Genomic DNA, 72089 nt, shown 5'->3' with positions numbered 1-72089 from the left:
ACTATACACTTGAAAAAACACAGGAGTTACATGAAAGGCATGATGCAATTTTATTTTTCAAAACCTGCAGTGCTTCCTCTTGAGAGGCCTCAGTGTGTTACGGTAAGGGTTTGTTAAATGGATTATATTTTGAAGTGTATTGTGACTAATATTCCTGTTATCCCTGTATCAGAAGCATCTGAAAAGGAAAAGTAAATATCCTGTTTTATCTAGCATGTTTTTTCATGTAAATGTAGTTTGTCTTGGTGGGATCTAAATTGTTGAGCAGAGAGAATGCATGCATCTCCTTTCCATGGCCCTCATGGGACATCAAATCGAATTCTCCTGTGTATTGTTCAGTCTTGACTACATTTGTCTGTTTTTATCTCTGCTACGCAAAAAGATTACTGAGTTTTATCTTTCCAATGGGAAAATGAAAAAAACTATATTCTCCCCCTTATTGATATGCTTCTTCCAGAAAAAAATGCAACTAAATAAGTTAGTCTTAATCAGTAGATAAGAGAATCCTGAACGCTGAATAAAACTGATGCTCAGTGAAGAGCATTTGGAACCTTGACAGACTACTGAGAGGCAGCAGATCAGGGATTAGAGGGGAAAAAACACAACAACTTCTCTCTGATGAGATACAATTGAATAGAGACTGAAAACAAGACCTTGAGTTTTATCAGTTAGTATGTACACATTCTATCAATCTTATTTCTATAAAGCTAGTCTTTAGCTTCTGTGCAGAAAAAGAGCAAATCACAGGAGTTACAGAGCTGTTATGAGTAAATTATCTAAGTATAGATAATTTATGAAAACAAATTGTGGTATACTTTAACCATCTCATTATGGTTTTGAACTTAGAAATTTGCGTTTGCTTAGATAAAGGTGAGGATAACTGAAAATAAGTAGAGGTAAGGAGAGGAGAAAGGGGATAAAAATGTTACATTGTTAAAAGTAGGAACTTTCTTTTCAGTAGGTATTGAAGATAGGGAACCAAATATTTAGAAAAGGTTTAGTTTCTTATTATTTTTTAGAAATAATTTTAATATGCTTGAGATCAATTGAACCTTTCTTCAACATGTATTTTGCTTTTCCAATGACTTAATTTAATATTCCTTCTTTTTTTTTAAAGATTTTATTTATCAGAGAGAGCACAAGCAGGCAGAGTGGCAGGCAGAGGCTGAGAGAGAAGCAGCCTCCCACTGAGCAAGGAGCCCAATGTGGGACTCGATCCCAGAACCCTGGGATCATGACCTGAGCCAAAGGTAGTGGCTTAACCAACTGAGCCACCCAGGCATCCCTATTATTCTTTCTTATCAGGATGTGTGTATATACGTTGTGTTGGGAGGAGACATTAGGTGCAGTCTATTTTGTTACAGGAGATGTAAGGAAATACAAAACCCCTCTTCTCCTGTTCCTTATGCCTAGTTGTTCAGAAATTTCATATAATGAACTTTATTTGCATTTTATATAAATGTTAACTGAGTGGCTAGATGAGGAAATAATACAGTTGATTGCAGTTTGGATGAAGAGAAAATCATCAGAGAGAGTTACACATTAGAAGGGAAGGATTCCAAGAGGAGGTTGAGATTTGGCTTGACCATAGAAACTTTTAGAAAAGTACAGCATAATGATGGGAAATTAGCGTGTGATCAGAGGTGAAGTATGGTAATAAAACAGGTGTTATTCTGGTAGCATATAGCATTTGGGAAACAGCTGAAATTTAAAAACATGTTTTATTTTAGAGTGTAGAAACATGCACTTCCCAGTCTTAAGAAATTGGAACTTGATCTGACATTCTCTTTCTGATACAACTAAGAGTTACAGATGTTTACTATAGAAAATAAGCACAATATTATTTCATACAGGTATAGGAACCGTAGGTCAAAATAAGTGGAATAGTTCATTTAAAAAGCTTTGATTTCATTCATGGAATCTAAGTAACAAAACAAATGAACATAGGGGAAGGGAAGGAAAAATAAAATAAGATAAAAACTGGGAGGCAAACTGAAAGATATTTTTAACTGTTGAAAACAGGCTGAGGTTTGCTGGAGGGGAGGTGGGTAGGGAGATGGGGGAACCGGGTGATGGGCATTAAGGAAGGCACTTGACGTAACAAGCACTGGGTGTTACATGCAACTGATGAATCACTAAATTCTCCCCCTGAAGCTAATAATACAGTATATGTTAACTGCATTAAATTTAAATAAATAATTTTTAAAAAATAAAAATCTTTAGGATTGCTGTCTGATTATGGAGTTCTACCTACAGACTTTAAAGTCCTAGTTGTAGTAAATACTCCTTCACATAAAGAGTTTAAAGATGGGGGTACCTGAGTAGCTCAGTTGGTTAAATGTCACCCTTGGCTCAGGTCATGATCTCAGGGTCCTGGGATTGAGCCCCAGGTTGGGCTCCCTGCTCAGCGAGGAGTCAGCTTCTCCCTCTCCCTCTGCCCCTCCCCCTGCTCATATGCTTGCTCACTCTCAAATAAATAAAATCTTTTTTAAAAAGAGTTTAAAGATAACTGAGGCTTAGAAAATAGAAGATAAAGATGTTATATGCTCATGTACTTGACAGGGACTTAGGGACCACATTATTAGAGAAAATAAATAATAGAGAGTAAGTTATGCAACTGATGAATTGTTGAACACTACATCTGAAACTAATGATATACTATGTGTTGGTTAATTGAATTTAAATTAAAAAAATCATTGTTATATTTAACTAATGGATCACTGAACACTGCAGCAAAAACTACCTATGCAGTGGCCAACTGAACATAATAAAAATGAGTAAATAAATAAGATTTAAAAAAATCATTGCCACATCTTTTGAAAATTAAAAAAAAAAAGTTGCAGGGCTGGTAATAACTAATAAATGAAGACGAAAACCAGGCACTAAAACAAGATGGACTCTATGAAGATGTTAAAAGATATATAGGGATTAGCGGACATACAACTGAGTCAGAGACCTCTGATTACAGCTAAATTGAACTTGGCGGGAAATCTGTATCAAAGTAGATCTGGAATGTGAAGTAAGCATATCAACCTCTTTTTACCACTCATCAGAGGCTTAAAAGATTTCCACTAGAGAAAAATGCCATGGTACCCTCCTCATGAAACCCCATTTCAAGTTAGGGTATAATATCACTTTCTCAAATTTGCTAAGTGTCATGATTTTGGGGTGCCACGAGCAGTATGTTATCAAAGATTTAGCAAAATAAAATACATTTAATAAAAAGATGCAGCCATTTGCCAGATAATACTTCTGCTGGCTGCTGAAAAAGGGTCAGGAACATGATAGGCAATGATAGGACTATGATAAGAGAAGAAAGACTACATGTGTAAATTCAGGCATGAGTTGCTTTGTGGAAGGCATGTTGATACTCTCTCCCAGATTTTCTATTTTTTTTTAAGATTTTATTTATTTATTTGACAGACAGATCACAAGTAGGCAGAGAGGCAGTCAGAGAGAGAGGAGGAAGCAGACTCCCTGCTGAGGAGAGAGCCCGATGTGGGGCTCGATCCCAGGACCCCGGGATCATGACCTGAGCAGAAGGCAGAGGCTTAACCCATTGAGCCACCCAGGTGCCCCTCTCCCAGATTTTCATTGTAGGACTTTTCCTACTTCTTTTCATGCCTTGAACTTTTTAATTTTTATTCTATGATGGACAGTATGAGTGATACCTTGTGGAGAGGCATCCTCCTTTGAAGGGCATTGAGTTTGCCCAGGCAGTTAAATTATTTGTGGTTTCTCTTATGTATAGACCTTCCTGGGGTTATGAAGGAAGCCATTTATTCCAAGGTGTTCAGGGAGGTCTCTTTTCTCTACTTGAGCCATTTTGCTGGTGTTCCTAGCATGACATGGCCTCTTGCACACTGTCCAGTGCTTGACAACGCAGCAGGTAATTTCTACTAAGTTTCCCAGAATTGCCACAGTGGGAAATTTGACTCTGGAAAGATGATGAATTCCCATGCAACAAATATAAATATAATTTTTTGTTTGTTTGTTTAGAAAGCTTCTCAGTTGGAGGATGAATCTGACTCTGTTCTGGTGTCTTTGATAGCCACATTTTCCCCAGTGTTTAATGCCAACCCTTGGTTTTGGCTCAGGTCATGATCTCAGGGTTGTGAGATCAAGCCCCACGTTGGGCTCCATGCCAAGATTCTTTCTCTTCTTCTCCCCCTCCCCACCATCTCTCTGTCCCAAAAAAAAAAAAAAAAAAAAAAAAAAAAGAAAAAGAAAAAGAAAAACAGCCAAAATGAACTTGTAATAAAAGAGTTAGTTGTGGGGGAGGGGGAAGGCTCACATTTCCTGAATTCAGAACTTACTACAAAGCCACAGTAATAATGGAGTGTGATGTGGGCATAAGGATAAGCATAAAATGATGAAATAGAATTTATAGTTGGGAAGTAAACAGATACATCAATGATAAGTTAATTTTTAACAAGGGTATCCAACTAATTAAATGAGTGAGAGAATAAGGTTTTCAACAAAAAGGCTAAACATGATATCCATGTGATAAAGAAAAAAGACATTAGATCCCTTTCTCACTCTATACACAACTGAAAAGGGATATTAGACCTCCATATAAGAGCTAAAAGTACAAAACACTTGAAGAAAACATACGAGTAAATGTGCCTGACCTTGGTTAGGTAATGGTTTCTTAGATAACAACAGAAGTATGAGTGACAAAGATTTAATGAATTGGACTTCAGCGCATAAGACATGTGTACTGAAAATTATACTGTCCAGAAAAATGAAAGACAGCCCACAGAATGAGAGTCATTTTTGCAAAATATGTATTTGATAAGGAGCTTCTACCCAAAACATATAAAGAACTCATAAATTAATAATAAAAAGAAAAATAGCCAAATTAAAACCAGGCACATGATTTGAATTGAAATTTCTTCAAAAAGAAATTGCTCTGAGTAGTACATGAAAGATGCTCAGCATTATTAGTGATAGGAAATTTCAAATCAAAACCACTATTGAACACCACTCCACATCCAGCAGGGAAGCTGTAACAAAAGGGAGACAAAACAGGTGAGATGAAAATATTGGAAATGCAAACTTTCATACATTACAGGAGGGAAGGTAAAATGGTGTAATTGCCTTGGAAAATACTTTTGTAGTCCTTCAGTGTTAAACATTGAATTCTTATATGATTCAGCAATCTCACTCCTAAGTATATACTTAAGAGAAATGAAAACATGTAGACAAAACCTGTGCATGGTTATTCATATTAGCATTTTTCATGTTATAGAGTGCGAACAGCTCAGTTGTTTAGCAACTGGCAAATGAATAAATTTAATGTACTATATTCAAACAATGGAATATTGGCAGTAAGAAAAATGAAAACTGATGTATGCATGAGCCAACCTTGAAAACATTATACAAAGTGAAAGGAGCCAGTTGCAAAAGATCACACGATCCGTGATTCCATATGAAATGTCCAGAATAACAAATGTAGGTAGACACGAAATGGACTAGTAATTGCCTAGTGCAGGAAATTGAGGGAGGGAGTGACTGTTAATGTGTACAGAGTTTCTTTTTAGGATGCTGAAATGTTCTAAGATTGTGGTAATGATTGCACATCTCTCTGAATATATTAAAAATACTGAATTATAGAATTAAAATGGATAAGTTTTATGATATGCAAAGTATATTTCAGTAAAGCTTTTAAAATACATTCTGGCATTTTATTTACTCTGAAATGAACTTCTCTCCTTGGGATCAAGGACAAAGTAAGTGTTAAGTTGACTATTTTGGATATGCTAGTGACATGTAGCCATCTAAATTTAAACTAATTAAAATTATGTAAAATTTAAAATTTAGTACTAGTTACATAATGGTTCCTTCAAGAGCCACATGTGTCTAATGAGTATCTTACTGGACAGGATGACTGTAGAACATTTATGTCATCATGGCATCTATTGGAGCTGCTTTACATGATTTAATTCAGTTGGAGATTGAGTTTTGCGACAGTTTTCCCACAATCCAGTGGTAAATACAGAGGCCATTTTTTGGAACTGATAAAACTCCCACTTAATGCACTGAAAGAGCCTTTTTTTAAATTTTTTTTTTAAGAGTAAGTCCTCTTTTTCTTCTGGCTTTTATATGTTGCTTATGTTTCTCTTGAAGTGTGAGAAAGTTCACTTGCTGGTCCAACTGAAGACAACAGTTCACTCACAAGAGATCCACAGTTAAGAAAGTGACCTAATTTGGGGGGTAGGTAGAGTAAATTAAGAGGGACATATAGAAAAGAGACCATTAGAACAAATTAGATCTTTTTTTTTTTTTTTTAAGATTTTTTATTTATTTATTTGACAGACAGATCACAAGTAGGCAGAGAGGCAGGCAGAGAGAGAAGGGGGGAAGCAGGCTCCCTGCTGAGCAGAGAGCCCGATGCGGGGCTCGATCCCAGGACGCTGGGATCATGACCTGAGCCGAAGGCAGCGGCCCCAACCCACTGAGCCACCCAGGCGCCCTAGATCTTTTCTTTTTAACTTGCCATTATTTTGTAAGATTTTTTTAGATTGCAGAGGCAAAAAGCTATATTTTACTGTAATATAGACACAAAATTGAAACATGTCTAATTCTCATTGTTCTCTCCTTTTCCCTGATGATTTTTGGTGGATTTATTTCCAACTAAAGATATCCACACAAGTTTACATAACAATAGAGTAGGAATAAAATCTTAAAACATATTTACATATTTTGTTTTTTCTTGTTACAGAAGTAATAGCTTACTATAGAAAATTTTTAGAATGCAGATAAGCATTCGAAAGAAAATAAAGATTACCTATAATTTCAGCACCATATGGAAATTGTATCAATGTTTTATGTTTTCTATATGTTATATATTCTCCTCGAGTATTGTATTTTTAAATGTCCTATTTTGCATGTTGTTTTGTAATACTCTTACATTGAAGGGCACCTGCCTGGTTGTCAGAAGAACATGTGACTCTTGATCTCAGGGTCATGAGTTCAAGCCCCACATTGGGTGTAGAGATTACTTAAATAAAAATTTTTTAAAAAGATCAGCTCTACATTGAAATACTATGATTTTAAGACTATGCCAATAACTAGTATTTAATTTCGGTATCAAGAGTATACACATTGATTACCTTATAACTAAAGTGAAATTTTATAGCTGTAAGTAACTGTGTGACTGTTTACAAATCTTGATATTTTTTAAACAAATAATGCCCCCCAAATTTTTTCAAAATTGTTCTTTTGGGTAGTTTTAACTACAGAAACTTCAGAGTTCTAGTGTTAAATGACATTCTTCCATGAATGGATTATTGAGAAAAATTGTTTTAGTCACGTCATGGAATATATTTATTCATGGCTGTTTTCTTCTCAGAAAGCTTTATTAAATGCATCAACTCTTGAAAGTCAGAATGCATTCTATCTAAAACTTTTGCCTCTCTTGTTCAGTTCAAAGGGTTTAAAAGGCCTTTCTGTTCTGGGTTGTAAATTCAAATGTGATTCTGGTTGGTATTTGACAGCTGCATCAAAATCTACACTCTGAATACAGTTGCACTCTATCTACTGTCCAATGTTAACATGACACAAAATTTAATCACATTTGACTTTGATGAAGGAAGAGACTCTGTACAATGGATTAGAGACTGAGTTATTTTGTGCTTTTTCTGATTTCTCTTTCTCTCTCTCAATAGAGAGATTGCATAAGTACATATATGCTACATATGCACATACATATATGTACATACACACATATATACATGTATATATGTAGTTGTTTTCTGGGCAGTTTTGTTTTCTTGAGGATGTCATTAAGTAAAATTTAGTGAAATATACATCCTTAAATTGGAATCTATACCTTCTTCACGTACCTGTAGTGGAAGAAACAGAACAAGGACTGCTAGATATAGGATACATGAGTGAATTTCATGTTTTGGTAGAGTTGATACACATTTTGAAGCCAAATGACTTAAAAAAATACCTATATCAAAATTAAAGCAGGAACTTGGGTAAATCTCATCTCTTCCTATTACAGAAGTTTTCTTTAGACCATATATTTTACTTTTATGTGGCTTTAAAATATAATTTCTCAAGTATTGACACTTGTACTGCTGGGCATAAAATGAATGATTTTCTCTTCTATCTAAAACTCTAACTGGCATGAAAAAGGACATGCTTTGCATTTATGATTTCATCATTTTCTTGACCATAACTAAGAAAGAATAGAGGTCAGTGGCTAAATATACCACAGACATTTTTTTCACTTTAAAGTATTTTGAAAAAAAAAAAAAAAACATTAGAATCATTTTTTCAACTTTGTGATTTTTTTTTACATAAGTTATAGGGCACAGTTTGTACTACCCACCACACCTAAATTAGGTCAGAGAGACACCTTTTACCTTTTTGTAATTAAGATTCCTATTTCGATTTTTTAAAAGATTTTATTTATTTATTTGACAGACAGAGATCACAATTAGGCAGAGAGGCAGGCAGAGAGAGAGGAAGGGAAGCAGGCTCCCCATTGAGCAGAGAGCCTGATGTGGGACTTGATCCCAGGACTCTGGGATCATGACCTGAGTCAAAGGCACAGGCTTTAACCCAGTGAGCCACCCAGGCACCCCAAGATTCCTATTTCGATTTTATTAAATACCTCTTATATGGGTTGCTAAATTTAGAAGTAGATATTTAGAATGTTGTCTTTCATAATTTAACCCCTTGATGTTTTTAGATAAGAGCATATTACTGAGATATTACCTCCTGCACACATCATATTTATTTTTTACTGTTTTTCATTTAAAAAGGTTACTATAGGCTAATTTTATATTCAAAAACTAGCTTTTTAAAATATACTTTTAAAAATTAAAGTATAATTGTGGCATTGGTGGCTCAGTCAGTTGAGTGCCTGACTCTTGGTTTCGGGTCAGGTAATGATCTCAGGGTTGTTGGTCTCTGTGCTGAGTGTGGAGCCTGCTTAGGATTCTTTCTCTCCCTCTCCCTTTACCCCTCCCCACTGCTCACACATGCACACTCTTGCTCTCAAAAAGATTGAAGTATAATTAATATATGGTGTTTTATTCGTTTCAGGTACACCATACAATGATTCAGTGTACAATATTGTACATTGCTCAGTGCTCATCACAATAAGTGTACTCTTGATCTCCTTTCTCTATTTCACCCATTGCCTCATCTACCTCCCCTCTGGCAACCACCAGTTCGTTCTCCATATTTAAGTTTGGTTTTTTTGGTCCCCTTTTATCTTTGTTCTTTTGGTTCTTAAATTCTATATACGAGTGAAGTCATATGGTATTTATCTTTCTCTGACTGATTTCATCTAGCATTATACATTTTAGGTCTAGCCATGTTGTTGCAATTGGCAAAATCTCATTGTTTTTTATGACAGAGTAATTTTCCATGGTGTGTATGTGTGATTTTGTATATATACAAAATCATATCTTCTTTATCCATTCATCTATTGATGGACACTTGGGTTGCTTCCACAATGTAGCTACTGTAAATCATGTTGCAGTGAACATAGGGGTCATATATTTTCTCAAATTACTGTTTTAATATTCCTTGAGTAAATACCCAGTAATGAAATTACTAGATCATACGGTAATTATGTTTTTAAATTTTTGAAGAACCTCCATACTGTTTCCCACAGTAGTCACACCAGGTTGCATTCCCACCAGCATTGCCCAAGGGAGCTTTTCCTTCACATCCCTATGAACAATTGTTCCACATTGTTTTTATTTTTTTCCTCATTGTTTTTTTTTTTAATTTTTTATTTCTTTTCAGCGTAACAGTATTCGTTGTTTTTGCACCACACCCAGTGCGCCATGCCATCCGTGCCCTCCCTAATACCCACCACCTGGTTCCCCCAACCTCCCACCCCCCGCCCCTTTAAAACCCTCAGGTTGTTTTTCAGAGTCCATAGTCTCTCATTGTTTTTAATTTTAGCCATTCTGACAGATAGGAGGTGATATCTCATTGTTGTTTGGATTTGCGTTTCTCTGATAATTAGTAATGTTGAGCATCTTTTCATGTGTATGTTGCCTATCTGTATGTCTTCTTTGGAAATATATCTATTCAGATCCTCTATTTTTTAATCAGATTATTTGTGGGTTTTTTGGTGTTGTGTATGTTTTTTCTATATTTTGAATATTCACCCCTTATTAGATATATTATTGGCAAATATCGTCTCCCATTAAGTAGTTTGTCTTTTTGTTCTGGTGATCATTTCTTTTGCTGTGCAAAATCTTTTAATTTTGGTATAATCCCAATAGTTTAATTTTGCTTTTGTTTCCCTTGCCGGAGGAGACTTATTCAGAAAAATGTTTCTATAGCTGATGTCAAATAAATTACTACCTATGTTCTCTTCTTGGAGCTTTGTGTTTTCATATCTCTCATTTAGGCCTTTAATCCATTTTGAGTTTATTTTTATGTAAGATATAAGAAAGTAGTCCAGTTTCATTCTTTTGCATGTAGCTGTCCAGTTTTCCCAGCACCGTTGATTGAAGAGATGGTCTTTACCCCATTGAATATTCTTGCCTCCTTGTCATAGATTAATTGACCATGGAAGTGTGGCTTTATTTCTGGGCTCTCTATTCTACTCTGCTGATCTATGTGTCTGTGTTTGTGTTAGTACCATACTCTTTTGATTACTACAGCTTTATAGTCTATCTTGAAATCTAGAATTGTGATACCTCAAGCTTTGTTTTTTCTCAAGTTTTCTTTGGCTATTTCATGGTCTTTTGTGATTCCATAGAAACTTAAGGATTATCTTCTACATCCATGAAAAATGTTGTTGGTATTTTGATAGGGATTGCATAAGTCTGTAGATTACTTTGGGTAGTATGAACATTTTAACAATATTGGTTCTTTAAATCCAAAATCATGGACTATCTTTGTATTTGTGTCATCTTCAATTTTTTTAATCAGTGTTTTATTGTTTTGGGAGTACAGATACTTTACTTCCTTGGTTAAATTTACTCCTAGGTAATTTAGTCTTTCTGGTGCAATTCTAAATGAGATTGTTTTCTTAAGTTCTTTTTTTGCTAGTTCAGTATTAGAACACAGAAATGGGACAGATTGCTGCATATTAATTTTGTGTTCTGAAAATTATTAATTTATCAGTTGTAGTTTTTTGGTGTAGTCATTAGAGTTTTCTACATACAGCACTATGTCATCTGCAAATAATGGATGATTTATTTGTTTCTTACCAGTATGGATGCCTTTTTCTTCTTGTCTGATTGCTGAGGCTGGGACTTCAGTACTATGTTGAATAAAAGCAGTGAGAGTGGACATCCCTGTCTTCTTACTGATTTTAGAGAAGAAGTTCTGTTTTTCTCATTGAGTGTGATGTTACCAGTGGGTTTTTCATATGAGGTCTTTATTATGTTGAGGTTATGTTCTCTCTAAACCTACCTTTTTGAATGTCTTTATCATGAATGGATACTGTACTTTGTCAAATAATTTTTCTGCATCTATTGAAAAGATCATTGGTTCTTATCCTTTCTTTTATTAATGTGGTGTATCATACTGATTGATTTGGGAATATTGAATCACACTTGCATGCCAGGAATAAATCTCACTTGATCATGGTGAAGGGTTTTTTTAAAATATATTGTTTGACCCTGTTTGTTAATATGTTGTTGACAGTTTTTTTTTTTTTAATCTGTGTTCATCAGAGATATTGGTGTGTATTTCTCTCTCTCTCTCTCTCTCTCTCTCTCTCTCTGGTAGCATCTTTAACTGGTTATGTTGTCAGGGTGATGTTGATCCCCTAGAATGAATTTGGAAGCTTTTCTTACTCTTCTGTATTTTGGAATAGTTTGAGAAGGATAGATACTAACTCTTCTTTAAATGTTTGGTAGAATTCACCTGTGAAGCCCATCTGATCCTGGACTTTGGTTTGTTGGGAGTTTGTTGATGACTGATTCAATTTTATTGTTTGTAATGGTTCTGTTCAAATTTTCTTTTTCTTCCTGATTCAGTTTTGGATGGTTATATGTTTTTAGGAATTTATCCATTTCTTCTATGTTGTCCAATTTATTGGAATATAGTTTTTCATAATATCTTCTTATAATTCTTTGTATTTCTATGGTGATGTTTGTTGTTTCTCCTCTACTATTACTGATTTTGAGTTATCTTTCTTATTTTTTGATGAATCTGGCTAAAGGCTTATAAATTTTATTATTTTTAAAGAACCAGGCTCTGGTTTCACTGACATTTTTTTTTCTTTCTTTATTAGTCTCTGTTTCATTTATTTTTGCTCCAGTATTTATGATTTCCTTCCTTTAATGGCTTTGGGCTTGGTTTTTTTCTTCTTTTTTTTCTAGCTCCTTTAGGTGTAGGATTAGGTTGTTAAATTAAGATTTGTCTTGTTTCTTAAAGTTGACCTGTATTGCTACAATCTTTCCTCTTAGAACAGCTCTTGCTGCATCCTAAAGATTTTGAACTATTGTTTTCATTTTCATTTGCCTCCATGGATTTTTTTTTTTTTTAATTTCCTTTCTGGTTTCTTGGTTGACCCATTCATTGCTTAATAGTATGTTATTTACCCTCCATGTATTTGTGCTCTTTCCAATTTTTTTTTCTTATGACTGACTTGAAGTTTTATACCATTGTGGGCAGAAAAGGTACATGATATGATTTTGGTCTTTGTTAATTTATTGAAACCTCTTTTGTGGCCTAATGTGATCTATGCTGGAGAATGTTCCATGTGCACTTGAAAAGAATGTGCACTCTGCTGTTTATAGATGAAATGTTCTGAATATACCTGTTAAGTCCATCTGGTCCAATGTGTCATTCAAAGCCAATATATCCTTGCTGATTTTCTATCTGGATGATCCATCTGTTGTTGTAAGTGGGTGTCAAAATCCCCTACTATTATTGTATTACTGTCAATTCCTTCTTTGTCTTTTGATAGTTGAGTTATGAATTTAGGTACATAAACATTTTCAATTGTTACATCCTCTTGGATTGTTCCCTTTATAATTATATAGTGATCTCCTTTGTCTCTTGTTATGGTCTTCATATTAAAGTCTGTTTGTCTCATAAAATTGTTACTCCAGCTTTCTTTTATTTCCATTTGGATGGTGACTGTCCATTCCTTCACTTTCATTCTGCATGTGTCTTTAGGTCTGAAGGGATATCTTCTAGGCAGCATATAGGTGTGTCTTATTTCTTTATTTATTCATTCACCCTACGTTTTTTGATTGTTGCATTGAGTCCATTTACATTTGAAGTAATTTTTAAAATATATCTATTTGGTGCCCTTTTCTTAGTTGTTTTGTTGTTCTTTCTGGAGATGTTATCTGATTCTTACTGTCATTTTCTTGTTTTAAGGTAATTTTTGTAGTTCTTTGCTGTTCATTCTTCTCTTTTTCTCATCCCTTATGGTTTGATAGCTTTTTTTAGTGAGATGTTTGGATTACTTTCTCTTTATTTTTTGTGTATCTGTTATAGGTTTTTGATTTTGTGGTTACCATTAGGTTCATACACAACAACTTATGCATATAGCAGTCTATTTTAAATTGATGATCACTTAACTTTAAACCCATTTTAAAAGCATGAAGTTTTTACTACCCTCCCATTTTATGTATATGATGTCATACTTTATATTCTTTTACTGTGTGAATTCTTTAACTAATTTTTGTAGATATACTTTATTTTACTGCTTTAACCCCCATACTGGATTTTTAAGTGAATAATCTACTACTTTTAGTATATGTTTGCATTTACCTGTGGAAATTTTTCCTTTCATAATTTTCTTACTCCTGATTATGGTCTTTTCTTGCCATCAAAGGATAATGTTCTTTGTAAGCATGGTTTAGTGTTGATGAACTTGTTTAACTTTTATTTGTGCAGGAAACTCTATCTCTCCTTTTGTTCTGAATGATAGCCTTGCTGGATAGAGTGTTCTTGGTTGCAGGCTTTTTTTCTTCCCAGCACTTTCATTATATCATGCCTTTTTTTTCTGGCCTCCAAAATTTCTGCTGAAAAGTAAGCTGATAGCTTTATGAAGTTTGCCTTGTAAGTTTTTCTCTTGCTGCTTTTAGAAATCTCTCTTCATCAGTGTATTTTGCTATTGTGGCTTTTATGTATCTTGGGCCTTCTTGGGTTGATATTTTGGGGGGCTCTCTGTACCTTCTGAATCTGTATTTCAGTTTCCTGCACCAAATTAGGGAAGTTTGAAGTTATCATTTCTTCAAAAAAAAAAAAATCTGCCCCCTTCTCTCTTCTCCTTTTCAGATCCCTATAATGAAGTGTTACTATACTTGATGATGTCACTGAAATCCCTTAATCTATTTTAATTTTTCTTCTTCTAGTACTGATGGCCTGAAGTCTATTTTGTATTTCAATTATGAAGTTCTTCATCTGTGATTGGTTCTTTTTTTATGTTTTCCATTTCTTTGTTGAAGGTGTTACAGAGATCCTACACTCTTATTTCAGGGCCAGTGAGATCCCATACACTTATCTCAAGTCCAATAAATATCTTTATGACCATTACTTTGGATTCTTTATTAGGCAAATTACTTACCTCCATTTCATTTAGCTCTTTTACTGTGGTTTTGTCTTATCTTTCATTTTGCACATACTCCTCTCTTTCCTCATTTTGTCTAACTCTATGTGTCTCTTTCTATGTATTAGGAAAGTCCTCTGTGTTTTCTAATCTTGAAAGTAGTGTCCTCATGAAGAAGATGTCCAGGGGTGCCCTGTAGCCCAGTGCCCCAGGTCACCAGAACCATTTGCCCTAAAGGTGTCTAATGTGTGGGTTGTATGTGCCCTACTGTTGAGGTTACAACCTCAACATTTGCCTTTAGTCTGGTCTGCTGCAATAACCCAATTTGGCTGTTGTGAGTAGAGTTAGTCCTTGTTCTATTAAAGGGAAGTCTGGGGCTGCCTTTTTTTTTTAAAGATTTTATTTATTTATTTACAGACAGAGATCTGTCTGTAAATAGGCAGAGAGGCAGGCAGAGAGAGAGAGAGGAGGAAGCAGGCTCCCCACCGAGCAGAGAGCCCAATATGGGGCTCAATCCCAGGACCCTGAGATCATGACCTGAGCCGAAGGCAGAGGCTTTAACCCACTGAGCCACCCAGGCGCCCCTGGGGCTGCCTTTTGTAGTTAGACAGTGTTTGTAGTCAGAACATATACCTGCCCTCAGCCTGTTTGTTGAGGCTACAGTTGTACCGACCTGCAGGGTACTCTCTTACTTGTTTCCTGAGAGGTATTCATTGGTGGCTGAGACCATCAGTGAAACCCAATGCCTACCCTCAGTCTACTTGACCAGCCTGCAGTCATTCGACACTGCAGGGATCTCTCTCTTTTCAGCCTCCTGAGAGATTTTTGTTGGTGAGCTAGGCCAGCAATCAGATCAAATGCCTGTCCTGAAGCCATCTGTTGGGGCTGCAATTGCACTGATAGGCAGAGCTCTCTCTCTCTGTGCTGCCTGCTCTATAGCTTGGCTGCTGAGATTATGGGCATACTGATGTATGTGGTTATCTTCCACTTTCCCCGGGCATGAGTCACTTTGGAGTGGCAGTGATCCCTTCCAGGGTTGCTTGCAATGTGAATTGGGGTAGGAGCTGCTTTGAAGGGACACCTAATGGGTGGGATGTGTTGGGTGGGATCCCCCTCAGGGGATCATGGGAACAGGACACACACACATCTCTCTCTCTCCTAGAGAGCATTCTTCCTGCTGCCTTGGAAAATCAGATTATCTAATGTGGAGACATGGAGAGAAATTGTATCTACCAGCATTTTTGCTCTTAGAAAAGTATCCTAAAAATCCTTGCCCCGCCAGCATACGTTCTGAGATCAGTAAATAAATCTGCATGTATACACCAGGCAATTTTCAAATTGCTGCTTCTGTGCTATATCTTGCTTGGGATATTTGTTTTGCTGTTTCTTTGAAGGCAGAAACTCAGTTTCCTGTTGCCCTCTGGCTCTCATGGAGCTAAACCCTCTGATTTTTAAAGAACTCAGAGTTAAAACCCACTTATGGCAAAAACTGGTGAAATTAAACCCCACTAGTATTCAAAGCCAAATGTTATGGGGGCCTGTCTTCCCAGTACAGCTCCCCCATGCTTAAGATGCTCAGAATGGGGTCTGTTTCTCTCCCTTCTCAGTACTTGTAGTGTCCTTCCCATTTGTCATTTCTCACTAGGGATTTGGTTCCAGACCGAGGTTTTGTCCTTCCTGGCATTTCCAATGTGGCCTCCTCTCTAAAATTAACTGTGGAAATTCTGTTCTGCCTGTCTTTGTGTTATTTTCTGAGTTGGTTTCACTGATGGGACCGTTATCTCAGGTAATAGTCTAGGATGGGGCTATTATCTTGGTGTGTCCCTGGGACAGATGAGCTGAGGATACTCCTACTATGCTATTTTCCTGGAAGTCTAAAATGCAGTTTTGAGAGGAAACCTTATTTAAAATCATGATTCAAATAAAGTTAATTGCAGATAACCGGGATATTTGCCTTTAAACCAGTACACTGAACTGTTACCCATGATCACTCATGATGTAGTTATAACTTGAGAAAATATATAGCTAGTATTTAAGTTCATTATATACTTGACGTAATGTCCTAGTGATAAATTATTAGTGATGTTTGATATAAAATAGCTCATTTTCTATGACCATGTTATTTTGACATTGGAGTTACTTAAGGAGAAATAGAAGTATTAACTATTTCTTCTTAAGTTTTATATTAATACTCTCTAAAGGAATTGTTGTGGGCAAGGCAAAATGGGTAACAAAATCTTAGCAAATCAAGGTTACTTGAAGACTCTACTATGTTTCTTAAATCTAATGTATTAATGCTACATCTGGAGGCTCATCACTGGTACTCAAAATCTTAGAAGAATTTCTGAGTGTAGCTACCAGTATTACAGGGATCATGAAAAAGTAATTTCTCAGACCTTAAATATTTTGATCAAATGAATACACTTTTAGTTTTGTTAATAAGTTGTTGAATAAGAGAAGTATATAAATGAAATATTTTGTAAAAGCCATATAGCTTTAGATAGTTTTTGCACTTATTCTGTTTTGCTTAAATCACTTATTCTCACTGAGAGCTGTATTTACCTAAGAGGTGTCCAGGAAATGTGGGGTAAATAAGTGGGCAAGGCAGGTATGCCAGGCACCCTGTAATGCACAGCTTAGTCCTGCACAGTAGAGAACTGCCTCTCAGTTACACAGAACTTTATAATGCCCTACATCCAGATACTTATGCAGGTGGATTCATATCTGTCAAAGCAGAGATACTTTGTTTTCTATAGCAAAACAAAGCGCTTTTCTGCTCTTTTAATATTCCCTGTATTTTCCAATAATTCAGTGATTCTGTATACTCAGAGGAGTTTGTACATTGTTTTGTTCAGAAGCAAATCAGGAATTTAAGATTTTGAAAATGTCACTAGTGATAACATAGGTTATAATACTTGAATCATCAATATGATGTTTTCTTTTGGACATCTATTATAGATAATTATTTAATTTTTCCTTGGTATTTCTTCTTATATTTTTCTATAATAGTATAGATTTTCCAATTTAAAAAAAATATAGTTTAAATAAATATTATTTAAATTTAATTGTATTTAAAAATAGAGTATCTAAATAGTATTTAAATTTATTTATTTATTTATTTATTTATTAAGACTGCTATCTTGTTTTTTTTTTTTTTAATTTTTTATTTATTTTCAGCGTAACAGTATTCATTGTTTTTTCACCACACCCAGTGCTCCATGCAATCTGTGCCCTCCCTAATACCCACCACCTGGTTCCCCCACCCTCCCACCCCGCCCCTTCAAAACCCTTAGGTTGTTTTTCAGAGTCCATAGTCTCTCATGGTTCACCTCCCCTTCCAATTTCCCTCAACTCCCTTCTCCTCTCCATCTACCCTTGTCCTCTATATTATTTGTTATGCTCCACCAATAAGTGAAACCATATGATACTTGACTTTCTCTGTTTGACTTATTTCACTCAGCATAATCTCTTCCAGTCCTGTCCATGTTGCTACAAAAGTTGGGTATTCGTCCTTCCTGATGGAGGCATAATACTCCATAGTGTATATGGACCACATCTTCCTTATCCATTCATCCGTTGAAGGGCATCTTGGTTCTTTCCACAGTTTGGCGACCGTGGCCATTGCTGCTATAAACATTGGGGTACAGATGGCCCTTCTTTTCACTACATCTGTATCTTTGGGGTAAATACCCAGCAGTGCAATTGCAGGGTCATAGGGAAGATCTATTTTTAATTTCCTGAGGAATCTCCACACTGTTCTCCAAAGTGGCTGCACCAGTTTGCATTCCCACCAACAGTGTAAGAGGGTTCCCCTTTCTCCACATCCTCTCCAACACACGTTGTTTCCTGTCTTGCTAATTTTGGCCATTCTAACTGGTGTAAGGTGGTATCTCAATGTGGTTTTGATTTGAATCTCCCTGATGGCTAGTGATGATGAACATTTTTTCATGTGTCTGGTAGCCATTTGTATGTCTTCCTTGGAGAAGTGTCTGTTCATATCTTCTGCCCATTTTTTAATATGATTATCTGTTTTGTGTGTGTTGAGTTTGAGGAGTTCTTTATAGATCCTGGATATCAACCTTTTATCTGTACTGTCATTTGCAAATATCTTCTCCCATTCCGTGGGTTGCCTCTTTGTTTTGATGACTGTTTCTTTTGCTGTGCAGAAGCTTTTTATCTTGATGAAGTCCCAGAAGTTCATCTTTGCCTTTGTTTCCTTCGCCTTTGGAGACATATCTTGAAAGAAGTTGCTGTGGCTGATATCAAAGAGGTTACTCCCTATGTTCTCCTCGAGGATTCTGATGGATTCCTGTCTCACGTTGAGGTCTTTTATCCATTTCGAGTTTATCTTTGTGTACGGTGTAAGAGAATGGTCAAGTTTCATTCTTCTACATATAGCTGTCCAGTTTTCCCAGCACCATTTATTGAAGAGACTGTCTTTTTTCCACTGGATATTTTTTCCTGTTTTGTCAAAGATTATTTGACCATAGAGTTGAGGGTCCATATCTGGGCTCTCTACTCTGTTCCACTGGTCCATGTGTCTGTTTTTATGCCAGTACCATGCTGTCTTGGTGATCACAGCTTTGTAGTAAAGCTTGAAATCAGGTAACGTGATGCCACCAGTTTTATTTTTGTTTTTCAACATTTCCTTAGCAATTCGGGGTCTCTTCTGATTCCATACAAATTTTAGGATTATTTGCTCCAGCTCTTTGAAAAATACTGGTGGAATTTTGATTGGAATGGCATTAAAAGTATAGATTGCTCTGGGCAGTATAGACATTTTAACGATGTTTATTCTTCCCATCCAAGAGCATGGAATGGTCTTCCATCTTTTTGTGTCTTCTTCAATTTCTTTTAGGAGTGTTCTGTAGTTCCTCGAGTACAGATCTTTAACCTCTTTGGTTAGGTTTATTCCGAGGTATCTTATGGTTTTTGGTGCTATAGTAAATGGAATCGATTCTCTAATTTGCCTTTCTGTATTTTCATTGTTAGTGTATAAGAAAGCCACTGATTTCTGGACATTGACTTTGTATCCTGCTACATTACTGAATTGCTGTATGAGTTCTAGTAGTTTGGAGGTGGAGTCTTTCGGGTTTTCCATATAAAGAATCGTGTCATCTGCGAAAAGAAAGAGTTTGACTTCTTCCTTGCCAATCTGGATACCTTTTATTTCTCTTTGTTGTCTGATTGCTGTTGCTAGGACTTCTAATACTATGTTGAACAAGAGTGGTGAGAGTGGGCATCCTTGTCGTGTTCCTGATCTCAATGGGAAGGCTGCAAGCTTTTTCCCATTGAGGATGATATTTGCTGTGGGTTTTTCATAGATAGATTTGATGAAGTTCAGGAATGTTCCCTCTATCCCTATACTTTGAAGCGTTTTAATCAGGAACGGATGCTGGATTTTGTCAAAAGCTTTTTCTGCATCAATGGAGAGGATCATGTGGTTCTTCTCTCTTCTCTTATTGATTTGTTCTATCACATTGATTGATTTGCGAATGTTGAACCATCCTTGTAACCCAGGGATGAATCCTACCTGGTCATGGTGGATAATCTTTTTAATGTGCTGTTGGATCCTGTTTGCTAGGATCTTGTTGAGAATCTTAGCATCCATATTCATCAGTGATATCGGTCTGAAATTCTCCTTTTTGGTAGGGTCTTTGCCTGGTTTGGGGATCAGGGTAATGCTGGCTTCATAAAAAGAGTCTGGAAGTTTTCCTTCTGCTTCAATTTTTTGAAACAGCTTCAGGAGAATAGGTATTATTTCTTCTTTGAAAGTTTGATAGAATTCCCCAGGGAATCCGTCAGGTCCTGGGCTCTTGTTTTTTGGGAGGTTTTTGATCACTGCTTCAATCTCGTTACTAGATATCGGTCTATTCAGGTTGTCAATTTCTTCCTGGTTCAATTTTGGGAGTTTATAGTTTTCCAGGAATGCATCCATTTCATCTAGGTTGCTTAGCTTATTGGCATATAACTGTTGATAATAGCTTCTGATGATTGTTTCTACTTCCTTGGTGTTAGTTGTGATCTCTCCCTTTTCATTCTTAATTTTATTAATTTGGGCTTTCTCTCTTTTCTTTTGGATTAGTGTGGCCAATGGTTTATCGATCTTATTGATTCTTTCAAAAAAACAGCTTCTAGTTTCGTTGATACGTTCTACTGTATCTCTGGTTTCTACCTCGTTGATCTCTGCTCTAATCTTGATTATTTCCCTTCTTACGTGTGGAGTTGGTTTGATTTGTGGTTGATTCTCCAGTTCTTTAAGGTGTAGAGACAGCTGGTGTATGCTGGATTTTTCAATTTTTTTGAGGGAGGCTTGGATGGCTATGAATTTCCCCCTTAGGACCGCCTTTGCTGTATCCCATAGGTTTTGGAGTGAAGTGTCTTCGTTCTCATTGGTTTCCATAAATTGTTTAAGTTCTTCTTTGATCTCCTGGTTGATCCAAGCATTCTTAAGCAAGGTGGTCTTTAGCTTCCAGGTATTTGAGTTCCTTCTGAACTTTTCCTTGTGATTGAGCTCCAGTTTCAAAGCATTGTGATCTGAGAATATGCAGGGAATAATCTCAGTCTTTTGGTATCGGTTGAGCCCTGATTTGTGACCCAGTATGTGGCCTATTCTGGAGAAGGTTCCATGTGCACTTGAGAAGAATGAGTATTCTGTTGTTTTAGGGTGGAATGTTCTGTATATATCTATGAGGTCCATCTGGTCCAATGTATCATTCAATGCTCTTATTTCTTTATTGATTTTCTGCTTCGATGATCTGTCTATTTCTGAGAGAGGCGTGTTAAGATCTCCTACTATTAATGTATTCATATCAATATGATTCTTTATCTTGATTAATAGTTTTCTTATGTAATTGGCTGCTCCCATATTGGGGGCATAGATATTTACAATTGTTAGATCATCTTGGTGGATAGTCCCTTTAAGAATGATGTAGTGTCCTTCTGTATCCCTGACTACCGTCTTTAGTTTAAAATCTAATTTATCTGATATGAGAATCGCTACCCCGGCCTTCTTTTGAGGCCCATTGGCGTGAAAGATGCTTCTCCATCCCTTCACTTTCAGTCTGGGTGTATCTTTAGGTTCAAAATGGGTCTCTTGTAGACAACATATGGATGGGTCCTGTCGTTTTATCCAATCTGCAACCCTGTGTCGTTTTATGGGTGCATTTAGGCCATTCACATTGAGAGTGATTATTGAGAGATACGTTTTTATTGACATTGTGTTATCTTTGAAGTCTTTCTTTCTGTCGATTGTCTCTATATTTCTGTTCAATGCTATTCTTAGGATTTTTCCTCTTTTATAGAACCCCCCTTAATATTTCCTGCAGTGTCGGCTTGGTGGTTGCATAGTCTTTCAAGCCTTGCCGGTCTTGGAAACTCTTTATCTCTCCATCCATTTTGAATGTCAGTCTTGCTGGATAAAGTATTCTTGGCTGCATGTTCTTCTCATTTAGTGCCCTGAATATATCTTGCCAGCCCTTTCTGGCTTGCCAGGTCTCTGTGGACAGGTCTGACGTTATTCTGATGGGCTTTCCTCTGTATGTAAGGAGGTTCTTTGTCCTAGCAGCTTTCAAGAGATTGTATCTACAATTATGATTCCTCAATTTTACTATGAGGTGCCTGGATGTTTTTTTTGAATTTATAATCTTGGGGGGGGACCTTTCTACTTCTAGTACATGAACACTTGTTCCATTCGCAAGATTGGGAAAATTTTCATGAAAAATTTGTTCCACTATATCTTCTAGACTTCTTTCTTTCTCCTCCCCTTCAGGGATTCCAATAATTCTGACGTTGGAACGTTTCATGGCATCATTTTTTTCCCTGATTCTGTTTTCGTGGCTTCTAAGCTGTTTGTTCCAGGCTTCCTCCTGATCCTTTCTCTCTATTTGTTTGTCCTCCAGATCACTAATTCTATCTTCTGTCTCAGTTACCCTAGCTTTTAGAGAATTTAGATTAGATTGGAACTCATTGAGAGCGTTGTGAACCTCATCCCTGGTGGCCTTCAGCTCTGCCCTAACATTATGAACCTCCTCTCTGGTCGCTTTCAATTCTGCCCTAATCAATTCTGTTTGGTCATCCATGGCTTTCTCCAACCTAGCTATTGCCTGGATAATTGTTAGCCTGAATTCTCTTTCTGACATATTGTCTATGTTGATAGCCGTGAGCTCTGTTGCAGAAGGCCCATCCTCTGTATTTTTCTTCTGTTGGGGATTCCTCCTCCTAGTCATTTTGGTGAGAGATGACTGGACAGATGTAGCTGGATGTATTGACCGTGGTGCAGTCAAGGTGCACCCTGGAACGCTTCTGAGCACTCAGGATTCCCCACCCAAATGAGAGAAAAAAGAAAAGAAAAAGAAAAAAGAGGGAGAGAGAGAGACAGGAAAAAAAGGGAAGATAAAAGTGAAGGTTCAGCCCAAATGGGCCCCAGGGTAAGGTTTATGACGTATACAAACAAAAACAGACAAACAAAAAGACTGATAAAAGTATATGATGAGAGAAAATATATATATATAAGCAAAAAAAAGGAGGAGCCTCGTCAAGAAGAACCCCAAGTATAAGATTTATATACTATCCAGACAAACATAAATACACAGAGACACTGGCAGAAGAAAAAGATGGGAGCATGGTTATAGATTCTCGGTGTGGGCGAGGAAGGTTATTTTGATTCTTCCTGGATGTATCTTGATATCTTTGTTAAAGGACTCAACTTTCCTAAGAAAAAGGGGGATTAAAAATTGGTTCACCTATAGGGGTAGCATTGCTTGGAGAAAGGGGGTTACCTTGAAGTTTAACTCTATATGAATATTAGAAAATAAAAATAAAAAAGGAATAAACTGGACTAAACTAAATTAAAAATTTTTTTAAAAATTAAGAAAATAGAAAAGCAAAAGAAAAACACATGTGTATGTATCAAAAAATTCAGGTTAGAAGTTTATCATGGAATTTGATGTACTGGACATCTCACTGTGATGGTAAATAGGTTAAAAAATTATCTATATAAAAAAAGAAAAAAAATGAACCAGAATAGTGGGAAAGAATTAAAAATAAAAGTTGTATCTATGAAGTAGTGGTGGTTGTTCTCTTGTAGTCTTTTTTTTTTTTTTCCTGATTTGTTTTCTGGGGGAGGGGGCTGCCACGTGGGTTTTCAGTCAATGATGTTCCCTGAGTTAAGTCCTCTCCCGACCCCCTCAAGGGGGTGGGCTCTGAGAAAAACGTTTTTTTCAGGTTTTTGTTCTCTGGAGGTTTTTATGTTTGTTCACTTCTTTTCTCTCGCCTTGACAGCTTTTGATGGTTTTTGGAGGTTTAGAGGAAAGAAAACTGCACCCCAACCTCTCTCTCAGAGAGAAGCCTCAGTCTGTTCCCCTGCAGGTGCTGCAGCCGCTGGGCCGCTGGCAGAGCAGGTTCTGAGTCACGGTCCCTGGGGACGCAGGATCTCCTGCTTGTACGCAAAACCAAGGCAGCTGTGGCTGTCTGGGCAGCTCCAGACCGCCAGAGACGTTCCAAGCAGCAATCGCACACTGAGATTTTCCCGCTGGCTGGGGCTGAGAGCTCAGGGCTTGCGCGCACCTCTCCCAGGGGATGGTTTGGGGCGCGACGCCTCCAGCTCTATCGGCTCTATCGCCGCGTGGGTCTATCACCGCGTGGGTCCCAGAACACCAGGCTGGGCGTTCGTGCACCTCTCTCAGGGGAGGTTGAGGCACGCGCGCATCTCCAGTAAGGTGCGCGTTCTGCCGTCTGGTGTGGCTCCCAGCCCCTCACGGGAGCCGGACTCCACCCGTTCTCGGGCGCACTGGCGGCTCTGGGACAAAGACCAGGTTTCTCCGCCGCACTCTCCGGCTCAGCGCCAGGGGATGCTGCCCTGGGTCTGGGGACTTAAGCCCCTATCCCTATCCGCCCCGATTCCCACAATTTCCCCGCGCGAGTCTTTGCTCTTTTGAGTGCTTTCAACCAGACTCCAAGTTAATGCTGGTCCCCAGATGCCGGGCACTCTCGTATTGGGGTATTATTTTCCAGTCGGTCGCCTCTGGTGGCTCCCTCCCCCTTTTGTTTATCTTCCGATATCAGTCCGACGTTTCCCACTCCACTTTACCTGCCCACTGGCGTCTTCTGGCCCCCGTAGAGATCCAGACGTGTATAATTCTGATCTCAGGCTGATTTCATGGGTGATCGGAGTTCTTTGGTAGGTAATCAGCTCACTTTAGGGTGCAGGTTGAAAAGGCGCCTCCTCCTACTTCCCCGCCATCTTGTCTCCCCCCTGCTATCTTGTTTTTAATGAGACCATTCACTATGTGATATAGCACATCACTTTCATGATCATTAAAAGGGGAGATTTTTTTTAAACTTTCAGAAAATTCAACTATATTTAAATAGAATTTTAAAATAGTGTTTTCCCTAATTTTATGTCTAATCAAATGTTTTATTTATGAATTTAGTTATAAAACAAAATCATTACAAAAGATATATTTTAAAAAGGGGGAGGAATATCTTCTTCTTAGGAGACAAATTTTCAAGAAGGTGTAGGTTAAGGCCCAGATATCTTTGCCTCTCGCATGGTTCAGTATTTATCATGTGTGTGTGTGTTTAATAAAGAAAGGGAGAGGATGCAAATTTGGTAAAATAACTGCAAAGCTAATTTGAAGAGAAAGAGTTCATTGTACTATTTTTATACGACCAAATAAAATTCTCAATTCTCAGTATATGTCAGATTAAGCTGCTAAATTAAGAAATTCCTTTCTGATTTTGGAGGATTTGTTCATTTGGTATCTAGTGCATTTTCTTTGAATCATCTAGGTTGATGAAATAGATACTAGACCCCTACTGTAGACCATTCCCAGGGGTAAATTCCCAGGGGTAAATTCTGGCAAATGTTTGTGCAGGACTTCAAGTTGGAACTGACAGGAAGGCATCATTCTGTCAGAAAAGGAGACATGACAACTTGGGGACCCACTTATAAAGTAATTACTATTTATTATCATGTCGAATTACTCAAATGTCAGATGTATTTAGGAAGCCACAGTGACATTGCCCTGGGCTTCATACTTTAGTAATACCTCAGTAACAGAAGAGAAAATGTTCTAACCGAAATAGATTTTTAAGTACTAGTGATGGGTACAAGCTCACAAGTTTAGTATGGATGAATGTTTAGGGACTTACCCCTATGAAGTGACTATAGTTATCATTATTTCTTTAAATAGGCCTCACCTAGTGTGGAGCTCAGTGGGGGGTTTGAACTTACCACCCCAAGATCAAGACCTGAGCTAAGATCAAGAGTCAAAAAGATGCTTAAATCGACTGAGCCAACCGGGTGCCCCAGTAGCCACAATTACTAAATCACAGAGTGTCAGCAGTTGTAAAAGAGTTTGGAAAGTTCTTTAAATGGCAACAGATTTTATAGATCAGGAAGATGAAAATTATGGGAAAAGAACCTAGTAAGATCCTATGAATAAATTGTGGTGCTTCCTAACTTAGAAAACCAAAGACAATTCTTATTTGATTTTTTTTTTCCATTTTATTTAGGACAGTCAAGTATTGGATGCCTGTCTGGCTCAGTCAGTAGAGCGTGTGACTCTTGAACTCAGGGTTCTAAGTTTGAGCCCCATGTTTGATATGGAGATTGCTTAAAAATAAAATCTTAAAAACAAGGGACATTCAGATATTGAATCTATTCTTGTTAGATTGGTATCTTTGAATTAGTAATCAAATCAGAATCGTAGCTTATTTTTCCTTAGTATCTCAAAATGTGAGCCAGGCAATGTTTTAACACTTAAAAAAATATTTATTTATTTATTTATTTGAGATGGGGGAAGGGCAGAGGGAGAGAGAATCTCAAGCAGACTCCCTATTGAGTGCAGAGCCTGATATGGGACCTGATACCATGACCCCGAGACCATGATCTTTGTTGAAATCAAGAGTCGAACACCCAACTGACTGAGCCACCCAGATGCCTCCCCAAACACATTTTACATGTTATTTCATTAAGTTTTCATAGTAGTCCTATTAAACATAGACTCTATTAATATCTTTTTTATTTTTTTATTTACTCTATTTTATTTTTTATTAACATATAATGTATTATTTGTTTCAACAGTATAGGTCTGTGATTCATCAGTCTTACACAATTCACAACACTCACCATAGCACATATACTCTCCCCAATGTTCACCACCCAGCCACCATATCCCTCCCACCCCCTCCCCGCCAGCAGCCCTCAGTTTCTTTCCTGAGATTAAGAGTCTCTTATGGTTTTTCCCCCCTCTCTGGTATTGTCTTGTTTCATTTTACCTTCCCTTCCCTTATGATCCTGTATCTTGTTTTTCAAATTCCTCATATCAGTGAGATCATATGATAATTGTCTTTCTCTGATTGACTTATTTCACTTACCATAATAGCCTCTAGTTCCATCCATGTTGTTGCAAATGGCAAGATATAATTTCTTTTGATGGCTGCATAATATTCCATTGTATATATATACCACTTCTTTATTCATTCATATGTTGATGGACATCTAGGGTCTTTCCATAGTGTGGCTATTATAGACATGGCTGCTATAAATGTTGGGGTGCACATGCTCCTTCAGATCACAACATTTGCATCTTTGGGGTAAATACCCAGTAGTGTAATTGCTGGGTCATAGGGTAGCCCTATTTTCAACTTTTTGAGGAACCTCCATACTCTTTTCCAGAATTCCCCATTCTCTGCATCCTTGCCAACACCTGTCATTTCCTGACTTGTTCATTTTAGCCATTCTGACTGATGTGAGGTGGTAGCTCACTGAGGTTTTGATTTGTTTTTCCCTGATGCTGAGTGATGTTGAGCAACTTATCATGTGTCTGTTGACCATTTGAATGTCTTCTCTGCAGAAATGTCTGTTTATGTCTTCTGCCCATTTCTTGATTGGATTATTTGTTCTTTGGGTGTTGAGTTTGAAAAGTTCTTTATAGATTTTGAATGCTAGCCTTTTATCTGATATGTCATTTGCAAATACCTTCTCCCACTCTGTCAGTTGTCTTTTGGTTTTGTTGACTATTTCCTTTTCTGGGCAAAAGCTTTTTATCCTGATGAAGTCCCAATAGTTCATTTTTGCCCTTTCTTCCCTTGCCTTTGGTGCTGTTTCTAGGACAAAACTGCTGCAGCTGAGGACAAAGAGGTTGTTGCCTGTGTTCTCCTCAAGGATTTGGATGGATTCCTATCTCACATTGAGGTCTTTCATCCATTTTGAGTCTATTATTACATGTGATGTAAGGAAATGGTCTAATTTCATTCTTCTACATGTGGCTGTCCAATTTTCCCAACACCATTTGTTGAAGAGGCTGTCTTTTTTTTTTTTTCCACTGGACATTCTTTCCTGCTCTGTTGAAGATTAGTTGACCATAGAGTTGAGGGTCCATGTCTGGGCTCTCTATTCTGTTCCATTGATCTCTGTGTCTATTTTTGTGCCTGTACCATACTGTCTTGATGATTAAAGCTTTGTAATAGAGCTTGATAATTACTCTAATATTGTTTGTCTTATGGTATCACTTATCTCTCAAATTCTCCTCTTATGGTCCAGTAGTTGTTTAACTCACTTTTTCTCAGCTTCTTTATTCTCCATCATTTGGTCTTCTATATCACTAATTCTCTCTTTTGCCTCATTTATCCTAGCAGTAAGAACCTCCATTTTTTTATTGCATCTTATTAATAGCCTTTTTGATTTTGACTTGGTTAGATTTTAGTTATTTCTCCAGAAAGGGATTCTCTAGTATCTTCTATGCTTTTTTCAAGCCCAGCTAGTATCTTTATAATCATCATTCTGAACACTAGTTCCGACATCTTACTAATGTCCATACTGATTAGGTCCCTGGCAGTTGGTAGTGCCTCTTGTTCTTTTCTCTGAGGCAAATTTTTCCATTTTGTCATTTTTTTTCCCAGAGAAGAATAGATGAATAAGAGAATAAAATGATAAAAGGGTAACAATGACCCCAGAAAAATATACACTAAACAAATCAGAAGAGATCTGAAACTGGGGTGGGTGGGAGGAATAAAGGGAAGGACAAAAAAAAGAATATGATCAGGCTGGTCAATAGAGCCACACACTAGATTTTGGGTATATTTTGGTCTGTTAGAAGAAACTGCCTCTCAAAATTTTGAAGAAAGAAAATTATACATACACACACACACACACACACACACACAAATAAGGTTAAATACAATGAAGGGATGGTATTTGAATGTGAAAATGAAAATTTAAAAAAATTAAAAAGGAGGAATTTGGAAGATGGCGGGGAAGTAGGAGGAGGCGCCTTTTCAACCTGCACCCTAAAGTGAGCTGATTACCTACCAAAGAACTCCGATCACCCATGAAATCAGCCTGAGATCAGAATTATACACGTCTGGATCTCTACGGGGGCCAGAAGACGCCAGTGGGCAGGTAAAGTGGAGTGGGAAACGTCGGACTGATATCGGAAGATAAACAAAAGGGGGAGGGAGCCACCAGAGGCGACCGACTGGAAAATAATACCCCAATACGAGAGTGCCCGGCATCTGGGGACCAGCATTAACTTGGAGTCTGGTTGAAAGCACTCAAAAGAGCAAAGACTCGCGCGGGGAAATTGTGGGAATCGGGGCGGATAGGGATAGGGGCTTAAGTCCCCAGACCCAGGGCAGCATCCCCTGGCGCTGAGCCGGAGAGTGCGGTGGAGAAACCTGGTCTTTGTCCCAGAGCCGCCAGTGCGCCCGAGAACGGTGGAGTCCGGCTCCCGTGAGGGGCTGGGAGCCACACCAGACGGCAGAACGCAAACCTTACTGGAGATGCGCGCGTGCCTCAACCTCCCCTGAGAGAGGTGCACGAACGCCCAGCCTGGTGTTCTGGGACCCACGCGGTGATAGACCCACGCGGCGATAGAGCCGATAGAGCTGGAGGCGTCGCGCCCCAAACCATCCCCTGGGAGAGGTGCGCGCAAGCCCTGAGCTCTCAGCCCCAGCCAGCGGGAAAATCTCAGTGTGCGATTGCTGCTTGGAACGTCTCTGGCGGTCTGGAGCTGCCCAGACAGCCACAGCTGCCTTGGTTTTGCGTACAAGCAGGAGATCCTGCGTCCCCAGGGACCGTGACTCAGAACCTGCTCTGCCAGCGGCCCAGCGGCTGCAGCACCTGCAGGGGAGCAGACTGAGGCTTCTCTCTGAGAGGGAGGTTGGGGTGCAGTTTTCTTTCCTCTAAACCTCCAAAAACCATCAAAAGCTGTCAAGGCGAGAGAAAAGAAGTGAACAAACATAAAAACCTCCAGAGAACAAAAACCTGAAAAAAACGTTTTTCTCAGAGCCCACCCCCTTGAGGGGGTTGGGAGGACTTAACTCAGGGAACATCATTGACTGAAAACCCACGTGGCAGCCCCCTCCCCCAGAAAACAAATCAGGAAAAAAAAAAAAAAGACTACAAGAGAACAACCACCACTACTTCATAGATACAACTTTTATTTTTAATTCTTTCCCACTATTCTGGTTCATTTTTTTTCTTTTTTTATATAGATAATTTTTTAACCTATTTACCATCACAGTGAGATGTCCAGTACATCAAATTCCATGATAAACTTCTAACCTGAATTTTTTGATACATACACATGTGTTTTTCTTTTGCTTTTCTATTTTCTTAATTTTTAAAAAAATTTTTAATTTAGTTTAGTCCAGTTTATTCCTTTTTTATTTTTATTTTCTAATATTCATATAGAGTTAAACTTCAAGGTAACCCCCTTTCTCCAAGCAATGCTACCCCTATAGGTGAACCAATTTTTAATCCCCCTTTTTCTTAGGAAAGTTGAGTCCTTTAACAAAGATATCAAGATACATCCAGGAAGAATCAAAATAACCTTCCTCGCCCACACCGAGAATCTATAACCATGCTCCCATCTTTTTCTTCTGCCAGTGTCTCTGTGTATTTATGTTTGTCTGGATAGTATATAAATCTTATACTTGGGGTTCTTCTTGACGAGGCTCCTCCTTTTTTTTGCTTATATATATATATTTTCTCTCATCATATACTTTTATCAGTCTTTTTGTTTGTCTGTTTTTGTTTGTATACGTCATAAACCTTACCCTGGGGCCCATTTGGGCTGAACCTTCACTTTTATCTTCCCTTTTTTTCCTGTCTCTCTCTCTCCCTCTTTTTTCTTTTTCTTTTCTTTTTTCTCTCATTTGGGTGGGGAATCCTGAGTGCTCAGAAGCGTTCCAGGGTGCACCTTGACTGCACCACGGTCAATACATCCAGCTACATCTGTCCAGTCATCTCTCACCAAAATGACTAGGAGGAGGAATCCCCAACAGAAGAAAAATACAGAGGATGGGCCTTCTGCAACAGAGCTCACGGCTATCAACATAGACAATATGTCAGAAAGAGAATTCAGGCTAACAATTATCCAGGCAATAGCTAGGTTGGAGAAAGCCATGGATGACCAAACAGAATTGATTAGGGCAGAATTGAAAGCGACCAGAGAGGAGGTTCATAATGTTAGGGCAGAGCTGAAGGCCACCAGGGATGAGGTTCACAACGCTCTCAATGAGTTCCAATCTAATCTAAATTCTCTAAAAGCTAGGGTAACTGAGACAGAAGATAGAATTAGTGATCTGGAGGACAAACAAATAGAGAGAAAGGATCAGGAGGAAGCCTGGAACAAACAGCTTAGAAGCCACGAAAACAGAATCAGGGAAAAAAATGATGCCATGAAACGTTCCAACGTCAGAATTATTGGAATCCCTGAAGGGGAGGAGAAAGAAAGAAGTCTAGAAGATATAGTGGAACAAATTTTTCATGAAAATTTTCCCAATCTTGCGAATGGAACAAGTGTTCATGTACTAGAAGTAGAAAGGTCCCCCCCCAAGATTATAAATTCAAAAAAAACATCCAGGCACCTCATAGTAAAATTGAGGAATCATAATTGTAGATACAATCTCTTGAAAGCTGCTAGGACAAAGAACCTCCTTACATACAGAGGAAAGCCCATCAGAATAACGTCAGACCTGTCCACAGAGACCTGGCAAGCCAGAAAGGGCTGGCAAGATATATTCAGGGCACTAAATGAGAAGAACATGCAGCCAAGAATACTTTATCCAGCAAGACTGACATTCAAAATGGATGGAGAGATAAAGAGTTTCCAAGACCGGCAAGGCTTGAAAGACTATGCAACCACCAAGCCGACACTGCAGGAAATATTAAGGGGGGTTCTATAAAAGAGGAAAAATCCTAAGAATAGCATTGAACAGAAATATAGAGACAATCGACAGAAAGAAAGACTTCAAAGATAACACAATGTCAATAAAAACGTATCTCTCAATAATCACTCTCAATGTGAATGGCCTAAATGCACCCATAAAACGACACAGGGTTGCAGATTGGATAAAACGACAGGACCCATCCATATGTTGTCTACAAGAGACCCATTTTGAACCTAAAGATACACCCAGACTGAAAGTGAAGGGATGGAGAAGCATCTTTCACGCCAATGGGCCTCAAAAGAAGGCCGGGGTAGCGATTCTCATATCAGATAAATTAGATTTTAAACTAAAGACGGTAGTCAGGGATACAGAAGGACACTACATCATTCTTAAAGGGACTATCCACCAAGATGATCTAACAATTGTAAATATCTATGCCCCCAATATGGGAGCAGCCAATTACATAAGAAAACTATTAATCAAGATAAAGAATCATATTGATATGAATACATTAATAGTAGGAGATCTTAACACGCCTCTCTCAGAAATAGACAGATCATCGAAGCAGAAAATCAATAAAGAAATAAGAGCATTGAATGATACATTGGACCAGATGGACCTCATAGATATATACAGAACATTCCACCCTAAAACAACAGAATACTCATTCTTCTCAAGTGCACATGGAACCTTCTCCAGAATAGGCCACATACTGGGTCACAAATCAGGGCTCAACCGATACCAAAAGACTGAGATTATTCCCTGCATATTCTCAGATCACAATGCTTTGAAACTGGAGCTCAATCACAAGGAAAAGTTCAGAAGGAACTCAAATACCTGGAAGCTAAAGACCACCTTGCTTAAGAATGCTTGGATCAACCAGGAGATCAAAGAAGAACTTAAACAATTTATGGAAACCAATGAGAACGAAGACACTTCACTCCAAAACCTATGGGATACAGCAAAGGCGGTCCTAAGGGGGAAATTCATAGCCATCCAAGCCTCCCTCAAAAAAATTGAAAAATCCAGCATACACCAGCTGTCTCTACACCTTAAAGAACTGGAGAATCAACCACAAATCAAACCAACTCCACACGTAAGAAGGGAAATAATCAAGATTAGAGCAGAGATCAACGAGGTAGAAACCAGAGATACAGTAGAACGTATCAACGAAACTAGAAGCTGTTTTTTTGAAAGAATCAATAAGATCGATAAACCATTGGCCACACTAATCCAAAAGAAAAGAGAGAAAGCCCAAATTAATAAAATTAAGAATGAAAAGGGAGAGATCACAACTAACACCAAGGAAGTAGAAACAATCATCAGAAGCTATTATCAACAGTTATATGCCAATAAGCTAAGCAACCTAGATGAAATGGATGCATTCCTGGAAAACTATAAACTCCCAAAATTGAACCAGGAAGAAATTGACAACCTGAATAGACCGATATCTAGTAACGAGATTGAAGCAGTGATCAAAAACCTCCCAAAAAACAAGAGCCCAGGACCTGACGGATTCCCTGGGGAATTCTATCAAACTTTCAAAGAAGAAATAATACCTATTCTCCTGAAGCTGTTTCAAAAAATTGAAGCAGAAGGAAAACTTCCAGACTCTTTTTATGAAGCCAGCATTACCCTGATCCCCAAACCAGGCAAAGACCCTACCAAAAAGGAGAATTTCAGACCGATATCACTGATGAATATGGATGCTAAGATTCTCAACAAGATCCTAGCAAACAGGATCCAACAGCACATTAAAAAGATTATCCACCATGACCAGGTAGGATTCATCCCTGGGTTACAAGGATGGTTCAACATTCGCAAATCAATCAATGTGATAGAACAAATCAATAAGAGAAGAGAGAAGAACCACATGATCCTCTCCATTGATGCAGAAAAAGCTTTTGACAAAATCCAGCATCCGTTCCTGATTAAAACGCTTCAAAGTATAGGGATAGAGGGAACATTCCTGAACTTCATCAAATCTATCTATGAAAAACCCACAGCAAATATCATCCTCAATGGGAAAAAGCTTGCAGCCTTCCCATTGAGATCAGGAACACGACAAGGATGCCCACTCTCACCACTCTTGTTCAACATAGTATTAGAAGTCCTAGCAACAGCAATCAGACAACAAAGAGAAATAAAAGGTATCCAAATTGGCAAGGAAGAAGTGAAACTCTCTCTCTTCGCAGATGACACGATTCTTTATATGGAAAACCCGAAAGACTCCACCTCCAAACTACTAGAACTCATACAGCAATTCAGTAATGTAGCAGGATACAAAGTCAATGTCCAGAAATCAGTGGCTTTCTTATACACTAACAATGAAAATACAGAAAGGCAAATTAGAGAATCGATTCCATTTACTATAGCACCAAAAACCATAAGATACCTCGGAATAAACCTAACCAAAGAGGTTAAAGATCTGTACTCGAGGAACTACAGAACACTCCTAAAAGAAATTGAAGAAGACACAAAAAGATGGAAGACCATTCCATGCTCTTGGATGGGAAGAATAAACATCGTTAAAATGTCTATACTGCCCAGAGCAATCTATACTTTTAATGCCATTCCAATCAAAATTCCACCAGTATTTTTCAAAGAGCTGGAGCAAATAATCCTAAAATTTGTATGGAATCAGAAGAGACCCCGAATTGCTAAGGAAATGTTGAAAAACAAAAATAAAACTGGTGGCATCACGTTACCTGATTTCAAGCTTTACTACAAAGCTGTGATCACCAAGACAGCATGGTACTGGCATAAAAACAGACACATGGACCAGTGGAACAGAGTAGAGAGCCCAGATATGGACCCTCAACTCTATGGTCAAATAATCTTTGACAAAACAGGAAAAAATATCCAGTGGAAAAAAGACAGTCTCTTCAATAAATGGTGCTGGGAAAACTGGACAGCTATATGTAGAAGAATGAAACTTGACCATTCTCTTACACCGTACACAAAGATAAACTCGAAATGGATAAAAGACCTCAACGTGAGACAGGAATCCATCAGAATCCTTGAGGAGAACATAGGGAGTAACCTCTTTGATATCAGCCATAGCAACTTCTTTCAAGATATGTCTCCAAAGGCGAAGGAAATAAAGGCAAAGATGAACTTCTGGGACTTCATCAAGATAAAAAGCTTCTGCACAGCAAAAGAAACAGTCATCAAAACAAAGAGGCAACCCACGGAATGGGAGAAGATATTTGCAAATGACAGTACAGATAAAAGGTTGATATCCAGGATCTATAAAGAACTCCTCAAACTCAACACACACAAAACAGATAATCATATTAAAAAATGGGCAGAAGATATGAACAGACACTTCTCCAATGAAGACATACAAATGGCTACCAGACACATGAAAAAATGTTCATCATCACTAGCCATCAGGGAGATTCAAATCAAAACCACATTGAGATACCACCTTACACCAGTTAGAATGGCCAAAATTAGCAAGACAGGAAACAACGTGTGTTGGAGAGGATGTGGAGAAAGGGGAACCCTCTTACACTGTTGGTGGGAATGCAAACTGGTGCAGCCACTTTGGAGAACAGTGTGGAGATTCCTCAGGAAATTAAAAATAGATCTTCCCTATGACCCTGCAATTGCACTGCTGGGTATTTACCCCAAAGATACAGATGTAGTGAAAAGAAGGGCCATCTGTACCCCAATGTTTATAGCAGCAATGGCTACAGTCGCCAAACTGTGGAAAGAACCAAGATGCCCTTCAACGGATGAATGGATAAGGAAGATGTGGTCCATATACACTATGGAGTATTATGCCTCCATCAGAAAGGACGAATACCCAACTTTTGTAGCAACATGGACAGGACTGGAAGAGATTATGTTGAGTGAAATAAGTCAAGCAGAGAAAGTCAAGTATCATATGGTTTCACTTATTGGTGGAGCATGACAAATAATATAGAGGACAAGGGTAGATGGAGAGGAGAAGGGAGTTGAGGGAAATTGGAAGGGGAGGTGAACCATGAGAGACTATGGACTCTGAAAAACAACCTGAGGGTTTTGAAGGGGCGGGGTGGGAGGGTGGGGGAACCAGGTGGTGGGTATTAGGGAGGGCACAGATTGCATGGAGCACTGGGTGTGGTGAAAAAACAATGAATACTGTTACGCTGAAAATAAATAAAAAATTAAAAAAAAAAAGTTGAATTTGTAAAAAAAACTAAAAAATCCAATATAATGTTGAAGCTCTAAAAAAAAAAATTAAAAAGGAATTGATAGGATAAGATGTTGGTTGAAAAAGGAAAGAAGAAACATTTTTTAAAAATAGAAAAAAAATAAAATTTAAAACATTAACTTTGAAAGACTAAAGAATTCTATGTGCTGCATTCCCCTAGCTCTGGAGTTCTGCAGTTATCATTGAGTAGTAAACTTTGTCTTGGTGGGATGTTCTTGCCCATCTTCTCGGGGAGGGGTCTGTTTCAGTGATTCTCAAACGTCTTTGCCTGAGACAGAATTGTACCACCCTTGCCAGGGGTCAGGCAAATTATTCTGCTTGAGTTTGGGTTTGCTCTCACTAGCTTTTGTTCACTGAAAGCTTTCCCCACAGCTTTGGAGGATGAGAATGAAAATGGCAGACTCCCAATCTCTGGCCCTGGAGGAGCTGAGATCTTGGGGTCCCACTCCTCAGTGTGCCCTCAGATAAAAGTGATCAATCCTTCCCCTCTTTCTGGTCTCCACCCGCAGTCCATGGTCATTCAGCGGCATTCTATCTCTGGCACACAGGCCCTTTAGGAGTCTTCAAACCCAGCAGATTCCTGCAGTGCACTCCTGTGCCACTCTTTCCAGGGGAAGAAGGGAAGTCTCCCCAGATCTGCCGCTTGTTGGGTCCCTGCTCAAAGGTTGGTGTCCCAGCTGTGACATGGATCATGGTTTATGGCAACCCTGAGCTGAGAGCCCACTCCTCAGCTCTGTATTTGCAGCCAGCTTCCCTGCTCAGATACCTGGGAGCTCTGCCACACTCAGATGCCCTCAGTCTTTCTTCAACTCTGAGGTCCTGAGACCATGCTGTCCCCGTGAGGGTTCCACCTGCCACTTAACCTCTGGAGTGACATCCCTCAGTGGAGCAGACTTCTAAAAGTTCTGATTTTGTGCTTTTCTGTTCTCTGACTTGCAGGGAGCCAGCTGACAGAGGCTCACCCTCCCCACATTATGTCTTCCCATATTGCCTCAGATTCACTTCTCCGTAGGTTCTAACTTCCAGAAAGTGGTTGCTTTTCTGTTCATAGAATTGCTGCTATTCTTTTCTTCGATCTCCTATTGAGTTTGTAGGTATTCACAATGGTTTGAGAACTATATAGCTGAAGTCCTGGGGCCTGATGATACTTAGGTCTCCTACTCCTCTGACATTTTGCTCCTCTAATATCCCTCCTCCTCCTCCTCCTCCTCCTCCTCCTCCTCCTGCTCTCTCCTCCTCCTCCTTCCCCTCCTCCTCCTCCTTCCCTTCCCCCTCCTCCTCCCTCCTCCTCCCTCCTTCTTCTCCTTCTCCTCCTCCTCCTCCTCCTCCTCCTCCTCCTCCTCCTCCTCCTTCTTCTTCTTCTTCTTCTTCTTCTTCTTCTTCTTCTCCTTCTCCTCCTCCTCCTCCTCCCCCTCTCCCTCCCCCCTCCTCCTCCTCCTCCTCCTCCAACAACAACAACAACAACAAAATAAGTTACCACAGAAGCAGATGGTGAAACAGTTTTTACAGTGTATGTGTTTTAGTGTGTGTGTGTAGTAATTCTAGGAAGCACCAATAAGGAAGGCATAGAGTTAAGACAGCAAAAGAAATTATATTTTAGCAAAATATTTAATAAGGAAGTTGTCCCGGGCATCTTGGCCTCATTTTTGTTGTTGGTCTTTGGAAGATGGTATAAAGCTGTGGTTCTCAAACTTTGGTATGCACCAGCATCCCATGCAGGGTTTGTTAGACTATAGTACTGAAGCTGATCCTCAAGAAGTCTGATTTCATGGTGTACCAGGGAGCAGACCTGAGAATGTGCGATTTTTCTAACAGGTTCTCAAGTATTGATCCTGTAGCTGGTTTGAGGACCAAATTTTGAAAACTGGTAAGAGCATGACTAAGAACTGTCTCACCTGAGGATATTATTTTCCATTTTTATCCATTATTACCTGGGGGCTTCTCTTTGGGTCTGAACTTGATAACACATCAGGCCTGCAATGTGGATAGTCAGAACACAGAATCTTAGTTAGAGAGGGGCAGTTTTTTGCAACAGGACTCCAGTGTGAACTAAGATGGTGAGTTCAGAGGGTATATGAATGGAGCCTCACCTTGTGACATATATTTGGTTTAAAGTAAGGAAATTGAGGCACAGAGAAATTGATTAACTTTCCTAAAGTTTAACAACTGTTAAGTGGTAAAATCAAGATTTTCATTCAGGATTAAAATCCAAGCACAATCAACATTTTTTTAGGGAACTTTAAAAAAGATTTTATTTATTTATTTGTCAGCGAGAGAGCACATGCAGGGTAGTGGCAGGCAGAGGGAGAAGCAGGCTCCCTGCTGAGCAGGGATCCCAATGCAGGGACTCCATTCCGGGACCCTGGGATCATGACCTGAGCTGAAGTTAGACACTTAACTGCCTGAGCCACCTAGGCATCCCTCTTGGGAACTTTTTAAAACATACACGTTATTGGGTTCCACCCTGGACCTGGTAAAATAGATATTCAGGGCAAGTCCCAGAAATCTGTTTTAGAAAGCCCTGCACATGATTCAGATATACTCTCAAATTTGAAAACCATTAGCCTTACACCTACATTATACAATGTTCATTCTCTGATGGGAAACTCCTCAGGTTTCATTTCTTTCCTTGTTTTAAACAGCAAAGAGAGAATGAATGTTAACTAATTGTCATTTCTATATGTGAATGTATGTGTCTGTCACACAGGTCAGTATACATTGAGGCATCTGTACATTTTTCCTTTGTCCAGAATATGTGTTTGTGGCAACATGATTGACAGTATATTTCTTCTTAATAACACAGTAGGTCCTTTTAAGGGCTGAAGGGTGTATCTCTTTTCAAGGCAATGCATTTGTTCTTTAGCTGTTTGATGCGATTTCATTTCCACAGTCCAGATTGCTTACAGTTGTGAGCCTGCATATCCTCCTAGCTATTACTGGTACCTCTACACAGTGTTTACATATCTTATTTACATGTCCAAGACCACAGAGTGGACTCAGATCAAACCATGCCTCTGAGAAGGAGAGCTGTCAGTGTTCCATAATCTCATGGCAAAGGATTCTTTTTTTTTTTTTTTTTTGATGAGGCTATAAAGAAACTGTAACTCTTTTTTTCCCCTTGTAATGATAAGTATATCATTTTTATATTAATTTTTAATTTTTTATAAACATATAATGTATTTTTATCCCCAGGGGTACAGGTCTGTGATTCACCAGGTTTACACATTTCACAGCACTCACCATAGCACGCACATGCCCCAATGTCCATATCCCCACCACCCTCTCCCAACCCCCTCCCCCCAGCAACCCTCAGTCTGTTTTTTGAGATTGGGTCTTTTATGGTTTGTCTTCCTCCCAATCCCATCTTCTTTCAATTTTTCTTTTCCTACCCCCCAAACCCCCAAGTTGCATCTCCACTTCCTCATATCAGGGAGATCATATGATAGTTGACTTTCTCCGATTGACTTATTTCACTAAGCATAATACCCTCTAGTTCCATCCACGTCATCGCAAATGGCAAGATTTCATTTCTTTTGATGGCTGCATAGTATTCCATTGTGTATATATACCACTTCTTCTTTATCCATTCATCTGTTAATGGACATCTAGGTTCTTTCCATAGTTTGGCTATTGTGGACATTACTGCTATAAACATTCGGGTGCACGTGCCCCTTCGGAGCACCACGTTTATATCTTTAGGGTATATACCCAGTAGTGCAATCACTAGGTCATAGGGTAGCTCTATTTTCAGTTTTTTGAGGAACCTCCACACTGTTTTCCAGAGTGGTTGCACCAGCTTGCATTCCCACCAACAGTGTAGGAAGGTTCCCCTTTCTCCGCATCCTCGCCAGCATCTGTCATTTCCTGACTTGTTAGTTTTAGCCATTCTGACTGGTGTGAGGTGGTATCTCATTGTGGTTTTGATTTGTATTTCCCTGATGGCGAGTGATGTGGAGCATTTTTTCATGTGTCTGTTGGCCATCTGGATGTTTTCTTTGCAGAGATGTCTGTTCATGTCCTCTGCCCATTTCTTGATTGGGTTATTTGTTCTTTGGGTGTTGAGTTTGTTAAGCTCTTTATAGATTTTGGATACTAACCCTTTATCTGATGTCATTTGCAAATATCTTCTCCCATTCTGTCAGTTGTCTTTTGGTTTTGTTAACTGTTTCCTTTGCTGTGCAAAAGCTTTGGATCTTGATGAAATCCCAACAGTTCATTTTTGCTCTTGCTTCTGTTGCCTTTGGCGATGTTCCTAGGAAGAAGTTGCTGCGGTTGAGGTCAAAGAGGTTGCTGCCTGCATTGTCCTCAAGGATTTTGATAGATTCCTTTCTCATATTGAGGTCCTTCATCCATTTTGAGTCTATTTTCGTGTGTGGTGTAAGGAAATGATCCAATTTCATTTTTCTGCATGTGGCTGTCCAATTTTCCCAGCACCATTTGTTGAAGAGGCTGTCTTTCTTCCATTGGACATTCCTTCCTGCTTTGTCGAAGATTAGTTGACTATAGAGTTGAGGGTCTATTTCTGGGCTCTCTATCCTGTTCCATTGATCTATGTGTCTCTTTTTGTGCCAGTACCATACTGTGTTGATGATGACAGCTTTGTAATAGAACTTGAAGTCTGGAATTGTGATGCCACCAACTTTGGCTTTCTTTTTCAATATTCCTTTGGTTATTCGAGGTCTTTTCTGGTTCCATATAAATTTTAGGATTATTTATTTCAGCTCTATGAAAAAACTGAATGGGACTTTGATAGGTATTGCATTATATGTGTAGATTGCTTTAGGCCCCATAGACATTTTCACAATATTTGTTCTTCCAATCCATGAGCATGGAACATTTTTCCATTTCTTTGTGTCTTCCTCAATTTCTTTCATGAGTACTTTATAGTTTTCTGAGTATAGATTCTTTGTCTCTTTGGTTAGGTTTATTCCTAGGTATCTTGTGGTTTTGGGTGCAATTGTAAATGGGATTGACTCCTTAATTTCTCTTTCTTAAAGGATTCTTTTTTACTACTTGATGAAAAATCGTAATGTTAATGAAATTGTTTCATGTAATGTACTTAACTGGTTTTCACACAAATTCATTGCAGCATTCAGCCCGTGTCGTGTCTGGTGTTCTACTAAAATGTTCATTTCCCTTCTCTACCTGACAAATCATGTTCATTCTGTGAGGGCCAGCTGAAATGTCTTTTCTTCTTAGAGCCTTTTCTAAACCTTCAAAGTTGACCACTTTTTTTCCTGTTTCCTATAATACTGTTTATTTCCATAGTGTTTATCACATTTTCCAGCAGTTACCTAGTGTCCTGACCATCCTAAACTATAAAGTCTAGAGGTGTCGGGGGAGGGGGTGCTAGGTCTCATGTGTTCTTGAATCTGTAGAATCTGGAGTATGCACATAAAGCATAACTAAGATGTAAAAGATGAAACTCTAAGATCAAGGCCATCACATCTACTCTTTGATTCTAGTTTAGATTATATTTGAAACAATTCAACAGAAGAGTTTATAGATTTTCTTGAGGGTGTCTGGAAGTAGGAGCATATTAGTAAGGTGTCCAGGAGCCTTACAAATACCTTACTCTATAAATTCTCCAACTCAGCAGGAGATAGTTGTTAAATAATGATATATACTTTTTCCTCTTGGAAGCTGGGACTCTTCAATCACAACTTTCTCAAAGTCTCTGGCTTGGCTTCAAATCAAACTGGAAAGTATATATCGATAGTTGTCATTGCTCTCTCAGATCTTATCAACCTCACACACTATAAGCAAAGGTAATAGGAAACAGCCCTGAAATTCTGTGGTTAGGTTGAAACACATACTTTGCCTCATTTTGCCAATTTGACAAAAACATTTTGGGGAATAAAACAGATTTTCAAGATAGATACTAGTTTACCTTATCATTCTTAGATATTTTTTCTCCTCTCTTTGGTATTTTCACAACAAATTGTGTTTTCTAGTACCTTGTCACTCCTCTGTCAAGAGATACCATTTAGGTCCCATTCCTTTGAATTTGTATGGGCCTTTGTAACAATCTCAACTCTGAGACTGTGGCAGAAGTGATACTATGTGACTTCCCAAGCTTGATCCTGAAAGATGATGCAGGCTCCTACAGTCTCCTTTTTGGTAGCCTTGGCCTTAGAACTCAGTCATTGTGCTCTAAGGAATCAGACTCTATGGGGAGGCCTGGATAAAGAGGAAGTAAAGATTTCAGCCTAGCTAAGCACAAATCATTAGCCAGCACAAACCTGCTGGCCATGAGAATGAACCATCCTGAAGTGGCTCCTCCATCCTCCTACCCCTCAGTCAAGTCACCCTCAGATGATGCCATATAGAGCATATATAATCCTTCCCAGTCAAGTTCTGCTTAAATTGTAGTCATGAGCCACTTAATGATGGTTGCTCAAAGCCACTACATTTTTATGTGGTTTGTTGCACATCAACAGATAAACATAGCCTTGTCCAAATAGTCTTATTTTTGAGCACGGTGGTCTGTCAGAATATTGCAGAGTGTATTCTGTTTGAATGCTATTACATTGAGTGTTTGTTTATTTTCTCTTCCTGGCAAAACCTATTCATCATTCTACTTTTTTTTCTTTTTTAGAGCCTTTTCTATATTCCCAAAGTTCATTTTTTTTTCTGTGTCCTCTCTATGTTCAATTCCATTATAGTTCTTATCATCTTTTCTTGAAATCTCCTAGTTTTATGACTCTTCCTAAACTATATACTGTTGGTACTGGGGACATTAAAAAATAGTATAGTCTTAAGTAGAAGTCAGGGACTGATTATACTATTCATCCTGATTTTGTGCAGTTTGTTAAGGAATTTTTACTCTTCCATCTCATAATGCTGCCTTCTTTAACATGTTCTCCAAGGCTGCTGATAAAGAGTAAATATGAGGAAGTCTCCAGCTCCCTTTTGCTTAAGAGGAATATACATCACTTCACTAAAATTTAACAAGGTATACTAAGACACATGGCCCCATCCAACCATTAGGGGGTGAGAATTCTAACCCTTTGTTCAGTAGCCTTCTCCTAGCAGTGACTCTGTCTTGTGGAAGGGGAGCATGATTATGGGTAGTTAGATAGCTAGACATGGGAGTGGTGGAGAGGGGTAGAGCGAGAGGGAGAGCATCTTATGCAGGCTCCATGCCTAGTGTAGAGCCCAAGGTGGGGCTCAACACATGACTCAATCTCACAACTCTGAGACCATAACCTGAACTGAAATTGAGATCAGACACTTAACTGAGTGATGCCCCATGCATCAATTATTTCTGATACTTATTAGCTATGAGATTGTGGACAAGTCTCCACAGGTGTGAGGCTGTCTTCTCATCTATAAAGTCATCATGATAATAATAAATTTTATGTCTGGTTGGAAGTGAGCATCAAAGGCAGTCAGCCTTTGTAAATCAATTTGTACTTGTTAGCTGTTAGTTCATGATGAGCAGGGACATTTGTACTGAACATTATATTACCTTCAGTACCTTGCACATAGTACATGGTAAATAAATCAGAGTAGGTAAATATTGTTTCTGTCATATGTAGAAAAAATTAAGATATTGGTAAAGAATGTGCTGATATCATTTATATAGTAAAGTTACACAATTTTAAAGCATACAGTCTTAATTGAGAAAAATCAGAGCCATAAAAGAGACTGAGAAAATACAATTAGAAAAATAAATCTAAAAGTCTCTACTGTTGAAACTTACTACATACTGACTACTTAACATGAACTACCTTTTTTAAATATAATAATAACTTAGACAACATGATCTACATTTTAGAGTTGAGAAACTATAGTATGGAGAACTAAAATAATTTTCCTCTTTTCACATAGCCAGTAGAAGAAAAAAATTGGATTTGAACTTGTTCAGTCTGATTTTGGGTCCTGATAATATATAAGAAGTGCATTCTCCAACTTCATTGTCCCCCTGAGGAGCATATTAAAATACCAGTATCCTGCTCTTCCTTACCACTGAGTTGTTGGAACAATTCAATAATCTTTGCTAAAGTTCTAAGGTGTGTTTGGGATGGGGTTAAAAATTTTGGAAATCATTCTGATTCTGTGAGCATCAACTCATATTTTTCATCAAATATATTATTGGTTTTTGAATTTGTGCAGATAATTGAAAAAATAGTACATTTCAGATTCTGGATTGGAACCACAGTTCCATTTCATTGCAGCCAGGTACCCTGACAAGAGAATTTGAGACACCTTAGGGGCAGATAAGAGTTAGGATTTATTTGCTTAATTCATATGTAGGTAATCGCTATTCAGCAGTGTTTGTGTATAGCTATATGGCTGTCTTCATAGCAGAGAGAAACTCTTCAAGGGAGAATTTATGTAACATGAAATCTTATAACCAGAGAGGGTTTTTGTTGTCCTAGTTAACTTCCCTTAGGATCATGAGCATTCATATGAAATCATAAATCTACTCTGTAAGTTGTACAGTTTCTAACAACTTTTTATTCTGCCACTGAGTTATTCTTGTACATTTTGAAGTTATATAGGATCCTTTTCTCTTTCAGTGTAGATTATGATAAAGGCAAAGGAGAAAGGAGGTTTAGTGTTGCATAAGGTGTTGGGCATTGGCTAGAATTTGTATATGCAGTATGGAGGATGCTAGGCAGATTTTCATAATCAGGAGCACTGAGTTTTATGTAATGATAAAGGATATGGTGTTCTACAAACTTTCATCATCCTCATGGCTCATGAAGTGCATATATTAAACTCAAGGGTGTCCCTTTCTCCCTTCTTTTTGGCGATATTTCAAAGCTGACTAGCTCTGGCATTCCATGAATGTGTATGTCAAAGATGCACATGTTCACATTGATTGTAAAAAGGATACCATAAAGACCCATCATAGCCATTTGTAAAGGTTATGTGTTTTTCAAAATCTATCTCCTATGCTGAAATAGCTAAAACTCCCTTCCAAAATTACTGATTTGTTGTTCTGGATGCTGATATTAATAGCTTAAACTTTACTGAATTAAAAGTGCTTTTACACAGGTGAAATAGTATTTTTTTAAACTATACAAATATAAGTTGAAAATTGAACATAGTTCATTTGGCAAAACTGTTACTCTGGTGATGGAGTGGTTGTCAGCTAATTGTTGGCTACTAAAGAACAAGGAGGTATAAGTATATAAGAATGGCTGTGAGAACATGGTACACTGAGGAGACTAATAGAGTTACTGTGGGAGAGGGCAGCAGATTCAGTGGGTGGATGTTTCATGAACTGATGCTATAAGGATAGGCAGTGGCCCAGTGATGAATGGTGTGTATGGAGATTAAATTTTATATTGGAAGCATTAGGAAGTTCTCAGAGATTAAAGATGGCCACAAATTGTTTGAAACTTCTCCAATTAATATGTGAGGTCTAGCATTCCCTTGAAATGAAGAGGACACTGTGACTGTCATTTAGCATTAAAATATGGTGAAGGTGATGCTGTGGTAGTTTCTTGGCCTAGGATTTAAGATACCAGAAGCTGGGAGTCCTCTGTTTTGAATTCTTTATTCTTGGATTTCATTTTCCACATAAGAAGTATGTCTCTCATGAGACTAATAAGCTGTAAGAATCACAAGACATGTAGAGAAAACTGGGGGTTGATATACTATAAAGACAAGGATAGAGACAAACAAACAGAACAAAGTGCCCTGAGGCACCAAACATTATTAAAGAAAACACTTTAGAAATGAATCCTGCAGCCCCAGCTGCCCTAGTGGATGACCACCTGGCAGGAGAGAAGGAGAGCAAGAGGATCCCAATAGTCCTCAACAAACAAGCACAGAAACCTACAGATTTTGCAAACATCCTCTGTCGTTTTTCATTGTCATTGACCCCACCTGTGGAGCTTGCTGGAGTATAAATCACTGAAACCTCTTGGGTTGATGGAAAGAGCCACCACATACCCTCCTGGAACTGCTGTGCATGCACCAATGCCTCAATTCCAGGAGGGATTGCCTTTTTGGCAACTTCCCCCAAGGAACAAAGGAGGAGGACCCCATCACACTTCACTACCAAGGACCCCAGTAGCCTCTGCTGCTACTTCCATGGATACTCCTAGTCTTCATCAACAAAGACACCCACAATCTTCCCTCAGACTGACTTCACCTGAGGTTGCTGTCTAGATTTGCCGTTGGTGTGCAAACTCTGACCTCCAGAGTTAGAGCTACTTTACCCTCTGAAGCCAGCACCCTCACACCCAATGACAAGTGAAGATCCTTCCCACTGAGGCCAGTCCATAAAGTCTGGAACATGTGACTATTCATATGACATGCGGTCATTCATGCAGGGATACAAAGAACACACAAAAAAATCAAGGAAACATGAAATATTTCCAGTAACTAACACGAGTTAAATAGATGCATATAAATTGCCTTATAAAGTTACTGTTTTAATGAAACTCTGTAAGCTATAGGAGAACAGATGGACAACTCAATGAAAAGAGGAAAACTGTGAACAAAACAGAAAGATTAATAAAGACAATTAATAAAGAATCAAACAAATTCTGGAGGTGAAGAATACAATGAAAGAAATAAAAAATGAAATAGCTTCAGCATGAGAAAATGATCAATTTTCCCAAATATTGTTATTTTTGAGCCATTATAGTTTTGCTGCCATGATATATTTTTTTGTTTGTTTATTTGACAGACAGAGATCACAAGTAGGCAGAGAGGCAGGCAGAGAGAAAGGGGGAAGCAGGCTCCCGCTGAGCAGGAAGCCCGATGTGGGACTCGATCCCAGGACCCTGGGATCATGACCCGAGCCGAAGGCAGAGGCTTTAACCCACTGAGCTACCCAGGCACCCCATCATGATATTTTTTTGACTGAATTTTTCATCACACCACTTTCCACTCCTGAATTCATTGAATTTCTTTTCTTGCTTAAGATTAGAAGAAAAAACCCTGTTTGATAGACTCCCTAATAACTTACATTTTCTTATTCACACTCTGTCCATTGTGGAATCCATTCCAGTTGTTTTTTTGAATAAATTATTCTTAAAGACATTTAACTTCCCACTTAGTTTGCAGTTATTTACTTCTTATAAGGAGGTCATGAAGTTTACTGTAGAGGTCACTCTCTGAAAGTAGATAGTTAAGAGGCAAAACAATAATCAAAAAATGAGGAAAATAGTTTTTTTGTGAACATTCTTAAGATAATTTTGGATTGAGATAGATAGTTAAAAGAATGGAGAGACCTATAGGTCTTTCTGATATGTTGTGAAAATGGCATAAACCACTAACACTGGGGAGCAACGAGTTTCAGATTGTTGTTTGGTTGAATTGTATGGATCAACCTAGAAGTGAACTTAGTTGAGGTGCTGTACATCAGAAAGTCCTTGTGGTGGTTTAATCCATGATTCTATATCATAAGATTAGCTGGGAAATTTTTTTGAACAAAAGAAGTCTTCCCTTCACATTATACGTACTATCAGACTCAGTGAGATAATGTAACTTTTGTCAGTAGGTCAACAAGTCTGGCTTTCTTGGTCTCATGTATCTGTTGACTGTAATGCAGGATTTTGTTTCTGTTAATCACTCTCTAAGCCTACTATAGACATGTCATGTTGGAGTTTCTTTTACCACTTGACTACAGAGTGAATTCCACTGTTTATTTAATCCTATGTTCTTCCTGTTTCTTGCTTTTCATCCTCTAACTGCTGAGTATAGCCACAGGCAATGTGTTTGGAGGGGACACCCTAAGACATAACTTGCTTCAGTTTTTGAATTCCTGAAAATGCTCTCTGTCCTCGCATTTGGTAGGTAATTTACATGTATCTAAAATCCAGTTTCAGTCATTGACACAAGAGCTTTGAAAGCAACTAAGCAGTAATGCTAGTTTTAAGTCTGAATGTAGTCCAGTTCTTATTCCTTTGTCAGCAATCTGTATCTCTGTAGGTTTTGCGTCTCTGGTAATTTTTTTTAAAATTTTGTCCTTGTCTTTGGCATTCCCCAAAATCAACATGCTGTCTTGAGATTCTGATTTCAATTTTATTTTGGATAAATACCAAAGTGGAATTGCTGGGCCTTATGGTAGTTCTCTTTTTAATTTTTTGAGGAATCTTCTCACCATTTTCAGTAAATTGGCTATACCAATTTATATTCCCATTAACACTGTACAAGGTTACATTGGAAAAGCAGTATGGAGGTTCTTCAACAAATTAAATCTAGAAACACATGATTTAGCAGTCTCACTTCTGGGTATATATACCCAAAAGAATTGATGTGAAGATCTCAAAGAGATATCTGAATCCCCATCTGTATTACAGTATCATCCACTTTGGCCAAGATCTGAAAATAAACCAAATGTCCATTGGCAGATTAATGTATAAAGAAAATGTGGTATGTTACCTTTAATGGAATATTATTCAGCCTTAAAAAAGTAGGAATTCAGGACATTTGTGACAACCTAGGTGAACCTGGAGGACATTATCTAAGTGAAATAAGCCATTCATAGAAGGCCAAATAGTAGGAATCCACTTTTATGAGGTATCTAAAATAGTTAAAGTTATAGAAGAAGAAAGTGGAGTGGTGGTGACCATGGGCTGGGAAGAAGGGGATATAGGGAATTGTTGCTCAGTGACTGTAAAGTTTCACTTAAGCAAAATGAACACATGTTAAATAGAGATCTACTGTACAGCATAGTACCTGTAATTAACAATATAGTATTATATACTTTGAACCTTGACCTTAGGTTAAGTGTTCTTACTAGAAAACACACACACACACACACACGCACACACACTGCACACACGCACACACAAGAACACAAGGAGATTTTTGGAGCTGTCAAATATGTTTAGAACCTAGTTTCAGCTGATGGTATCCCAGGTATATACAGATACATATATCCCAGGTATGTACATATATAAGCTTATCAAGATGTATACACTAGATGTGCAACATTATAACCTAATAAAGCTTAGAAAATAAGTTTTAAAAGATAGCAATTAAAATTCTTATACAAAAAGGAATAATGGAGAGTTGTTTTGATTTTCAGTTGTAGGACATCACGTTACTTGTTTCAACTAAAAATGAGACATAGCTTTTGACTTCCTGCACACGACTCCAACCTAATACAATTGAACTACCATATGAAAGATAAAAAGGGTCCAAGGAAATATGACGTGTTCTGTGAGGCAAAACTATAAGCTTTGACCATAATGTCTCATAAAAACTTAAGTAGGTGCGTATTATGTTATGTCTGTCCAAGGTGACGTGTTTATATTGCATTATGTGGTATGTGCATATGCTTTACACTGTAGTGAGGGTAATTTATTTCTCTGAAGCATTACAGAGTTCTCAAATGAGATTATAGATTCTTAACAGAGTGTATCTTCCACTACCTTTAGTGCTCATGGTAGTTACTTTTACATCCTGGTTGAGGAAGTGAATTTTTGCAGGTAAGCGGGCTTTATTGTGTTCTATTATAAGAGTGCATTCCACATTTTTGCCAGTACCTTAAGAATGGAAACTGTTGTTTCAAAGCAAGTCAAGTAAAACGAAACAAAACAGAACAAAAATATATATTCACTCCCACTCTTAAAGAAAAAAAGAATCCCAAAGCATTAACCTCATCTTGGGTATGAATTATTTAACATTAATATAGACTTGAGGAACAATCATCAAACAAGATTATTAAGACCTGCTGGGGCCATGACCCCACAAAGATGTGGGACATATGGAAGAAAATCTAGAAGGCCCAGTCCTGGCAGTTAAGGAATTATAGTGTATTCTTTAAAAAGATAGAAGCATGCATAATCACAATAGATTATGTTGTAGGGAAGAAGGAACTATAGAAATTCAAGAGATATCCTGAAATTGGTAGAATATAGTAATTTCTTTATATGGATCATTGATACTAACATAATCAACATCACTGGTCAGTAAATGATACTTAGTAATTATTGTAAATTGGACTAAATCTTTTCAACCTGTGTGTCACAGCACAGGAAACCGTGAATGGGTGGTTGTCATGATAAAATATGTTCATCCCCTCAGCCTTTAACACTGCCAAGTGGCTGGGCCAGCTGCAAGTGACCTTTCTCTTGATGCCTTAGAAGGTACCTGAGCAGGGTGGAGTCCAAGGAAATGTTCCAGGGCCACTCAGTTGTTGAAAAAAATATACAGCATGCAACTGTTAAGAGTTTTACCCTTGAGGAGGTAAGCATGGCCAAGAATGTGCTATACCATCTGGATGCCTACTTCTTTAGGAGTTAGAAAGCACTGTTCTACCCATTGTTGACAGAGGGACATAGCTTATAAGACATTAGTTGTTAAACCCTGGAACTCTTATAGATTCCCAGTCCTTGGTTCAAATAGAACCTCTACTACATATTTCAGTAGTATTGATATTTTCTGCTCTAGTGGGTTGAAGATTAAATGTAGTAATTTGTGAATGCTGAGGAACATTTATGAAATCACATTACTTGAGTCTTTCATATTGACATCACATTATAAATGAGAAATAGACAATCATTTTCTACTGCAACAGTTAATTATAAGTGACAACAAATTGAAAAAAAAAATGATTAAAGAAGAGGTAGTAAAATTGTCCCTTAAATTAGCAGCTGTGTTTTGCACCTTTATTATATATTTTGGTGTGATAAACTTTTTTGTAATTTTGTTATTTTTATTTTTTAATTAACATATAATGTATTATTTGCCCCAGGGGTATAGATCTGGAATTGTCAGGCTTACACACTTCACAGTACTCACCATAGCACGTACCCTCCCCAATGTCCATAACAAAACCACCCTCTCCATACACCCTCCCCCCGGCAACTTTCAGTTTGTTTTGTGAGATTAAGAGTCTTTTATGGTTTATCTCCCTCCCAATCCCATCTTCTTTCATTTTTTCCTTCCCTACCCCCCAAACCACCTTCTCTGCCTCTCAAATTCCTCATATCAGGGAGATCATATCATAATTGTTTTTCTCTGATTGACTTACTTCGCTCAGCATAATACCCTCTAGTTCCATCCATATCATTGCAAATGGCAAGATTACATTTCTTTTGATGGCTGCATATTATTCCATTATTGATATATATGTGTGTGTGTATATATATATACATATATATACACATACATACATACATACATATGTGTATGTATAAGTGTGTGTGTGTGTGTGTGTGTGCGTGTGTCTGTGTATATATAACTTCATCTTTATCCATTAATCTGTTGATGGACATCCAGGTTCTTTTCATAGTTTGGCTATTGTGGACATTGATGCTATACATGCCCCTTTGGATCACTACATTTGTATCTTTAGGGTAAATACTCAGAAGTGTGATTGCTGGGTCATAGGGTAACTCTATTTTCAACCTTTTGAGGAACCTCCATGCTGTTTTCCAGAGTGGCTGCACCAGCTTGCATTCCCACCAACAGTGTAGGAGGGTTCCCCCTTCCCCACATCCTCGCCAACATCTGTCATTTCCTGACTTGTTAATTTTAGCCATTCTGAGTGGTGTGAGGTGGTATCTCATTGTGGTTTTGATTTGTATTTCCCTGATGCCGAGTGATGTGGAGCACTTTTTCATGTGTCTGTTGGCCATTTGGATGTTTTCTTTGCAGAGATGTCTGTTCATGTCCTCGGCCCATTTCTTGATTGGGTTATTTGTTCTTTGGGTGTTGAGTTTGATACGTTCTTTACAGATTTTGGATACTAGCCCTTTATCTGATATGTCATTTGCAAATATCTTCTCCCATCGTGTCAGTTGTCTTTTGGTTTTGTTGACTGTTTCCTTTGCTGGGCAGAAGCTTTTTATCTTGACGAAGTCCCAATAGTTCATTTTTGCCCTCACTTCCCTTGCCTTTGGTGATGTTTCTAGGAAGAGGTTGCTATGGCTGAGGTTGAAGAGGTTGCCTCCTGTGTTCTCCTCAAGGATTTGGATGGATTCCTTTCCCACATTGAGGTCTTTCATCCACTTGTGTGTGGTGTGTGGTGTAAGGAAATGGTCCAGTTTCATTTTCATTTTCATTTTTCTGCATGTGGCTATCCACTTTTCCCAATAGCATTTGTTGAAGAGACTGTCTTTTTTCCATTGGACATTCTTTCCTGCTTTGTCAAAGATTAGTTGATCATAGAGTTGAGGGTCTAGTTCTGGGCTCTCTCTTCTGTTCCATTGATCTGTGTCTCTTTTTGTGCCAGTAACATATTGTCTTGATGATGACAGCTTTGTAATAGAGCTTGAAGTCTGGAATTGTGATGCCCCACAACTTTGGCTTTCTTTTTCAACATTCCTCTGGGTATTCGAGGTCCTTTCTGGTTCCATATAAATTTTAGGATTATTTGTCCCATTTCTTTGAAAAAAAATTGATGGTATTTTGATAGGGATTGCATTAAACATTTGGATTGCTTTAGTTAGCATAGGCATTTTCACAATATTTGTTCTTCCAATCCATGAGCATGGAACATTTTTCCATTTCTTTGTGTTTTCCTCAATTTCTTTCATGAGTACTCTATTGTTTTCTGAGTACAGATTCCTTGCCTCTTTGGTTAGGTTTATTCCTAGGTATCTTATGGTTTTGGGTGCAATTGTAAATGGGATAGACTCCTTAATTTCTCTTTCTTCTATCTTGGTGGTGCTGTATAGAATTGCAAGGGGTTTTTGTGCATTGATTTTATATCCTGACACTTTACTGAATTCCTGTACAAGTTCTAGGAGATTTGGAGTGGAGTCTTTTGGGTTTTCCACATAAAGTATCATATCATCTTCAAAGAGTGAGAGTTTGATTTCTTTGCCAATTTGGATGACTTTAATTTATTTTGTTGTCTGATTGGTGAGACTAGGACTTCTAGTACTATGTTGAATAGCAGTGGTGATAATGGACATCCTTGCCATGTTCCTGACCTCAGCAGAAAGGCTCTCAGTTTTTCTCCATTGAGGATGATATTCTCTGTGGGTTTTTCATAGATGACTTTGATGATATTAAGGTGTGTGCTCTCTATTCCTACACTTTGAAGAGTTTTGATCAAGAAAGGATGCTGTACTTTGTCAAATGTTTTATCAGCATCTATTGAGAGTACCATATGGCTCTTGTTCATTCTTTTATTAATGTATTGTATCACATTGATTGATTTGCAGATGTTGAACCAACCTTGCAGCCCAAGAATAAATCCCACTTGGTCATGGTGAATAATCCTCTTAATGTACTGTTGGATCCTATTGGCTAGTATTTTGTTGAGAATTTTCACATTGGTGTTCATCAACAATATTGGTCTATAATTCTCTTTTATGATGGGGTCTTTGTCTGGTTTTGGGATCAAGGTAATGTTGGCCTCATAAAATGAGTTTGGAAGTTCTCCTTCCATTTCTATTTTTTTGGAACAGTTTCAGGAGAATAGGTATTAATTCTTCTTTAAATGTTTGGTAGAATTCCCCTGGGAAGCCATCTGGACCTGGGCTCTTGTTTGGAGATTTTTGATGAATGCTTCAATCTCCTTACTGGTTATGGGTCTGTTCAGGTTTTCTACTTCTTCCTGGTTCAATTTTGATAGTTTATACATCTCTAGGAATGCATTCATTTCTTCCAGATTGTCAAATCTCCTGGCATTTAGTTGTTCATAATATGTTTTTATAATTGTTTGTCTTTATTTGGTGTTGGTTGTGATCTTTCCTCTTTCATTCATGATTTTATTTCTATGGGTCCTTTCTCTTTTCTTTTTGATACATCTAGCCAGGGGTTTATCAATCTTATTAATTCTTTCATAGAACCAGCTCCTAGTTTCGTTGATTTGTTCTACTATTTTTTTGGTTTCTATTTCATTGATTTCTGCTCTGACCTTTATGATTTCTCTTCTCCTGCTAGGTTTAGGCTTTCTCTGCTGTTCTTTCTCCAGCTCCTTTAGGTGTGGGGTTAAGTTGTGTACTTGAGGCCATCCTTGTTTCTTAGAAAAGGCTTGTATCGCTGTATAGTTTCCTCTCAGGACTGCTTTTACTGCATCCTACAGATTTTGAACAGTTGTGTTTTCATTTTCATTTGCTTCCACGAATTGTTTTCAATTCTTCTTTAATTTCCTGGTTGACCCTTTCCTTTTTTAGTAAGCTGCTCTTTAGCCTCCATGCGTTTGAGTTGTTTCCAACTTCCCTCTTGTGATTGAGTTCTAGCTTCAGAACATTGTGGTCTGAAAATATGCAGGGAATGATCCCAATCTTTTGGTACCAGTTGAGACCTGATTTACGACCCAGGATGTGATCTATTCTGGAGGATGTTCCATGTGCACTAGAGAGGAATGTGTATTCTGTTGCTTTGGGATGGAATGTTATGAATATATCTCCTTGATCTATCTGGTCCAGTGTGTCATTTAAGGCCTTAATTTCCTTGTTGATATTTTGCTTGGATGATCTGCCCATTTCAGTGAGGGGGGTGTTACAGTCCCCTACTATTATTGTATTATTGTTTATGTGTTTTGTTGATTTTGTTATTTGTTTTATATAGTTGACTGCTCCCATGTTAGGGGCATAGATATTTAAAATTCTTAGATCTTCTTGTTGGACAGACCCTTTGATTGTGATATAGTGTCCTTCCTCATCTCTTATTATAGTCTTTAGCTTAAAATCTAATTTACGTGAAGTAAGAATTGCTACTCCAGCTTTCTTTTCATGTTCATTAGCATGGTACATTATTTTCCACCTCCTCATTTTAAATCTGGAGGTGTCTTTGCATGTAAAATGAGTTTCTTGTAGACAGCATATTGATGGGTTTTGGTTTTTTATCCGTTCTGATACCCTGTGTCTTTTGATTGGGCCATTTAGCCCATTTTCATTCAGGGTAACTATTGAGAGATATGAATTTAGTGCCATTGTATTGCCTGTTAGGTGACTGTTACTGTATATTGTCTCTGTTCCTTTCTGGTCTACTACTTTTAGGTTCTCTTTTTGCTTAGAGGACCCCTTTCAATATTTCCTATAGGGCTGGTTTCATGTTTGCAAATTCTTTTAGTTTTTGTTTGTCCTGGAAGCTTTTTATCTCTCCTTCTATTTTCAAGAATAGCTTAGCTGCATATAGTATTCTTGGCTGCATGCTTTTCTTATTTAGTTCTCTGAATATATCATGCCAGTGCTTTCTGTCCTTCCAGGTCTCTGTGGATTAGTCTGCTACCAACCTAATATTTTTACCATTTTATGTTACACACTTCTTTTCCTGGGCTGCTTTTAGGATTTTCTCTTTGTCACTAAGACTTTTAAGTTTTACTATTAGATGATGGGGTGTGTACCTATTTTTATTGATTTTGATGGGGTTCTCTGTGCCTCCTGGCTTTTGATGCTTGTTATCTTTGCCATATTAGGGAAATTCTCTATAATTTGCTCCAGTATACCTTCTGCCCCCCTCTCTCTTTCTTCTCTTTCTGTAATCCCAATTATTCCAATATTGTTTCATCTTACATTATCACTTATCTCTCAAATTCTCCCTTCGTGGTCCAGTATTTGTTTGTCTCTCTTTTGCTCAGCTTCTTTATTCTCCATCATTTGGTCTTCTATATCACTAATTATCTCTGCTGCCTCATTTATCCTAGCAGTATGGGCCTCCATTTTTTTTATACCTCATTAATAGCTTTTGTAATTTCATCTTGGTTAGATTTTAGTTCTTTTATTTCTCCAAAAAGGCCTTCTGTTTCTCCAGACAGAGTTTCTCTAATATTTTCCATGCCTTTTTCAAGCCCAGCTAGAACCTTGGGAATCGTCATTCTAAACTGTAGATCTGACATATTACCAATGTCCATATTGATTAGATCCATAGCCTTCAGTACTGCCTCTTGTTCTTTTCTTTTTTTTTTTTTTCTTATGGTGAGTTTTTTCGCCTTGTCATTTATCCAGATAAGAATATATGAAGGAGAGAATAAAATTCTAAAAGGGTGGCAAAGACCCCAGAAAAATATGTGTTAACCAAATCAAAAGACACCCCGGATCATGGGGAGATGAAAGGGTGTAAAAAGTTAAAAAAAAAAAAGAAAATATGTATATTAGACTGATGAATAGAATGGAGCCACCCATTGATTTTGGGTGTATTTTGGTCTCTTAGATGAAACTACCTTCCAAAATTTTAAGGAAAGAAAAACTGATCTATATATACCAAAATAAGAGTAAACACAATGAAGGGATGGACTGTGACTGTAAAGATGAAAATTAAAAAAAAAATCTAAAAAAGGAATTGATAAGATAAATTGGTTGGAAAAAGAATGTGGAGAGAATTTGCTCAGGCTGGAGACCAGAACAAAGCCCTGTGCTAGATTTAGGGTATATTTTCATCTATTGGAAGAAATTGTATCCCAAAATTTTGTATAAGAAAAAACCCTATATGTATACAAAAATAAAGTTAGATACAGTGAAGGATAAAATATGATTATAATAATGAAGGTTTAAAAAGATTTTTTAGAAAGGTATTGTTAAGATAAACTAGTTAAAAAACTTTAAAAGAGGAAAAAGGAAAAGTTAAAAAAATTAGAATAAGAAAAATATAAAATTAAAAAAAATTAATCAACTTTGCAAGACTAAAGGATCATAGGGAGAAAGCCATGAATTCCGTGCTTTGCTTTCTCCTCCTCTGGAATTCCACTGTTCTTGATTGGTGAGCTTGGTCTTGGCTAGATGTTCTTGCTGACCATTTGGGGGAGAGGCCTATTGCAGTGATTCTCAAAAGTCTGCCTGAGGCAGAATTGCACCGCCCTTGCTGGGCTGGACTAAGTAATCTGCTTGGGTTTACTCTCAGGAGATTTTCTTCCCTGAACACTTTCTGTAGAGCTATGGAGGACAGGAATTAAAATGGTGGCCTCCCAATCTCCAGCCTGGAGGAGCCCAGAGATCAGGGCCCCACTCCTCAGTGCACCCTTGATGAAAGACGGTCAGTCACTCCTGTCTCCCTGGCCTCCGGCTGTACTCCAAGCTCACCTGGCCTATGACTGAGAGTTTCTGTCTCTGGTGCACAGCCCCATTTGGAGTCTCCAAACCCAGCATATACCTGCCTCCAGAGAAGGAAGTTGAGTCTCCCTGGATCTGCCTTTGTGGGGTCCCTGCTCAAAGAGCAGTGGTCTGACTGTGCCATGGATCATGGTTTAAGGTAACCCCCAGCTGAAAGCTCACTCCTCGGCTCCATCTCTGAGGTCAGCTTCCCCACTCTGATACCTGCGAGCTCTGCTGCACTCAGACACCCCTTTATCTTTCAGTGACCCCATGGGACCTGAGACCACACTGTCCCTGTGAGGGCTCCACCCCCACTTAGCCTCTGGAGAGATGTCACTCAGTGGAGCAGACTTCTAAAAGTTCTGATTTTGTGCTCCTTGCTTGCTGGGAGCTGGCCCCACCCACCACGGTCTATCTTCCTGTCGCTTCATATTCACTCCTCTGTACGTCCTGCCTTTCAGATAGTGGTCAATTTTCTGTTTCTAGAATTGCTGCTCTTCTCTTCGATCTCCTGCTGGGTTTTTAGTTGTTTGGAATGGTTTGAAAACTATCTAGCTGAACTCCTGCGACCTGAAGTCATCTCAGTCTGTTACTCTTCTGCCATCTTGACTCCTCTCTGTATGATAAGCTTTTACTTGCCAATAAATTTAATTATTTTTTATTGTTAAGAATTCACCAATTTAAAAATATGTGAGAGATACCACATCTTTACAACTATTTATAGCTCCCATCAAATAGAAATACTTATTTTTCTAAAATCAGAAGAGTATTGTCTGATTTAGATAGGGCTAACTCCCATTCTTGCTTTGGTAAGTAAATACAAATATGTGTTATATTTTATTTAACCTTTGTTAACATAATATATCCCCAATGTTGATGATTTTTAAAAAATCCTGAATGTTATGTAAATGGATGAAAGTAAACCTGATTTCTTTTTTGGGAAACCAGAAAATTGGTCACATTTTAACATTTTGAAAGATGATCTCTGTTTTTCTTAAACATTGGTAATACATAGAAGATGAGGATTAGTGCAAAACAATATACCTCTTCCATCAAGAAATCAACTTCTTAAATAAAAGTGGTTCTAATAATAAATTTAACAAAATCTATAAAAACATATTATTCAAAATCTGACTTGTTTTTAAATCATCCCCCTAGTATGTGGAGTAGAAATTTTACACATGTAGGTAACTACACATTCCTAAAACACTCAGTCTGAATATAGTTCTCATTTATATGGCATTTAACTTTTCACTTAGGAGAATAGTAGTAACAGTGAGGATGGTAGGTAATTTAATACAACATTTACAGTTATTCCCTACAGTGAATCCTTCGTCTTTGTTGCCTTACTTGAGCTTCACATCTACTTAAGATTTTATTTATTCATTTGTCAGAGAAAGAGCATGAGCAGGGGGAGCAGCAGGCAGAGGAAGAAGGAGACTCCCTGCTGAGTAGGGATCCCGATGTGGGCTCCATCCCAGGACCCTGGGATCATGACCTGAGACAAAGGCAAATGGCTCAACCAACTGAGCCACCCAGGTGTCCTTCACAAGTACCTCTTGAGGGAAGTTACTGCTATTTTTCAAGTTTATGGATTAGGAAACTGAACGGTAGAGAGATGAAGTAATCAAGCTAACACAGCCAGCAAGAGCTGGAGATAAGTTATGAGCTTATATGTGCTATTGGCCACTAGGACATATTGCTTTTAAATACTCTTTCTAAAAAAAATACAACCTCTAATACAAACAAACAAACAAAGAACAACAACAACAAAAACTTGAGAACCAGAGAGGGAACTAGAAAAGTGAATTAAAATAACCACGGATGTGGACGACCTGACATGTGAGTATAGTACTTTAATAAAGAACTTGGCATTCTGGAAGCCAATAGCTGAAATCTAACAGATGCTGAACTTGTCTAAAATTACTGAGACTGGGAATGAATTTATCTGGTCCACCTGATGCCAAAACTAAGATATTTTTTCAGCTTGAAAGAGTGATCAAAATACTCCCTAACCTAGATATATGTTGCAACACAGTTTTTCATCCTTGATGAGTAGATGAGAAAAACATTTCAAGTGTTATGTCAATCAAGTGCAAGCATATCTTTTCTAAATGTTCTGCTGTGCTGCTGTGTTAAATAAGAAAAATAAATATCATTTTTTGGTGTTTGTAATAGGTATGGTATTTGAATGTGTGGGATACATTAATACATTACAAATAAACATTGGTCAATTTGGCATTGTATTATTGTAGGGAATGCAACACCAGATAAATGTTGATAAGTGTTTATTATGAATAATATAATTGATGTAAAAGACTGGACTTGGCTTAATCAAAGGTAGCGCAAGTTTTTATTCTCAGTGCAATCTTTTACATCCTTATTTTAAAAAGAAAAGAAAACTAGTCTTAAGGTGATTGTCACTTAATAGTTCATACACAGAAGATGAGTATTTTGGTTTTTTTAGTCATGAAGAACTTGAATATCAATTGATATTTAAGATCATAATAGCATAAAAATGCTGGTCCCATTCCCTTGGTAGCAGTCCCTTTTCATCCTTTCTTTCAAACATTTCTTACATAGACCTATATAAAACATTTGGGATTCATTCATAGTTGATGTACATGTGTGACATCGCTATTAATGGCAATCAAGACAGGGATATTCCCTCTTGTCAAATCCACAGAGAAAACCTAAATTGCTCTGACACCATAAGCAACCAGATATAAATTTTATATTTGCTGGATATGGTAACATAAAAGTAAATAAAAGGGGAAAAAGCCTAATTTCCATTCCCTTGAAACAAATAGACTGAATTTTTAGCATTTATGATGAAACTTAGGGGTAGATTTTTCTGTTTCCAGACTACTGCTTTCCTTCTTTTAATAAAAAATATATTTTTAATAAAAGTTCTGTTTTTTTTTTAAGAAATTATTCTTCACTTACCCAGGTTTCTTTAGAGGTAGCTAGTATCCAAGTAGCAATAGTCTTCCATCAGTCACTGCTCTTTCTTATAGGATTGACACACAATCTCTACTTTGACCAAGTTTCCAATCTATTCAAAAAGAGAATATTTATATGCAAACAGCTACCACAGAGGTAAGAGTATGAGGAGTGCCAACAGATTGGGTATAGTCACAATAACAAGGTGTTAAAAGGAAACCAAATTGCAGAAATAAAGAGGGACCACTGATTTTCCTATTTTCAGCATATTCTTCTTTTTATTTTTCCATTTTTTTAAAAGTCTTAATTCAATTAATTAACATAGAAGGTATAATTGGTTTCAGAGGTAGAAGTCAGTGATTCATCAGTCTTATATAATACCCAGTGCTCATGAGATCAGGTACCCTCCTTAATGTCCATCACCCGGTTACCTCATCCCTACCCCCCCAACCCCCACCTTCCTCCCTTGCAGCAAACCTGTTTGTTTCCTATGGTTAAGAGTCTCTTATGGTTTGTCTTCCTCTCTGGTTTTGTTTTGTTTTATTTTTTCCTCTCTTCCCCTAGTATCCTCTGTTCCATTTCTTAAATTCCACATATGAGTGAGATCATATGATAATTGTCTTTCTCTGATTAACTTGGTTCTCTTAGCATAATACCCACCAGTCCATCCACATCATTGCAAATGGTAAGATTTCATTTTGTTGGCTGGTGATATTCTCCTTTTTAAAATGACAGCAGATGGCAGGTGGAACACTTGCTTTCTAAAATTCTTGACTTCACCATTCTTTTGTGCTACCTATATCACTAGAAAGACATATCTGGTGGTAACCAATTCTACCATCTTTTGACAACACAGATTCCTATAAATGAGAAAAACTGAGTGTGGTTAAAAGAGTGGACATTGATGAAAACATCTTTCTGTCTCCATTCTCATGCTTCCTGAGCTTAATCTGCATTTTTTCAGATATGAAACCTATATACTAGCATCATTTTGCCTTAAAATTTTTTTCTTAGAAAATATCTTCCAGTTATAAAAATGGCTCATGTAACCTTTTTATTATTATTATTTTATTTTTTATTATTTTTTAAACATATAATGTGTTATTTGCTCCAGGGGTACAGGTCTGTGAATTGTCAGACTTACACACTTCACAGCACTCACCATAGCACATACCCTCCCCAAAGTACATAACCCAATCACCCTCTCAACAGCTCCCCACTCCCAGCAACCCTCAGTTTGTTTTGTGAGATTAAGAGTCTCTTACGGTTTGTCTCCCTCCCGATCCCATCTTGTTTCATTTTTTCCTTCCCTACCCCCCAAACCTCCCACTCTGCCTCTCAAATTCCTCATATCAGGGATATCATATAATTGTCTTTCTCTGATTGTCTTATTTTGCTCAGCATAATGCCCTCTAGTTCCATCCATGTCACTGAAAATGGCAAGATTTCATTTCTTTTGATGGCTGCATAGTATTCCAGTGTGTGTGTGTGTGTGTGTGTGTGTGTGTGTGTGTGTGTGTGTGTATCACATCTTCTTTATCCATTCATCTGTTGATGGACATCTAGGTTCTTTCCATAGTTTGGCTGTTGAAAAATATCTCATGTAACCTTTGAAGTTCTCCTTATCCACTAATGCTTTGGCACCCATGACTTCTTTTAAGTGGCACACTTCTGAGAAGTTCCCTTCCCATCTCCATCACAATTATTACTTGTGGTAGAAATTTGTTATTCCTTTAAGTCACATTTCTTGTACTTTCATAGTGCATTATATCTCCATTACTAATTTGTTTGTTGCATGAAAATAGGATTATGCTTAAATGTCATCACACCCACTGTATACCAGATCTCTTAGAACATAAGGCTTAATCAATAAACATTTGTTGAATGAACAAGTATTCCCAGGATGTTATAATTGAGGTCTACTCTTAAGGAAATATTTGTTTCATTTTTAAAAGTGTTTCACACAATATGTGAAGCAAAGAGGGGAATAGTATGATGAATAGGTCATACCCACAAGGAACTTTCACACGAATTTAAATCACTATAGAAAGTATTGCTGACCTATGGAAGTCTGTTTTAATTTTGCTAGTAAAATGATGTAATAACAAGTCATCATCTTGAATTATTTTCTTAACAATTACAAATTATTAGCGGGATTATAGGGAGCATTTTCCTCCTAAATCACACCTTTCTCATTCTCTTCTCCCTTCCTCAAAACAGTGTAAACTTGAACTTTTATTCTTCCCAGAGTTTTCATATCCTTGAAACTATGTAATGCTTCCTCACAACATGAGGCTGGGTACCTAATTGGCACTTAATAAATAGTTAAATGTCTCCCACAAATAATAGATGCTGCCAATAAGATCTTGGCAAGCCCCAGATTCTGTCAGTTTATGGTTGAAATCCCTGACAGAAGCCCAAAGTGCTGATTATCTGTGTTGTTGACTAAAAAGAGAGCAACGTGCTTTAGGTCCTAGTCATGCATGTGGCAGAACTGGCATTCTTTTTTCGATGTAAGGTATCTGTCACATATTTTTGCTCAAATGTAGACCTGCTCTATTTCACTGTGGAGGCGAACTGTAGGGGATCATTGGGGGAAGTAATTACTTGATTGATGAATCACAGAAAAAGTCAATTAGGCCCTAGGCACTGCTAAATATGGTCCAGGTAATTTCAGACCTTGGCATTCTAAAGAAGTGTAGGATGTTTGCTGTTGGTGGTTTGATTTAGCAGTAATACTACCTTCTACTCAGTGTCACTACTTTATTGAATCACCAAGTAAGAAGTTTTTCTCCATCTGATTTTTATGTAAGGTGTTGTAATACCTGTAGGCTGCTGTAATGAGTACCATATACTAGGTGAGTTAGAAACAACAAACTTATTTCTCATAGTTCCATAGGCTTAGAAGTGTTAGATCAGAGTGTCATCAAATTCGATGTCTGATGAGGACCTGATTACTGTTTCAAAGAGGGGCTGCCATCTCATTGTGTTCTCATATGGAGGAAGGGGCAGGGGGAGTACTTTGGGTTCTCTTTTACAAAGGCATTAATCCCATTCATGAGGGCTCCACCATCATGATCTCATTATCTCCCAAAGCCCCCACCTCTAAACACCATAACATTGAGGATTAGGTTTCAATCTTTGAATTGTGGGTAGACCCATTAATTCTGTAGCATAAGGGCATGTCCCAGCTTTGTCCCTCTGTATTTATCGGTTCACTTTTCTCATCAAAGCATGTAGAATTTGATCATCTATATATTCTACTGGTTACCTGCCATAAGGGTTTGTATACAAAAGACCATCAATCTCCTTCCCACCATTTAACTTGCAGTTGGAATTTGTCATACAACTGTTCTGAGACCAGATCCATCTTGTTTTCCCTTACATATTGCAGTGCACCCATGAGGTATGATTTTCTGAGTGGTTTAGATCACTGTTCAGACTAACTCATTTCCTTTTAACTAGTTCAAGTTCAATTTAAATTTGATAGCCTTGATAATATTTAAATATTAGAGTTTACTTTTCCTATCTGTAATATTGCAGATAGGTTACAATATGACTTCTTACAAGTTTTGGAGAAAATTTATCTTTCCAGCTATTGAGGTTTTATTCTAGTCCCTTCTGAGAGTTGTTTGACTGTTTTCCTTGAAATCAAGCCTACTTTTTAGTTATGTTGGTTCCATAATCCCTTTTTCAAATTATAGGGATTGTTACAAAAATCCTTAAAGAACAGAAAACCATAAAACAGTGATAAACAGTGATTATCACTGGGACTTATGGACAGGGACAAAAGGAACAAGAGGGAATAAGAAGATGGAGGAACTTTATATAATTTACGTTTTACCGTTTAAAATTTTACATTGAATGTATATAACCTTCTGAAATGAAAAATCCATAGTACCAATATTGAAAATGTTCATTCACTCATCACCTCATTCATCTGTTCCTTCATTCACCTAATACCTATTGTATACTTAGTAATTTCTTGGTCTGTTGAATGAAAGGAATAATAAAATATAATCACTGTTTTTCAAGTATTTAACAGTCCAGAGAGCAAACATACAGACATAACAATAATTTATTACTGTGTCATAAAATTTGATAATCATTACACTACAAGTGTTTAATAGTGTGGGCTGTGTTATAATATTATATAGATTTGAATCCCAACTTTATTATTTACTAGCTGTGTATCTGGAATGTTATTTAAACCCTATGTGCCCCATTGACACCATCTGTAAAATAGAAATATTTAAAGCACCTTCCTCACTGTGTTGAAGAAATTAAATGGATTAATATCTTAGAAAGGTATTTGGCAGAGAGTAAATAATAATTTTTAGGGGGTGCCTGGGTGGCTCAGTGGGTTAAGCATTTGACTCTTGGTTTTAGCTCAAGTCTTGATCTCAGAGTGTTGGGATCAAGCCCTGTGTTGGGCTCCTTGCTCAGGGGAGTGTCTGCTGGATGTTCTCCCTTTCCCTCTGCTCCTCCCCCCACTCACACATTATCTCTCTAAAATAAATAAATAAATCTTTTTAAAAATATTGTTAGGTATTAACCCTGGAAGAATAAACATAGGTCATTTGAATTTTTTTTTTTTTGAAAGAGGGAATTAGGGAAGACGCCCTTAGAGATGATATGCAAGTTTAAATGCTGAAGACTGTTTAGGAACTTTCTAGGTGAAGAGACACTAATATTCTGCTGGACTTGTGAACGAGAATCCAGACTGCTAAAATGTTTCATTGGATTTTCTCAGTGTTTTAAATTGCTAAATGTTATCTTCAAGTAGTTATCATATTTCACATAAAAATCACATCTTGATAAGTCAGAACTGTTAAACCTGTACCCAGATGGCAGCAGTTGGCTGGAGCAATAGGACAGCTGCATAAGGTACTTAGGTGGGGTCTTTATTCTCCATTTCACCAGCACACCTGTGGCCTCCTGACACTGGGAACTTGGATAAAACATGCCTATGCTATTGTTTTTCTTTCATGTTGCCTCCTCTACACACACCCTGAAACATTTTAGTTGTTGACCTGTGATGAAAGGGATCCTACAGGGAATAGCTGAAGTAGATGATAAAGAGCAAAGCCAAGGTCAAAATAATAAAGGGTCTACTCTTTATGATTGGAGAAATTGGTATTATATCCTGAAAGCTTCAGGGAGCCACTGATGCTTATAACAAGGGGAATTAAATGATGAAAGGAGCTCTTTGGAAAGACCATACTGGGATCACGTGGGGAGATAAATTCTTTAAATGCTGAGTTTGAAAGGCCCACGAGAATTATAGAAGCTAAGGTCTTTATTTAAGTCCTGTGGCCTAGACGCAACAACATCAGTAGCTGAAGCCCTAGAATTGATGATGTTACCAAGATGGGGAAGGGGAGAGGCTTGGGCTTGAAAAGACAGAAGTATCCACAATAATCAGAGGAAGACATAGAGAATCTACGGAACACAAACAGAAGTACTTTAAAACTGGAAAACACATTCTGGTTTTGTTTCAGCAAAAAATATAGATGGTGGGCGCCTGGGTGGCTCAGTGGGTTAAGCCTCTGCCTTCAGCTCAGGTCATGATCCCAGGGTCCTGGGATCGAGGCCTGCATCGGGCTCTCTGCTCAGCAGGGAGCCTGCTTTCCCCTCTCTCTCTGCCTGCCTCTCTGCCTGCTTGTGATCTCTCTCTCTCTGTCAAATAAATAAATAAAATCTTTAAAAACATAGATGGTTTATATATGAGAGAATTCACCCATTTTATTTTATTTTTTACCTTTTAAGTTTCTATTTTAATTCCATTTCACATACAGGGGTACATTAGTTTCATATTACAATATAGTGATTCAATGCTTCCATACATCACCTGGTGCTTGTCATGACAAGTGTACTCCTTAATCCCCAATACTTTTCACCCATCCCCCCACCCACTTTCCCTCTGGTAACCATCAGTTTCTTCTCTAGAGTTCAGTCTGTTTCTTGGCTTGTCTCTTTTATTTTTTCCATTTGCTTGTTTGTTTTCTTAAATTCCACATATGAGTCAAATCTTACAGTATATGTCTTTCTCTAACTTAAGAATTCACCCATTTTAAGTGTTCAGTTTGATGAATTTTAGTAATTGGTTGTAGGCTACATCCACCACCACAATTCAAATGTAGAATATTTTCACCACACTAAAATTCTTCCTTTTGTCTTTTGACTACATCTACCAACTGCTAGCACCAGGCAACCTTTTATCCTTTTCATGCCATTGTAGATTTTCTAGAAAACCCTTTGAGTGCCATCATATAATATGTAGTGTTTTTTGTTTGGTTTCCCTCACTGAATCATCCAGTATTTCCCTGTGTTTCTATATTATACATTTCCATCACAGTGTAGTACCCCATAGTGTACATGTGCCACGATCTTATTCACCAGATGGTGAAGATTTGGGTTGTTTCCAGTTTGGGACTCTTTTTTTTAAGATTTTATTTATTTATTTGACAGAGATTACAAGTAGGCAGAGAGGCAGGCAGAGAGAGAGGAAGGGAAGCAGGCTCCCCACCGAGCAGAGAGCCCGATGCGGGGCTCGATCCCAGGACCCTAGGATCATGACCTGAGCCGAAAGCATAGGCTTTAACCCACTGAGCCACCCATGCGCCCCTCCAGTTTAGGACTCTTTGAATAATGAATGGATACTATATGGACATACATTTTTATTTCTCTTAGTAAAAAACCTAGGGTTAGAATTTCTGGGTCTCTGGTGTTTCAGTTACTTGATACACCACTGCCTTACTGCTTTTGAAAGTGGTTGACCACTTTGCAATCTCATCACTCATGTATGAGATTTCCACTTGTTCCACACCCTCCATAGCACTTGTTATCAATAGTTCTACCATTAGCTTTACTATTGAAAATGTATGGTGTTAACATATCAATGATAATTTTTACTTCTGTGATGACCAAAGAATATGAGTGTCTTTCCATTTGCTTATTGTCCATCTGCACACATATTTGGCTAATTGTTTAAAACATTTGCCCATTTCTAAAATTGCCTTGTCTATCATGTTATTGATTTGTATGACAACATTGCATTACATGGATAAACTGTGTTTGGACATGATGTATTATCTTTATATATTGTTGGATTTAATTTCCTAGATTTTTAAAAGCTACTTGCATCTTGGTTCATTAGGGCTATCTATTTTTTTTTTCCCCATGGGATATCTTTATTTTTGTTACCATTGGTTTAATTAGTTGGGGCATTTTTCTTTCTCCTACATTAACAGAAGGAGTTCAGCAGGGCTATTTTTTTCCTTCTTAAATGTCTGATGGAGATCACCCATCACTTCTTCCAAAAGCGTTTTTGTTTTTTGTTTTTTGTTTTTGGTGTTGGTTGGTTGGATTTTATAGGAACATTTTTAATCATAGTGTCAATATTTTACATAAGGATAACTAAATTTTCTGTGCTTCTTTTTTGGACCATTTTGTCATATATTTCAAAGAATTGTTCATTTCATTCAGGTTATCAAATTGCAAGCACAATGTTATTCATTATTTCTCTATTTTTTTAAAAGATTTTATTTATATGAGAGAGAGAGTAAGAGCAGGAGGATGGGCAGAGGGAGAGGGAGAAGCAGATTCTCCGCTGAGCAGGTATCCCACTGGGGCAGATCCCAGGACCCTGCGATCATGACCTGAAACAAAGGCTGATGCTTAGTCAACTGAGCCACCCAAGTGCACCTCATTATATTCTCTTATTACCTGTTTAATTTATGTAAGATCTGCCCTGATGTACTGTCTTTCATTCCTGATGTTTGTTTGTTTGTTTGTTTGTTTTTCTGTTTTATCTTTCTTTATTCTTTTCAGGTATAATTTTATGTGTATTATTTACCTTTATAAAGAAGCATCTTTTGGGTTTTTTTAAATTTTTTTGTTTTTCTTTTTTGAATGTGTTGATTTCTGCTCTTAGCTTTATTAAAATGTTCCATCTACTTTGAATTTAATTTCTGTGCTTTTCCTGATTTCTCTAGGTGGAAACTCAAGTAATTCATTTTGATTTCCCTTTTTTTTGTAACTTGGTATCTAAAGGTATAAATTTCCCTATAAGCACTGCTTAAGCTGAATCTCCTAAATTTTATTTTTTTTATTATCAATTAGTTCAATATATTTTTGAATTTCTTTTTTATTTTTTCTCTGACCAGTCTATTATTTAGAAATAATATGTTTTGAGGCACCTGGGTGGCTCAGTTAGTTAAGCATCCAACTCTTGATTTCGGCTCTGGTCATGATCTCAGGGTCATGAGATTGAGCCCTTTGTCCAGCTCTGCATTGGGTGTGAAGAGAGCCTGTTTGGGATTCTCTCTTCCTCTGCCCCTTCCCCACTCTGGCTCTCTCTCTCTTTCTCTCAACCTTTCTTTCTCTTTATTTAAAAAGAAAAAAAGAAAGAAATATGTAATTTGATTTGCAAGTATGCAAGATTTTCTAGTTACTTTATTCATAGTGATCTTTAATTATGTTGTGGCCAGAGAACACACTTTGTATGATCTCATTCTTTAAAATATAATAATAAATTAGAAATTGATTTATGGCTCACCATATCGTCTATCACAGTAATGTGCTATGTGTATGTGAAAAATTTGTGTTCTAATGTAGTGTTTGACTTCTGTAAATACAAATCAAACCAAATGGATTTTTTTTTTTTTTAGTTTTCTGCGTCTGTTGAATATTTGGACAGTTTCTTTTAATTTTTTTAAATTTATTTTTGACAAAAATGTTTGTATTTAAGGTATACAATGTTATGTTTTGCTATATATATACATTTTTAAATGATTACCCCAAACTAATGAACATAGCCATCATCTTCCAAAGTTACCTGTTCATTTTTTTGTGGTAAGACATTTGAGATCTATTCTCAAAGTACAATTTAAGTGTGTAATATATTATTAATATTTATAGTCCCTATGCTGTACATTAATGTTCCAGAGTGTTCCTCTCATAACTGAAGTTTTAATCCTTTCTCCCCTTTTCCTTGATCGTCCAGTCTCTAGTAACCACAATTCTACTGTTACTATGAGTTTGACAGATGTATTTTTTACAACTCACATGTAAGTGAAATCATATAGCATTTGTCTTAATGTGTCTGGTTTATTTCACTTGACATAGCTGTGAACAGCTGCTGAGAGAGGGATATTAAAGTCTCCAATTCTGATTTTGGAATTATTGGTCCATTGCTTTAATGATACCAGTTTTGCTTCATGAATGCATGATTATGTTTTCTTTATAATTGACAGTATCATTATGAAGTATTCCTCATTATCTCTGGTAGTGTCTTGTATCTTGGTTTATGTTTTATGTTTTATTTGTTATTAATTTGTTATTATTTGTTATTAATACGACCACATAAGCCTTTTTATACTTACTGTCTTTATGGTACATCATTTCCATTCATTTACAGTCTACCTATTTTATTTAAAGGAGATCTGTTTTGGACACAAGTTAGGTCCTTCTTTCTCTTTTTTTTTTTAAAACCTTTCTTTAAGTCTCCACCATTTTTTGTAGCCTCTTAACATTAAATACAAATATTTATATAGTATGGCATCTACCATTTTATTGTTTGTTTCCTCTGTAATCCCTTTTTGTTTGCTTGCTTTCCATTATTCTTTTCATCCTCCCTCATTTTTTTAAGATTATTTGAAATATTTTATTTTTTAAGATTTATTTATTTGAGAGAGAGAGAATGCAAGAGCTGTGGGGAAGGGACAGAGGCAGATGGAGAGAGAATCCCAAGTTGACTCCCCACTGAGCTTAGAGCTCAAAGAGGGCTCAATCTCACAACCCCAACATGACCTGGGTGGAAACGAAGAGTCAGTCACTTAACCACCTGAGCCACCCTGACACCCCTATTTGAAATATTTTTAGAATTGTAATTTTCCTACTGGATTTTTAATTATATGTCTTTGCATTTTCCAATAGTTATTCTGAGAACTAAAATAAATATTACTTTTTACTTTCCAATAACAGTAAGTAGTTTAGCACTAAGCATAAATTATAGTTTTTGAAGCCCCTTATCCCTCAACTTTTATGCCAGAGTTGACAATGATCAATACTTCAACTGCTTTTCTTGTAAATAAAGTTTTATTAGAACAGAGCCATAACTTTCCACTTAAATATTATCTGTGGCTATTTCTGTGCTACATTGGCAGTGTTGACCAGTTGCAAAAGAGCCTTTATGGCCTACAAAACCTAACATATTTACTACCATACCCTTTATAGTTATTATATGTGTGATATTTCTGTAATGGAAACACCATAAAATGATGATATAATTTTTGCTTTAAATAGGTATATGTGTAATATTTAAATTAAGAGGAAATATAATACAAACATTCATTTTCATAACCCCAGATATTTATTTATTTACTTTTTTAAAAAGAATATCTATTTTATTTTTTTATTTTTATTTTTTTCAGTGTTCCAAAATTCATTGTTTATGCACCATACCCAGTGCTCCATGCAATACATGCCCTCCACAAACCCCAGATATTTATGATTTCAAATGTATTCTTTTTTTTTTCAGCGTAACAGTATTCATTGTTTTTGCACCACACCTAGTGCTCCATGCAATACGTGCCCTCCTTAATACCCTCACCCTGGCTCCCCCAACCTCCCACCCCCCACCCCTTCAAAACCCTCAGGTTGTTTCTCAGAGTCCATAGTCTCTCATGGTTCACCTCCTCTTCCAATTTCCCTCAACTCCCTTCTCATCTCCACCTCCCTATGTCCTCCATGTGATTTGCTATGCTCCACAAATAAGTGAAACCATATGATAATTGACTCTCTCTGCTTGACTTCTTTCACTCAACATAATCTCTTCCAGTCCCGTCCATGTTGTTACAAAAGTTGGGTATTCATCTTTTCTGATGGAGGCATAATACTCCATAGTGTATATGGACCACATCTTCCTTATCCATTCATCCATTGAAGGGCATCTTGGTTCTTTCCACAGTTTGGCGACCGCGGCCATTGCTGCTATAAACATTGGGGTACAGATGGCCCTTCTTTTCACTACATCTGTATCTTTGGGGTAAATACCCAGTAGTGCAATTGCAGGGTCATAGGGAAGCTCTATTTTTAATTTCTTGCGGAATCTCCACACTGTTCTCCAAAGTGGCCGCACCAACTTGCATTCCCACCAACAGTGTAAGAGGGTTCCCCTTTCTCCACATCCTCTCCAACACACGTTGTTTCCTGTCTTGCTAAATTTGACCATTCTAACTGGTGTAAGGTGGTATCTCAATGTGGTTTTAATTTGAATCTCCCTAATGGCTAATGATGATGAACATTTTTCATGTGTCTGATAGCCATTTGTATGTCTTCACTGGAGAAGTGTCTGTTCATATCTTCTGCCCATTTTTTGATATGATTATCTGTTTTGTGTGTGTTGAGTTTGAGAAGTTCTTTATAGATCCTGGATATCAAACTTTTGTCTGTACTGTCATTTGCAAATATCTTCTCCCATTCCGTAGGTTGCTTGAAACTTGAAAGAAGTTGCTGTGGGTGATATCGAAGGTGTTACTGCCTATGTTCTCCTCTAGGATTCTGATGGATTCCTGTCTCACATTGAGGTCTTTTATCCATTTCGAGTTTATCTTTGTGTACAGTGTAAGAGAATGGTTGAGTTTCATTCTTCTACATATAGCTGTCCAGTTTTCCCAGCACCATTTATTGAAGAGACTGTCCTTTTTCCACTGGATATTTTTTCCTGTTTTGTTGAAGATTATTTGACCATAGAGTTGAGGATCCACATCTGGGCTCTCTACTCTGTTCCACTGGTCTATGTGTCTGTTTTTATGCCAGTACCATGCTGTCTTGGTGATCACAGCTTTGTAGTAAAGCTTGAAATCAGGTAACGTGATGCCGCCAGTTTATTTTTGTTTTTCAACATTTCCTTAGCTATTCGGGGTCTCTTCTGATTCCATACAAATTTTAGGATTATTTGCTCCTGCTTTTTGAAAAATACTGGCGGAATTTTGATCAGAATGGCATTAAAAGTATAGATTGCTCTAGGCAGTATAGACATTTTGACAATGCTTACTCTTCCTATCCAAGAGCATGGAATGGCCTTCCATCTTTTTGTGTCTTCATCAATTTCTTTCATGAGTGTTCTGTAGTTCCTCAAGTACAGATCCTTTACCTCTTTGGTTAAGTTTATTCCCAGGTATCTTATGGTTCTGTATTTTCTTTGTTATTTTCTGTATTTATTTTGTATGTATTTCTTTGTTATTTCTGTATTTTCATTGTTAGTGTATAAGAAAGCCACTGATTTCTGGACATTGACTTTGTATCCTGCCACGTTACTGAATAGCTGTATGAGTTCTAGATATTTGGGGGT

The sequence above is a fragment of the Martes martes genome, assembly GCF_963455335.1.
Source record: "Martes martes genome assembly, chromosome: X".
Lineage (NCBI taxonomy): Eukaryota > Metazoa > Chordata > Mammalia > Carnivora > Mustelidae > Martes > Martes martes.
This window is presented reverse-complemented; position numbering follows the sequence as displayed.